This window comes from Pan paniscus, chromosome 1 (assembly GCF_029289425.2).
Source record: "Pan paniscus chromosome 1, NHGRI_mPanPan1-v2.0_pri, whole genome shotgun sequence".
Lineage (NCBI taxonomy): Eukaryota > Metazoa > Chordata > Mammalia > Primates > Hominidae > Pan > Pan paniscus.
The window spans coordinates 202,376,413-202,448,176 of record NC_073249.2 but is presented as its reverse complement, the minus strand read 5'-3'; the positions used below and the strand labels follow the sequence as shown (position 1 = coordinate 202,448,176).

Here is a 71,764-nt window from a genome sequence, read left to right as displayed (position 1 = left end):
ATCTTTGTTTTCTGCAATACCCATTTTAAATGCAAATATAAGAGCACTTAACTCGTATCTGTAATCACTGTAGTATAGAATTTGTGTTTCATAGCTCATACATACGTATTTTGTTCTTACCAGAACAGTGAGAACCCTGCATGAAACACACTCAACTGTGTTTATTTCATTTATTGATTGCACACATTCTACCACCTCTCTCTGCCTTCAGCTTGTTGATGAGTCAAGAAGGACTAAAAGGAAACGCCAGAAGTCCCAGCTACTCAGGAGGCAGAGGCAGGAGGATCGCTTGAGCCCAGGAATTTGACTCTACAGAAACTAAACATTATTAGCCAGGAGTGGTGGCACATGCCTGTGGTCCTATCTGCTCAGGAAGCTGAGGTGAGAGGATGGCTCGAGCCCAGGAGTTCAAGCCTGCAGTGAACTATGATCATACCACTGCACTCCAGCCTGGGTGACGGCAAGACCCCGATTCTTTAAAAAAAAAAAAAAGACTGAAAGGAAAACACACTGTGGGTTGCCCCACCTTTTCCTGTCTCTCTATGTCATCATTGTCAGTGTAAGCTATTGGCTGACACAGGAGGTAGCATTAGTAAGGAGGACATGATAGGGCTCCTTGTCCACAGCCTTCTTTCTGTGTTTACAGAAAGTTTGGGTTGGAAGAGAAAGCATGGCCTCCCATTAGGCCAGCCCTTCCCCACCCCTATCCCGTTCCCCCACAGAATCATAAACATAACACACTTACCTTGTTTTAAGACAGGGTCGGCCTGGCACAGTGGCTCATGCCTGTAATCCCAACACTTTAGGAGGCTGAGGCAGGCAGATCACCTGAGGTCAAGAGTTTGAGACCACCCTGGCCAATATGGTGAAACCTTGTCTCTACTAAAAATACAAAAAAATTAGCCAGGCATGATGGCGCGCGCCTGTAATCCCAGCTACTTGGTAGCCTGAGGCTGGAGAATCGCTTGAACCCCGGAGGCGGAGGTGGCTATGAGCCGAGATCGCACCACTGCACTCCAGCCTGGGCAACAAAGCAAGACTCGGTCTTCAAAAAAAAAAAAAAAAAAAGGTCTCGCTCTCTGTCTTCCAGGCTGGAGTGCGGTGGGGCGATCTTGGCTCACTGCAACCTCCGCCTCCCCTAGTTCAAGCAATTCTCATGCCTCAGCCTCCCGAGTAGCTGGGATGACAGGCCTGTACTACCATGCCTGGCTAATTTTTTGTATTTTTTTTTTAGTAGAGCTGGGATTTTGCCATATTGGTCAGGGTGGTCTCAAACCCCTGGCCTTAAATGATCTATCCGCCTTGGCCTCCCAAAGTGCTGGGATTATAGGTGTGAGCCACTGCGCCCGGCCATCACACACTTACCTTGGACTTGCTTTGCGCACACGTGATGGATCCAACAGAACTCGGTGCTCAGGGGCATGGCGAATGCTATATGTGAATGGGCAGCAAACAACAGCAGACACATACACTGTACCAATCTGCCCACGGCTGCATTGTCCCATCTGACTTTGCTTACAGATGGAAAAATATTCAGAGATGAGATTGTTAAGGATTTCAAGATGATAAATGCAGGGCATTTAAACCAAGTGTGAGGCCCTTTAGAGTGTGGGGCGCTGTGCCCCTGCACAGTCCACAGTGCCCAGGAAGCAGGCCCTGGATATCTGTCCAGCGGGGGCCTTTCCAGGACATTCAGGCGATGCCCGCTTCTTTGGACTAAAAGTAACAAACTGGTAGGTTCTTAGTGTGAAAGCTGCTCTGAATCCAGCTCAAGACATGCCTCATCTAAGAGAAAGAGCACGTCCTAAAAGTTGTAGGCATCAGTTTCCATCGAAATAAGTTACGGTGATTCAAAGAAAGAAGGAAAATAGACTCTGCTGCTCTGTGGGCACCTGCAATACACTGCTGCCTTTTGAAAAATCAAAGACTTGTAAATCAGGAAAAAGCTCAGCACCGCATGGGAAACCTTTGAAGTAAAAGAGAGATATACAGATGGCAGGGCTCTGAGCCAATTCACTTCAAGCCAAATCACCTGACACCAACAGCCTGATTGGTCGAATGTCCCGCTTGGATAAATGTCTAATTTGGCCGGGCACGGTGGCTTACACCTGTAATAGCAGCACTTTGGGAGGCCAAGGCAGGCAGATCACCTGAGATCAGGAGTTCCAGATCAGAGTGGCCAACATGGCAAAACCCGGTCTCTACTAAAAGTACAAACATTAGCCAGGTGTGGCGGCATGCGCCTGTAATCCCAGCTACTAGGGAGGCTGAGGCAGAAGAATCGCTTAAACCAGGGAGGCGGAGGTTGCGGTGAGATAAGATCACACCACTGTACTCCAGCCTGGGCAACAGAGAAAAAAAAAGTTTGTCTAATTTATATTTCAATTGGACCCTTATGTCTCAGGCCTCACCAGACCATGACTTTGGCTAATAATGCTTTTCCTTTTTCTATCAGATGATTACATCACAAGGTTCTAATAGCTGGAAATTAGCCCACCTCAATGTGACATTTTCTCTCCCCCACCCCCATCTTCTGTTTTTTGGAGACAGTCTCAGGGAATGCTTTGAGCATACCGTGTACTCTGCAACATCTCTTGGGTTTTCTCATCTTGCTCAGCTATTGTTGCCCCTCAAGACGAGCACACGGCAGCCCCCTGCTGCTCACCTCCCACTGCCAGGGGTTCCCCACCTGCTCTGCCTTCCACCGTGGGTTTTCCCCACAAGACAGGGCACAGGCCCTCAGCAGCCCCTGGAAATGGCTCCGTGTGAGCCTACAGGCCATGCCTAACCTCAGAAGACTTAATGAGCAGGGCTCCCCCCACCAATCCCCCATTCATGTAAGCCTTCATGGCTCAAGGGCAGCTCTCTTTCTCTCCACCAGGAATCTCCAAGTACCAGAGAAGCTAGACCTGTTGCATTCCATTGGGCCCAAGTCTTTCCTCAAGAACTTAACTTACATCTCCTTTCTCAAAGAGCCCCACAGAGCTGGCCCTCCCAGAACTCAGGCAACTCAAGTCTTCACCCTTAACATCAAAAACTATTTCAGGCCAGGCAAGGTGGCTCATGCCTATAATCCCAGCACTTTGGGGAGGCTGAGGCAGGAGGATCACTTGAGGCCAGGAATTTGAGACCAGCCTGGCAACATAGCGAGACCCTGTTTCTATAAAAAATAAAAAGCTAGCCAGGTGTGGTGGCTCACACCTATAGTCCCAGCTACCTGAGAGGCTGAGGTGGGAGGACAGCTAGAGCCCAGGACTTGGAGGTTAAAGTGAGCTATGATTGCGCCACTACACTCCAGTCTGGGCAACAGAGTGAGACTCTGTCAAAGAAAAAGAAAGGAAAGAAAAACATTTCAAATGGTAGATTTTTTTCAGCTTCAGATTTTCTTTTTTGGTGGGGGCGGTGGGGGTGGGGGCCAAGGTCTCGCTCCATTGCCCAGGTTTGGAGTGCAGTGGTGCAATCATAGCTCACTGCAACCTCTAACTCCTGGGCTCAAGCGATCCTCTAGAGTAGATAGGTGCTCAGCACCATGCCAGCTAATTTTTTAATTTTAAACTTTTTTTCTATAGGTGAGGTCTCCCTATGTTGCCCAGGCTGGTCTCAAACTCCTGGCCTCATGCAATCTTCCCATCTTGGCCTCCCAAGGTACTGGGATTGCAGGTGTGAACCATCATGCCCAGTCCAGAATTTTGATTCAGGTCTTCACCAAGTACCCCATTGCATTCTGAGAGGAGGATGTCAATCTAGCCCGTCAGGCCACAGCGACATCAAGGCAAATGCTGGCAGCATTTGAAACCATTCAAGGGGCTACGTGTATTGCAGCAGGACCATTCACCATGATCTCTGATTTGATGGCATAGGTGGGTTTTCTTTTCTTTTTTTTTTTAAATATATTATACTTTTAAGTTATAGGGTACATGTGCACAACGTGCAGGTTTGTTACATAGGTATACATGTGCCATGTTGGTTTGCTGCACCCGTCAACTCGTCATTTACATTAGGTATTTCTCCTAATGCTATCCCTCCCCCAGCCCCCCACCCCCGACAGGCCCCAGTGTGTGATGTTCCCACCCCATGTCCAAGTGTTCTCATTGTTCAATTCCCAGGCATAGGTGGGTTTTCAGTGTCATCTAGATCTTTTGGGATGCTGCCTGCAGCATAGGTAGAAGGAAGACCACGTGGCCTGTCAAGTCATAACAAGCACAGGGCAGGACTCTGGGAGGCAGCATGGCATCGTGGCAAAGGGTGCCAGGCTCTGGTGTTCACTCTCTGAGATGACTTTGAGAAAGTACATAACCCCTCTGGGCCTCTGTTTCCTCATCTGTAAAACTGGGATAGTAATACTCCCTTCCTTGTAAGTGTTTATAAGAACTGAATATAGAACAATGCCTCGCACATGGTAAGACCTCAATAATATTAGCTGGGTTTTTTTGTTTGTTTTGTTTTGTTTTGTATGTTTTGAGACGGAGTCTCACACTGTTGCCTGGGCTGGAGTGCAATGGCACGATCATGGCACATGCAACCTCCGCCTCCCGGGTTCAAGCGATTCTTCTTGCCTCAGCCTCCCAAGTAGTTGGGATTACAGCTACTGTAAGCCTGCCACCATGCCCGGCTAATTTTTTTTTTTTTTTTTTTTTTTTGTATTTTTAGTAGAGGAGGGGTTTCACCATGTTGGCCAGGCTGGTCTCGAACTCCTGACCTTGTGATCCACCCGCCTCAGCCTCCCAAAGTGTTGGGATTAAAGGCATAAGCCACCGCACCCAGCCAATAATGTTAGCTGTTGTTACTATTTTTCTTTAAGCCATGAAGCAGTGTAAGTAGAGATGCAGCCACCAGGCAGGAGGCAAAGAGCTTTGTGCCTCCCTTGTAGCTTCCTGCCTTTCATGTGGGTCTTGAGGCTACATTTTGGACACAACAGGGAGGGAGGGGGATTACTATTCCAAAGATATCGATCCACTTCTCAACGAACATTTACAAGTTTAACTGTACCTCCAAATTTGTGGGTATCTTTTTGAAGACCCTCTTGGGGCCTCTGAGATGACAAAACCGGTCTGATTCCTGCTGAAGCCTTCTTAGTTGCCAAGATCAAGTGCAAGTTCTTAAGCTATTTTCTCTCAGCTCCAAACCTATTGTTGGCTTTGGAACAAACCTATTGCTAGAGCTATTTTCTCTCAGCTCCAAACCTATTGCTGGAGCTGGAACTCTCCAAACCATCTCTCTGCTTTACTAGCTGCTCCCTGTGAGGGGCCTGTGAGGGCAACTGAGGCTGGAGGAGGAAGAAAGGACTTGCTCTTTCTTATCTACTTCCTGTTCCTACACACATCACCCCAGGAACACAACTTTGCTCTAGCGTAGCAGCAGCTGAATCTAGTTTTGCGATTCTTTCCAATTCTTGCACGACCAGCTTCACAGAACCTCCCCCAACCCAAGACAACAGCTCTCCTTCCTCAGAGGTCTATGTCCCAGGTCCACAGGGCCCCCTCCTCTTACTTTTCTTTTAAAAAAACTGTTTTCTATATATAATTCGCATACTATACAATTTATTCACTTAAAGTGTGCAATCCAGTGGTTTTAGTATATCACAAATATATGCATCACCACAGCTAATTTTAGAATATTTTCATCAATTCAAAAGAATACAGGAAAATAAAATAACGAGTGTTGGAGACGATGTACAGAAGCTGGGAACTCTTCTGCACCACTGGTGGGAATGAAAATGATGCCAAGGCGGGTGGATCACGAGGTCAGGAGTTCGATACCAGCCTGACCGACATGGTGAAACCCCATCTCTACTAAAAATACAAAAATTAGCCGGGCGTGCTGGCATGCACCTGTAATCCCACTTACTCAGGAGGCTGAGGCAGGAGAATCGCTTGAACTCGGGAGGCGGAGGTTGCAGCACCACTGCACTCCAGCCTGGGTGACAGAGCAGGACTCCATCTCGAAAGAAAGAAAGAAAAAAAGAGGGCGGGGGAGGGAGGGAGGGAAGGAAGGAAGGTGAAAGGAAAGGAAGGAAAGGAAGGAAGAAAGGAAGGGAAGGAAAGGAAAGAAGGAAAGGAAGGAAGAAAGGAAGGGAAGGAAGGGAAAGAAAGGAAAGAAAGGAAGAAAGAAAGAAAATGATGCAACCACTGTGGAAAACAGTATGGTGGTTTCTTTAAAAATTAAAAACAGGCCGGGCGCAGTGGCTCATGCTTTTAATCCTAGCACTTTGGGAGGCCAAGGTGGGCAGATCACTTGAGGTCAGGAGTTCAAGACCAGCCTGGCCAACATGTGAAACCCCAGCTCTACTGAAAATACAAAAATTAGCTGGGTGTGGTGGCATATGCCTGTAATCCCAGCTACCCGGGAGGCTGAGGCACAAGAATGCTTGAACCTGGGAGGTGGAGGCTGCAGTGAGCCGAGATGTGCCACTGCACTCCCACCTGGGCAACAGAGCGAGACTCCATCTCAAAAATAATAAATAAGTGCAAGTCCAAAAAACATTTAATAGAATTATCACGATCCAGCAATTCTTCTTCTGAGTTATATATACACACACAAAAAAGTGAAAGCAGGCATATTAGTCTGTTCTCACGCTGCTAATAAAGACATACCTGAGACTGGGTAATTTATAAAGTAAAGAGGTTTAATTGACTCACAGTTCCACATGGCTGGGGAGGCCTCACAGTCATGGCAGAAAGCAAATGAGAAGCAAAGTCACATTTTACACGGTGGCAGGCAAGAGAGCGCTTGTGCCAGGGAATTCCCATTTATAAAACCATCAGATCTTGTGAGACTTATTCATTACCAAGAGAACAGCATGGGAAAGACCCGCACCGGTGATTCAATTACCTCCCACTGTGTCCCTCCCATGACACGTGGGAATTATGGGAGCTACAGTTCAAGATGAGATCTGCGTGGGGGTCACAGCCAAACCATATCACCATGGTCTCAGACAGGTATTTGTACACCCACATTTGCAGCAGCATTATTCATGATTGCCAAAGTATGGAAGCAAGCTAAGTGCCTATCAGTTGATAAAGGGAATGTGGTCTCTTCACATAATGGAATATCATTCAGCCCTAAAAATGAAGGAAATTGGCCTGGCACAGTGGCTCACGCCTATAATCCCAGCACTTTGGGAGGCCGAGGCGGGCAGATCACGAGGTCAGGAGATCGAGACCATCCTGGCTAACACAGCGAAACCCCGTCTCTACTACAAATACAAAAAAAAAATTAGCCGGGTGTGGTGGCAGGCGCCTGTAGTCCCAGCTACTCAGGAGGCTGAGGCAGGAGAATGGCGTGAACCCAGGAGGGGGAGCTTGCAGTGAGTCAAAATCGCGCCACTGCACTCCAGCCTGGGTGACAGAGCGAGACTCCATCTCAAAAAAAAAAAAAGTAGTAAATCCTGACCCATGCTACAGCATAGATGAACCTTGAAGATATCAGGCCAAGTCCAATCAGCCAGTCTCAAGAGGACAAATATTATGTGACTCCTCTTATATGAGGTACCTAGAGGATCAAATTTATAGAGACAGAAAGTAGAATGGCAGCTACCAGGGGCTGGGGGAGAGGGAAGAGGGAACTGCAAAGTCAATGGGTCCAGGGTTTCATGGGTACAGAGTTTCAGTTTTGTAAGATGAAAAGCATTCTGGAGATGGATGGGGTTTGAGGTTGCAGTGAGCTGTGATGGCACCACTGCACTGCAGCCTGGGCAACAGAGTGAAACCTTCCCTCAAAGAAGAAAAAAATTGTTACCTAGTCATAAAGTGTTACCTAGTCATAAACTATTACCTAGGTAACTGAACGGGTAAACGCTCTAAAAAACCATGGAGGCAGCAACTATAGAGAGCTATGTCCATTCCTAAGACCAAGAGAACCAAGGAAGAGGCTCTAATTATTACATCAGTGAAAATCTACTTAATACCACTGAATTGTATGCTTAAAAATAGTGAAAAGAGTAAATTTGATGTTAGGTGTATTTTAACCACAATTAAAAAAGAAACCCTATACTCTTTGTCACTTCCTGGTACCCCTTAACTCCTAGCCCCTGGCAAGCACCAATCTACCTTCTGTCTTTATAGAGTTCCCTATTCTGGATTTTCCTAGGAATGAAATAATATATGGGCTTTGGTGATTGACTTTTTTGACTTAGCATAATACTTTCAAGGTTCATCCAAGTTGTAGCACAGGTACTTCCTTTTCATGTCTGAATGACCTCTTCTAAAGTTTAATCATTACAACCTCTTCCTTTGGTTCCCTTGGTCCTAGTGAGAGGTGACAATGTGTTAGCAGCCCTCGCTGGCTCTCAGTTCCTCCCCGGCCTCGGCGTTCACTCTGGCCACGCTTGAGGAGCCCTTCGGCCCATTGCTGCACTGTGGGAGCCCCTCTCTGGGCTGGCCGAGGTGGGAGCTGGCTCCCTCTGCTTGGCAGGAGGTGTGGAGGGAGAAGCACCGGCAGGAGTCAGGGCTGTGCGCGGCGCTTGCGGGCGCTCGCACTCAGAGCAGCCGGCCGGAGGCAGTGAGGGACTTAGCACCCGGGCCAGCAGCTGTGGAGGGTGCACCGGGTCCCCCAGCACTGCCGACCCACCCACCCCGCGCTCAAATTCTTGTGGGGCCTCAGCCACCTCTCCACAGGGCAGAGCTAGGGACCTGCAGCCCACCATGCCTGAACCCCCCTCCCCCGTGGGCTCCCACATGGCCCAAACCTCCCCGACGGGCACCGCCCCCTGCTCCACGGTGCCCCATCCCATCAACCACCCAAGGGCTGAGGAGTGCAGGCGCGCGTCGGCAGGACTGGCGAACAGCCCTGGTGCGGGATCCACTAGGCGAAGCCAGCTGGGCTCCTGAGTTGGGTGGGGGCTTGCAGAACTGTTATGTCTAGCTGGAGGATTGTATATGCACCAATCAGCACTCTGTCTAGCTTGGGGTTTGTGGATGCACCAATCAGCACTCTGTGTCTAGCTCAGGGATTGTAAATGCACCAATCAGCACTCTGTCAAAACTGACCAATCAGCTCTCTGTAAAACGGACCAATCAGCTCTCTGTAAAATGAACCAATCAGCAGGATGTGGGTGGGGCCAAATAAGGGAATAAAAGCAGACTGCCCACAGGGACAGTGGCAATCAGATTGGGTCTGGTTACCCATTGTGGAGGCTTTGTTGTTTGGCTGTTCTTGTTACTGCTCACTGTTTGGGTTGGCAGTGACCTTGTGAGCTGTAACACTCACCACGAAGGTTTGTAGCTTCACTCTTGAAGCCAGTGAGTCCACGAACCCACCTGGAGGAATGAAGAACTCTGGACGTGCTGTTTTTATGAGCTGAAAGCCTCATGGTGAAGGTCTGCAGCTTCACTCTTGAAGTCAGTGAGACCGTGAACCACCAGAAGGAAGAAAACTCCGGTCGTACCATCTTTAAGAACTGTAACACTCACCACGAGGGTCTGCGGCTTCATTCCTGAAGTCATGTTGAAGTCAGCAAGACCAAGAACCCACCAATTCGGGACACGCTAGGAATGGACATAGCTCTCTGAAGTTGCTACTACCATGATTCTTTCGAGTTTTACCTGTTCAGTTTACTCTGTTAATAGCTTTATGTCTAAGTAACAATTTCTTTTTTCTTGTTTGAGAGGAGATCTCACTGTTGCCCAGGCTGCAGTGCAGTGGTACGATCACAGCTCATTGCAACCTTGAACTCCTGGGTGTATGGAATCTTCATACCTCAGCCTTCTGAATGGCCAAGACTACCCATACACGCCACCACACCTGGCTAATTAAATTTTTTTTTTCGTAGAGATGGGGTGTCTGTTGCCAAGGCTGGTCTCGAACTCCTGGCCTTGAGGGATAGTCTCTTGCCTGGGTCTCCCAAAATTCTAGGATTACAGGCACAAGCCACTGCTCCTGGCCAACAATTCTTTATATTAAATTCTTTCTGTTTAACTCACTGATGTGATTTCTGTCTCTTGACTAAACCCTGATGGACACTTGAGAAAACTCAGACTCATTTGAATCCGTGGGCTGCTCAAGCCGCTGCCCATTTTTAATGTTCCATTTTCTCCTTTGCTCTCTGCCTGCCCCTTCTTCCTTCTGATTATGGCCATCTAGCTCTTATTTTTCACCATCTGCAGCTGAAGTTAATCAGGAAATAATATCTCCTCCCCCCAAATTCCAGGATTGCAACATTTAAAGAGCAGCTCCTTCCAGTGTGGACCCGTAAGTACTGATGCCCTCGAAGATAACGGATCTGTAGTTAATTCAGCAGCTTCCGAATCTTTGGGCAAATGGGATTGATTCTTTCTAATTTAGAGCAACACTGCAAGATGAAATCTCACCCAGCATCCAGGCTTCCAAACATGCTGAAGACATATTTCCATGCCCGATCTTCAAAATTATGCAGGAGTGTCTTTTTTTTTTTTTAAGACATGTTTCTTTTTAATGAAAATGCAATAGTTATTGATTGCCAACCTTGTTATTGAAAGTTTATACTTTTCTAAGTGCTGTCACAAACGGTTCATTTGAGCCCCCAAACCATCTTAGAAGGGCAGTACCACTGTTATTTCCACTGAGCTGAAGAGAGCCAGGCTTAAAGAATGTGAGGTTTGCTCAATGTTAAACAGCCACTTGTAGTTAGTAGCGCAAGCAGGATGGGGGCCCGAGTGTTCTGAAGATGTGAAGACTTTCAAGGAAAATGCCTGCAGCTTTGGTGAGATTGTGGAAAGGGGGCAGAGTCGAGGCGGGGGCGGGGGCTGGGAGGAGGCAGGTAGAAATTGATACAACCTTTCTGAAAAGTATTTGGAAATACGTGTACCAACATTCCCTTCCAGATAATAAAACCATTTCTATTAACAGCTAGATCAATGCAACAGAAGAAATCATCTGGAAATACATATGTAGTATGTTCTTATATATTCAATCTTCAATTCTTTAATTTTTTATTGAGATAGGGTCTCACTCTGTCACCCAGGCTGGAGCTCAGTGGCTCACTGCAAGCTTCACCTCCCCAGTGATCCTCCCACCTCAGCCTCCTAAGTAGCTGGGACCACAGGCACATGCTACCATGCCTGACTAGTTTGTGTGTGTGTGTGTATCTTTAGTAGACATGGGGTTTCAGCAAGTTACCCAAGCTGGTCTCAAACTCCTGGACTCAAGCAATCTGCCTGCCTCAGCCTCCCAAAGTGCTGGGATTACAGGTGGGAGCCACCACGCCCTGCCCAGGTCCCTAATTTTTGATAGTTCAACTTACGATTTTTTCCATTTTGCAATGGTGTGAAAACATAACGCATTCAGTAGGAACTGTACTTTGAGTACCCACACAACTATTCTGCCTTCACTTTCAGTACCATCACCAATAAGTTACATGAGCTATCCAACACTTCATAAAATAGGCTTTGTGTTAGATGATTTTGCCCAACTGTAGGCGAACGTAAGTGCTCTGAGCATGCTTCGGGTAGGCTATGATGTTTACTAGGTTACGTATATGGTATTAAATACATTTATGGGCCGGGCAAGGTGGCTCACACCTGCAATCCCAGCACTTTAGGAGGCCGAGGAGAGTGAATCACTTGAGGTCAGAAGTTCAAGGCCAGTGTGGCCAACATGGTGAAACCTCGTCTCTACTAAAAATACAAAAATTAGCCTGGTGTGGTGGTATGTGCCTGTAGTCCCAGCTACTCGGGAGGCTGAGACAGGAAAGTCACTTAACCCAGGAGGCGGAGGTTGCACTAAGCCGAGGTCGCACCCCTTCACTCCAGCCTGGGTAAAAGAGCGAGACTGCATCTCTAAATAAATAAATACACTTATGACTTAACGATATTTTCAACTTAAAATGGATTTATCAGAACATAACCCATCATAAGTCAAGGAGCATCTATACTAAACTGTATATGTATGAAGCAATGGGTTCTTTAATTATTAATGTTAGAACCACTGGAAATAGTATTTAAGTTTGAGGCTTACCTTGACTTACATGGTGTTACATCTTGATAAACCCTGTCTCCAAAAAAAGAAAGTAAAGGTCATGATTAATCAGACTTCAGCAAGCTAAGAGATCATAAAGTACAAGATGAATACACTGTATACAAATAATTGTTTTCTGAGGATCTCACCCTGTCACCCAGGCTGGAGTGCAGCAGTGTGATCACAGCTCACTGCAGCTTCAACCTTCCTGGGCTCAAGTGATCCTCCTACCTCAGCCTCTTGAGTAGCTGGGACCACAGGTGCCTGCCACTACGCCCAGGCTAATTTTTTTTTTTTTGGTAAAGATTGAGGGGTTGCCATGTTGCCCAGGCTGGTCTTGAACCCCTGGGCTCAAGTGATTCTCCCTCCTGGACCTCCTAAAGTGGTAGGATTACATGGGTGTTTTGTTTGTTTTGAGACAAGGTCTCGAAACACTGTCACCCAGGCTGGAGTACAGTGGTGCAATCATGGCTCACTGCAGCCTTGACCTCCTGGGCTCAAGCGATGCTCCCACCTCAGCCTCCTGAGTAGCTGGGAGCAAAGGTGTGTGCCATCACACCCAGCCAATTTTTTTTATTTTTTGTAGCGATAAGATTTCACTGTGTTTACCCAGGCTGATCTCGAACTCCTGGACCCAAGCAGTCCTCTTGCCTCGGCCTCACAAATTGTTGGGATTACAGGCATGAGCCACCACGCCTGGCCAAATAAAATTTTTAAAACATCTTTATATCAAAAAGAATTTTCGAAAGGGAAATTATGAAGAGAAAATTTTCAACAAATGTAATCACAGGGTTACTATCCACAGTGTATAAGATGTTTTTATAAACAAACGATGCTAATAGCTCAGTGGAAGAATGCACAGAGAACTTGGGCAAATCTCAAATGAAGCACTTGTGAAAAATCAAGATGTCATGTTTGGGGAGGTTTTTGTTTTTGTTTTTGTTTTTTGCCTATCAATCAGGAAAGGCATTTATAATTAAATAGAGTAACAACCTTTTTGAAATGCATTTTGTCATTTTCCAGTAAGAGTTTTTTTAAATGTTCATGCCCCTTGCCTAGTAACTGCTTCTGGGAATCTATGCTGAGGAAATAATCATAAATGCAACAGCATATTTTACATATAATGGTATTCATTATATGGTTAATTATGTAAGAGAAAATTGGAATGAAACTTTGATTACAACAATAAGGAAATAATTAGATAAATAACACAATGCAATATTATGTAGTCATTAAAAATTAAATAGTATTTTAAAGCACAAGATAATGTTTGCAATATGTTAAGTGAAATAGATAAGAGATCCAAATTGGCTGATTCTAATGGTATACTAATCTTACCCAAAAAATTGGAGAGAAACACTGTATACTAAAATATTGAATAGTGACTCTGAACTCCAAAAATCTAAGACAGTTCTCAGTTAATTTAGAAAGCTTATTTTGCCAAGGTTGGGCCGGGTGCGGTGGCTCACGCCTGTAATTCCAGCACTTTGGGAGGCTGAGGCAGGCAGATCACGAGGTCAGGAGATCGAGACCACCCTGGCAAACACGGTGAAACCCCATCTCTACTAAAAATACAAAAAAATTAGCCGGGCGTGGTGGCGGGCGCCTATATTCCCAGCTACTCGGGAGGCTGAGGCAGGAGAATGGCTTGAACCCAGGAGGCAGAGCTTGCAGTGAGCCGAGATCGCGCCACTGCACTCCAGCCTGGGCGACAGGGTGAGACTCCATCTCAAAAAAAAAAAAAAAAAACTATTTTGCCAAGGTTGAAGACACATGCCCATGACACAGCCTCAGGAGGTCCTGACAACATGTGCCCAAGGTGGTCAGAGCACACTTTGGTTTTATACATTTTAGGGAGTCATGAGACATCAACCAACATATGTAAGATGAACACTGATTGGTCCGGAAAGGCGGGACAACTTGAAGCGGGGAAGGGGCTTCCAGGTCATAGGTAGGTAAGAGACAAATGGCTGCATTCCTTTGAGTTTCTGATTAGCCTCTCCAAAGGATGCAATCAGATATACATCTATCTGTGAGCAGAAGGGTGACTTTGAATAGAATGGGAAGCAGGTTTGCCCTGAGCAGTTCCCAGCTTGACTTTTCCCTTTAGCTTAGTGATTTGGGGGACCCAAGATATTTTCCTTGCACATGACTATCTCTGGATCCTGGGATTGTACGTGATTTGAATTTTTTAATTTATCTTTTTGTTTTCAAATGTTCTATAAAGGCCAAGTCCAATTTTTATGAGAAAATTTTAAATATCAAAAATCGACATGACTCATCTCCCAACCAATGTTGGATGTGGGGCTGATAAGTTTCACTCCTCCAGCAAACTATTGGATCGTGTTGCAACTGTCTTCTTGGGGGAATGGCTGACTTGCCAGGAATGGGAGACAAATGAGGGTGTTACCAGGGAGGCAGGTTAATTTAAGGCTCTTCAGGAAAAGGTACCATCTGTGATGCAAATCCCATAGGAGATCTAGAGTGTGGCAGAACATGAATGAAAATATCCAGCACACCCAGATGCATATTAATGAGTCTGAGATAGAGATCGATCGATATGCAGTGATTTCTCTCCTCATCAGAAGCAGCTCCGTTTCCTCTCTCCCTTTCACTCTGCTACATTTATTGTGCACTTACCACCTACCAGAACCAGATGTTGTTTTAGGAGCTGGGAATACATCCATGAACAGACTAATCCCTGCCCCCATGGAACTGATATTCTACTTGGGACTTAGGCATTAAACCAGTAATTGCATAATTATTTTATTAATTACAATTGTGATAGATGCTTTGTAAAAGTACTACAGGGAGCCATGGAATCATTTACAGTGAATATCAGTTGGGATTGTGTTTGGCTGCAACAGACACCTAACAAGATCCAAGAATATTTCTTTACCATATGAAGGCAGTATAGATGGAGGAACCCAGGGCTGGTATGGCAGCTCTGGTGTCACAGGGGATACAGGCTCCTCATCTTTTGGATTCACCATCCCAACATGTGGCTTCCATCTTCAAGGCTACCTCCTGGCCCAGAATGGCTGCCAGAGCTCCAGCCATCGTGTTCACATTGCAGGCTAGAAGAAAGAACAGCAAAAGGTTGGGCTGGGCGCGGTGGCTCACGCCTGTAATCCTAGCACTTTGGGAGCCTGAGATGGGCAGATCACAAGGTCAGGAGTTCGAGACCAGCCTGGCCAACATGGTGAAACCCCGTCTCTACTAAAAATACAAAAATTAGGCAGACATGGTGGCACATGCCTATAATCCTAGCTATTCAAGAGGCTGAGACAGGAAAATTGCTTGAACCCAGGAGGCAGAGGTTGCAGTGAGCCTAGATTGTGCCACTGCACTCCAGCCTGGGCAACAGAGTGAGACTCCATCTCAAAAAAAAAAAAAAAAAGCAAAAGGGTACCTCTGCCAGCCAAGTCAGCCTCCCTCTGTTTATATCTCACTGGGCAAAAGTAAAATTTTCCTTGTAAACTGATTATAAACCAGCTCATGTTTCCTGAGCATCTGCAATGTGTCTGGCACTTTACAAAACAACTTTGCAAGGCGGTATCATCAATTCTATTTAACTTTGGGAGGCTGAGGTTGGAGGGTTGCTTGAGCCCAGGAGTTTGAGACCATCCTGGGCAACAAAAGCGAGACCTTGCTTGTAAATTATAAAAATAATTTTAAAAATCCATTTAACAGATGAGAAAAGTAAGGCTTCAGAGGTTTAAAGAACTTGCCCAAAAATCACACAGCCAGTCAGTGGTAGAGCTGACTTCCTGGAGCCCATGCTCTTTCCATTGTACTTTTCTGCCTTCCCATCAGCAACTGAAAACAAAGCAAGAAAGCTCCTCAGATTTGTCATAGACTATATTTAAAGAAAGGCCACTTTTTTCTTATTTAAAATGCATTGAACAATGCAACCAATTAAAAGAACTGAGATGGATTTATATAAAAGCAGGGACTCGGTCTGTTTTGTTCACTGCTATATTCCCAATGCCTAGAACCATGTCTGGCAAACATACTGGCATGGGAAGAACATTTCCATAACCCCTGAATGTTCTGTGCCCCTTTCCAATTAATCCCTACCCTCAGAAGCAACCACTATTCTGATGCTTATTACATTAGTTTTGCCTCTTCTTGACTTTCATATAAATGAAATTATACATCTATGCATTTTGACTTCTTTTGCTCAACAATTGCTTTTGAGATTTATCCGTTGTTATGTGTATCAACATTTCATGATTTTTTTATTGCTGTGTAGTATTATATTGTTTGAATATACCATGGTTTTCTTATCCATTCCTCTTGTGGACATTTGGGATATTTACAGTTGGAGAATAGTATGATTAAATATTTTGTGTTGTTGATTTGTTTTTGTTTTTTTGAGATGGGAGTCTCTTTTGCTCAGGCTTGAATGCAGTGACACAATCTCGGCTCACTGCAACCTCTGTCTCTCGGGTTCAAGCCATTCTCCCACCTCAGCCTCCCAAGTCACTGGGATTACAGGCACCCATCACCACACCTGGCTAATTTTTGTATTTTTAGTAGATACAGGGTTTCATTATGTTGCCCAGGCTGGTCTCAAACCCTAACCCCAACTGATCCACCCACCTTGGCCTCCAAATTGCTGGGATTAGAGGCGTGAGCCACCTCACCCGGCCAAGATGTTAAGAGCATTCTTGTACCAGCCTCTTTTTTGGTAGACATTTGCCTACGTTTCTCTTGAGTCTGCATCTAGCAGTGGAATTTCTGGGTCATAGGGTAGATGTACGTTTAGCTTGATAAACTGGCAGTTTCCAAAAATCAGTTGCATCCTTTTACATTCCACTACTAATGTATGCATGTGAGATGGAGCTCTTTTGCCACTTGCATTATTTTCATAGCACAAACCCAAAACAAACCTAATAAGGATTTGTTAGGATATTTAGTGTTAAATCTACTCAAATAAGAATAAGAAAATCTGGAATAAGAAAATCTGAAATGAAATCGCTGGTCTGGAAATTCTCCTAAAAGGCAAGAGGTATGCTACTCGGGATCTGTGGCATTGTCTGAGAGGTTCTACTGAAGTTTTCCAGGGCAGCGAAATGCTTAGCACGCTGGGCGTAGGTTTCAACGGATTGAGCCACAGGGATCAATTTCTCTTTTTCTCGGCCTGTAACTCAAACCTCACATGAGAAGGAGAGGGAGGGAGTGTTAGAAATGTGAAACTGTCAAGTTCATTCATAACAAGCATTGATTACCCACTGTGTGGTCATCACCTCGCTAGACACGATGGTAAAAAGGAAGGATGTGGAAGATTCTGTTCTTGCACTCAAGTTATCGAGTTGCCCACGATCTAGATGATAGATACAAGATGGCAACTCTTCCTCTGTTCACCATGGAAAGGCTGGTGTTTGTTCTTCTGGATTCTGCCTTTTGCCCCTTCTGTGTGCTATTCTACATGGGCTCCCCGGGTCATTTCATCTGAGCCCGTGGTTTCAACTAACTACCGCGCCTCCCTCCCAAATCACTACTCATTGAGCTCACTCCTAGGCTCCAGATGCATGTTTTCCAACTACTTCCACCCTCAGCTCCTCTCTACTGCTCATAATTTACATACAATTCCTCAGTAAACTGTGTTAACATTGCCTCTGAGATATAGCCAGAAATCCTACCATTTCTCATTGCTTCCCCCATCACGACCCTGTCCAAGCCACAGTCATCTCTGGTCTGCACTATGGTGATACTTCTTCCAAACCAATATCACTACCATAGTGCTGTTGCCTGCCCTTGATTCATTCCCCTTTCTTTTGGTAATAGAGACTTGAATCTCCTTTGTTGAATGTAACCATCAGCATCCCAGCAGATGATTAATCTAAAGGGGGTTTAGTAAAGGTTACATACAGATGTGTGGGCAGGGTTGAGGGAAAAAGCAGGGCTGATGGTGTGATACACTGTGGCAGGCAACAGAGGGGAGCCATTATCACCTCCAGGGTGGATAATTCTGGAGGTGGAGAAAGGAGAATTTACTAGAACTAGGAGAGAGTAGCTGTGTGAAGAAGGCCAGTTGACAGAAGTTTCAGTAAATGCATGTAGCCAACCTGCAGCAACCCAGAAGGGCAGGGGCCAGAGGAATAATACCCTTACCTTCCTCCTCCTCCAACCCTCGGGTCTCATTTCCAGTGTCTTCTATTTGGTGAATTCAACTGTAAGGCAGAGGACAAGGGATCTGTGGAAGCAGTCCATGCAGGTTGGCCTCTTGAGGTTCAAATCAGGAAGGAAGAGGGTGGAAAGTAGGTCTGGAAGGGCCAACAGAAATGATCTAGCACAGGAAGCCACCTCTCCCCAAATCTCAGTCCACGCGATTTGAGAGGAGCTGTCAGAATGTTCCATGCCCCTTCTCAGGAGAGTGGTTTAGTGATGCACGGGTAACACAAGTTAGACCAATGAGATGTAGTCCTGGGACTTCTGTTGACAGCATCAGGGAAAAGAAACTCCCTTTCTGCTGGAAAGGGTGTGATCTGAAGTTGTAAGCAGCCATTCTGCCATCTCATGGGGAAATGGAAGCCTAAGAACGCAAAGTCAACAGGAAATAGAGCCAAGAAATGGAGGCTGGGTGCGGTGGCTCACGACTGTAATCCCAGCACTTTGGGAGGCCGAGGTGGGCAGATCACGAGGTCAGGAGATTGAGACCATCCTGGCTAACACAATGAAACCCCGTCTCTACTAAAAATACAAAAAATTAGCCGGGCATGGTGGCGGGTGCCTGTAGTCCCAGCTACTCGGGAGGCTGAAGCAGGAGAATAGCATGAACCTGGGAGGCGGAGCTTGCAGTGAGCTGAGATGGCGCCACTGTACTCCAGCCTGGGCGAAGAGCGAGACTCCGTCTCAAAAAAAAAAAAAAAAAAAAAAAAAGAGAGAGAAAAAACTTAATCCTAATGTCATAGTTTAACCCCCTGAATCCAGCCATGCCTGAAGCCCGAAACTTTTCTGTGAGTCAATGCATTCCATTTGCTGCTTAATCCAGTCTGATTGATGTATTCCATGAAAAAAAGAGAATCTTGAATAATACTTGAAAATGCGAACCCCGTTCCCTGACCCATCATGTAGGATTGCTCACTTCTTCCTCTGCTTTGTCAGCACTTTGCAAATGTCTCAAATAGTGCACACATACAACTGTATCACAATCACTGTCTCCCCCATCTGTGAGCTCCTCAGGTGGCAGATCTCTATGGACCTTACCCTTGCAAGCCCAACACCCAGACAGGGCCTAATACCTCAGGGAAACTAAGTTAAGCTAACCTGGTTGTTTGACTTAGGATCCCTCAGGGCCATTTTTTTGTGTGAACATGCATCAGACATCTCCAGGCAGGGCTATGGAATGCAGCTGTTTCCAATCTCATTTGATGTGAAAACTCAATTTTTTGGCCAGGTGCAATGGCTCACGCCTATAATCCCAGCACTCTGGGAAGCCAAGGCAGGAGGATTGCTTGAGTTCAGGAGTTTGAGACCAGCCTGGGCAACATTGTGAAACCTTGTCTCTACAAAAAGTAGAAAAATTAGCCAGGCATGGTGGCATGTGCCTGTGGTCCCAGCTACTCAGGAGGCTGAGATGGGAGGATCGCTTGAGCCTGGATGGTTGAGGCTATGATTGTGCCACTGAACTCCAACCTAGGCAACAGAGCAGACCCATCTCAAAACAAACAAAAAAACACCAAAAAAAAAAAAAACCCCTCAATTTTTGCTAAAGTTGCTGTGTTAGAGGAATTTAGAGAAAAAATAATTACTACAGTCCTTAGAGTGACCTTGACAAAAGAAGCAGCTTGCCATCAATATTAGTTAAACGAATGAAAGTGAAGAACTTAGTTTAAGACAAGATGGGGAGCAGGAGCAGCACGGTTGGAGGCAGCAGGAACCACAGAAGCAACAAGCAGGAAGCAGGAGGGGCGATCTGCTGGGCATACCTCGGTGACTATGCTGGGCTCAACTGCTGGAGAGCCCTTGGGGTCATAATCCAACCCTGATTTCTTAGTTTACATCTAACAGGGATTAGATGTGCTGTACACGTTTTAGTCCATCTTCCTGCCCCATGATGCAGGCACTGAGTGCCTTTGATGTTAAGATTCACTGTGCCTCACTTTGCCTCTGAAAGGCCTCTAGTGGGTAATCAGAGCTGATTTTCTTCTAACTGCACATTTCTTTTTTTTTTTTTTTTTGAGACGGAGTCTTGCTATGCTGTCCAGGGTGGTCTCAGACTCCTGGCCTCAACCGATCCTCCCACCTCTGCCTCCTGAGTTAGCTGGGACTACGAGTGCGCACCACTGCGTGACTGCGCGTCCTTGTAGGTGGGAGATGAGCCCAGTTATTTTCCCTGCTGTGTGACCCTGCTTCTTTCTCTGCCGGCTAAGGGAAGAGACACCAGCTGCCTTCCAAGTTGGGCTCAGGAGCTTTGTCATCATAGTTGTTATTGGTGGTAATAATACCTGCCAATGTAAGCCTCGGTCCTATCACTGAAACTCGCTCAACAGCTTAGACCCCGGCTCTTCCCTTTGCGTAATAGTTATAATCATGTCCCATGGTCTCCTAGGGCGTCGGAGACAAGGAAGCAAGACTGCGTGGAAGGGTTTTTACACAAAAAAGAAAGCATTAAACATGTGGCTTGTATGACAACGGTAGATAGGGCATAGGGTGAAGAGGAGTAAGAGGAGGAGGGAGAGCGGGAGGAGGGAGAAGAGCACGAGTGGGGAGGAGAGGAGGGGAGGGGATGGGAGGGGAGGGGAAGGGAAGGAGTGCGTAAGGGGAAGATGGTTGTACCCGCCAGGGCGGGACCCAGCCTGTGCCGCCCCACACCTTGTGCTAGCTCCAGCTCAGCTACCTGCGGCCGCCTCTCCTCGGGCAATGAGGCGCCGGGAAGCCCACAGCATTTGATAATATCCGGGCCGCCGGTTGCCGGGAGGTGAACCGAGGTAAACTCGCCGCGCGCGGGGCGCAGTGTACATAGTAACCAGCCCTGAGTAAACGTTCGTCATATTCCTATGAGCTGCTCCGGGGACTGTCCTACGGGGCTAGCAGGAAAAGGAGATCGGCTGTCTCCGCTCCCGGTGGAAAACGAGAAGGTCGCCAGAGGTCCTGTTTTCGGGGTGATCTAAAGCCCCCGCCCCAGCGCTACAGCCCAAGCCCCCCACAGGCTGGGGACCAGGAACCCGGAGGAGCGGGAGGAGGGCGCGCGCGGCGAGACACCCCCACCCCGGCCCCCGCGCGCCCCCGCCCCGGTCCCCGCCCAGGTCCCCGCCTTGTCCTGGGCTCTGGCGCCTGCGCCGCCGCGCGCGCGCCCTGCCAGAACAGGAGGGGACGAGGCGGGCGCGCGCAGGGGCCCGGGAGCGCGCGCGGCGCCGGCAGCCTAGCTCAGCCGGGACACCGCCCTAGTCCCAGCCCAGGGGGCCGCTCTCGCCGGCGTCGAGGGCGTGGCGGCGAGGTTGCTGCTGCAGGCTGCTCCCGGCTCTGCCTTCGGCCCCGCCCGCCGCCCACCAGGCTCCCAGAGGCCCCGCAGCTCGCGCCGTCCGGCTCCCCGCAGCCCCGTCGGGCAGCCCGGGCCCGTCCGCTGCCCTCCCGGCTCCCGTCCTGCGGCGGCGGGGCGTGCAGGTGAGGCCCCACGGCGCCCGGCCTCTCCAGCAGGTTTGCACCCAGCGCGGGGCGGGGCGGGGCGGGTGGGGGGGGGCGGTGCATGAAAAGTTAAAAAAAAAAAAAAAGAAGAAGCCGCCCCGAGAAGTCCGGGAGGGGTGGGCACTCCGAGCCGCGGGACCGGGAGATGCTGCCGCGCGCGACCTCGCCTCCCGCCGCACCCTTCTCGCGCGCGGGGTCTAGTCTGGCAGCCTCGAGGGTGGTGTCCCGGAAAACAAAAATGTTTTGTCTTCTCCACCAACGATTTTCTCCCACCAAGTGTTTGACCTTTTGAAAAGCCGACAGGCCCAGCCTGCCTGTGAAGGCAGGAGCGGTGTAGGGGCGCCTGGAAGGTGGAAGCCCCCTGTCTTTCTCCCTTGCCCCGCTTCCCCCACGGTGCGTGGATCACCATCGCATTAGTGACTCCCTAACTTCTTGAAACTTGTCTGTCTGCTTCTGTCCGCCGCCTGGACAGGTAGGGCAGGAGTGATCTGTTCCAGGTTGATTCGTCTAGCTTCCGTGCAAAATCTGATCATCTCCTTTAGAGATTAGGATTCTAGTGTAGGAAGCAATCCAGATCCGTGTTTCAGATACAAACAAGGATTATTTAAAGTGATGTTTTCCTGTAGTGCTGAAAGCCAAAAATATTCGCTTCCACTTGTTGGAAGCCACCAAGTACACCACATTTATTTGAACTTTTCATAGAAGTCTCTGATGTACTATTTGGCAAAAGAAGCAATTGATTTATCTGTAGCTGTGATTACATGCGATGTAAAGTAATTTGTTTTAAGACTATTTCATTGGCTTTGGTTCAATATCTTAAACTCTATAAACACGTAATTCAGGAGCCAGATATGCATCACACAAATGTGTTCTTTTTGGTGGGGATTTAAATTGATTTAGAAATGGGCTTTCCATGCAGGAAGACTGAAAAGCTTGAAAACTGAGTCTCTTCTTTAGCCAGGTCATCACCTTTACATTGTACTGCATTGGCAAGCCTTGCGTTTTCTTTTCTTTTCTCTTCTCTTTTCTTTTCTTCTTTTTGAGACAAGGCCTCGCTCTGTCATCCAGCTGGAGTGCAGTGGTGCAAACACAGCTTACTGCAGCCTCAACTTCCCAGGATCAAGCGATCCTCCCACCTCTCAGCGTCCTGAGTAGCTGGGACTACAGGTGCCGGCTAATTTTTTGTAGAGATTGGGTGTCACTATGTTGCCCAGGCTGTTCTTGAACTCCTGGGCTCAAGCCATCCGCCCACCTCTGCCTCCCAAAGTGCTGAGATTACAGGCATGAGCCACCGCACCCAGCCCAAACCTTTTCTCTCTTAGCCTGAAAACAGATTTCAGTGCTTTTCTAGGAAACAAGATTTTTCCTGCTGTTGAAATATAACGTTTGTAAAGGTTTCAAACATGTGAACATTAGGTAACAGACAAGAGCAGATTTTGTATGGTGTTAGAGTTGTTGGTTGAAGGACTTAAAGCGTGAAAAATAGTGTGACGCGGAAATCCATTAGCCTGAAGCCTGTGAAATAATGGAAGCTCTAAAGTTCAACACCGTTTGTTAGTTAGAAAAAAAACACAGAAGGTGGAGGTCGGACAGCAATCTCCACTTTTTCCCTAGAATGTAGAGGTTCTATCCAGGGGAAAGAAATTATACACAGCACAACAAATAGCATCAGTCTTATATATCTCAACTTCAGTTATTCTTTAAAACCTGTTGTTTTCATATGTTTTGTAGGCTGGTTTTTGTTGTTTATTTCTATCTGTCTCTTGCTGACAAATTCCTGGTGGAGTGGAACTTCAATTATAACAGGACCAATTCTAGGTTATCTGTGAAAAGAAGACATGGGTCATTGAAACATACAAAATACAAAAATCAAATTTTCACCCGTTTTACTTTACTGTCGCACGAAATTTTTCTTACACACAGCTACTAAAAAATAGTACAGTTCTACCTGTAAGTGGTAAATGAGTAGAGAATAGAAGGTAGGGCTTCGTGATAGCCATTCAGAACTTCGCATTGACGATCCTAAGTGGCTTTTTGTTGTTGCTTTGGTTTTTTTTTTCTCTTTTTTTCTTTTCTTTTCTTTTTTTTTTTTTTTTAAGATAAGTTCTCCTTCTGTTGCCCAGGCTGGAGTGCAGTGGTGCAAACACAGCTCACTGCAGCTTTGGCTTCCCAGGCTCAAGTATTCCTCCCACCACAGCCTCCTGAGTAGCTGCGACTACAGGCGTGCACCATGTGTTTTTTTGTAGAGACGGGGTTTTTCCATGTTGCTCGGGCTGGTCTCGAACTCTGGAGCTCTGGCAGCCCGCCTGCCTCCGCCTCCCAAAGTGCTGGGATTACAGGCATGAGCCACCACACCAGTCCAAGTGTTTTGTTTTGTTTTTTTAACTTAGTTGAAAATTTTAATTTAGAAATTTAAAAAAGGAACTTAGTAGCCCAAAGCACCTGTGTTTATTTTATATATTTTATACATTTTATGTATTTTATCTTGTTCATTTTATAAATACGGAAAAACCAAGGGATTTTTCCCAAGGTTATACAGCAGGACACTTGTAGAGCTGATAATGGAGCACTTGTTTGCTTCCAGTATTGTTTGGTAGCATTTTTAACATACAAAAAAAGTAAAAAGTACATCTAGCTAAGATAGTGAAATGTTCACCAAGTTGGGAAGCCTATTAATTTGAAAAATTATTATTATTTTAATCCTGGAGGAGAAAGAATTTGCGTTTTCCTGATCAGAACAGAAAATGCAAGATCCATGCCATGTGCTTGACATTTTGCCTTGGTAGATGACTTTTGTCACAGGCCTGCTGTGGCAGAGCAGATGGTCATGCTACTTGGAGTTTTTCCACTCATTTGATATTTCCATGAAGAAACAATTTGCCAGAAGCCAGCCGTAGTTACAGTTGTGCTGGAGATGACGGGAAACCTGGATTAGCACAGACTTTTGCTTACAGGAGCTGGAGGATATCGGTTCAGCCCTTTCTGCTGGGCCAGTCAAGAGTTCCCTGGATTGGTAAACTGAGGAACAGTTTAGTCTTGTGATAGTTGGAGTGGAGCTATAATTATACCACTGCACTCTAGCCCGCGTGACAGAGACCCTGTCTCTAAAAAAGGAAAAAGAAAGAAATATAGATATCTTGGGACAAATGACAAATAATTTGACAATAATCTAAAAAAAAATTGAAGGAAAATAGCTAAGACATTATTAGGATAACTGATAAAATTTGAATCCAGATTATGCATTTGACAAATTATGTATTAGATAATAGTATTATATCAATGTTAAATTTCCTGTTTTTGATAATTATCCTATGGGTTATATAAGAAAATGATCTTGTTCTTATACACTGAAGTATTTGGAAGTAAAAGGGGTATGCTCCATCTTTCAGTGGCTCAGGAAAATGCATGTCTATAAAAATAGAGAAAGATAAAGCAGATGGTCAAAACAGAAGGAATTGGTGACTCTGGGTAAAGGATACAGCATACCCGAGTTCCTTGTGCTATTCTTATAACTTCTGTTTGAAGTTATATCAAAAAAAAAAAAAAGGTACTCAAAATTGAAGGTAGAAAACAGGAAATGAAGGTGTGATATTCTAAGAATTTTTTTTTTTAAGTCAGGTGAAGGATTATTTCCTGTGTTCTGTTTTTTAAAATCTTTTTACGGGTTAGACGAGGGAACTTGAAACAAACAAAAAAATCTTATCAAGAATAGGTTGACTTTCTCAAATTTCAAAATCTAGTCAGCCAGAGCTCCCCAACTTACCAGCCTCCAAAAACCCGGGCACAGTATTTTCTTTACCTCTTTTTAATGGGTTGGGAATAGGATAGAAACATTAGTGCCTCTAAGAGATAAGATACAAAGACAACCCACCTTTAGAGATACTGAAAGTTAAATTGCACTTGGTTTTATCATTTCCCTGCCTAAAAACCCACAGTGGCATGCTGATATTGACATGGTTTTTATGTCAAAACTCTGTAACCCTACTTTCTTGGCAACCTGGCCCATACCTGCCTTTCCGACTGTCTCATGCCACCCCCACCAAACACCTTGCACCCTAGCCATGCCAGATCACGTGACCTTTGTGCATGCTGGTCCTACTGTCTTTCTGCCTTTGTTCATGTCCTGCTGGCTTTGTGTGGAATGCTCCCCATTCTTTTCCTCCTGAAATTCTGTTCATCCTTGAAGTCTCACCATTGCCTCCTTTGGGAAGCTATCTCTAATCCCATGCAGAATTCAATTTACCTTTGTCTGTGCTGACATATCAGTGGGGTAACTAAAATACTACCTGCTTTTATTCAGCCTCCCTTATTAAGCATACACTGTGAGCGGGAAACTATGCCAGGGCCTGGGGCTTCGCAGATACAGTCTTGTAGCTAGGAGTGATTTGTAAACAAATAATCACAATGTAAGTGTATAACAGAAAAATGAACCAAGCACTGTAAGAGCTAAGTCCACCTGACAACTTTGTCTTGAAGAAAAGATTAATGAAAGCCACAGTGAGATACAGTATCACTCCCTGCCCCGCTTCCGCAGGGCCCCTTTCCAGATTGGAGATTTCTGGCACAATAAATGAGTAAGTTAAAAACAGTTGTTGTACCTGTGGGCCACCCAGATAGATATATTCAATAGAAAGTGAAAAATACGGCTAGGCGTGGTGGCGGCTCACGCCTGCAATTTGGGAGGCCGAGACGGGGGGATCACCTGACGTCAGGAGTTTGAGACCAGCTGACCAACACGATGAAACCCCATCTCTGCTAAAAATACAAAAAGTTAGCTAGATGTGTGGTGGCATGTGCCTGTAGTCCCAGCTACTCGGGAGGCTGAGGCAGGAGAATCGCTTGAACCCTGGAGGCAGAGGTTGCCAGTGAGCCGAGATTGCGCCAGTGAGCCGAGATCGCGCCACTGCGCCGAGACTGCGCCACTGCACCCCAGCCTGGACAAGAGTGAAACTCCGTCTCAAAAAAAAAAAGAAAGAAAGAAAGTGAAAAATACAAGACTAGAACTCAGGATTGAGAGTGAGTCTTGGTATATAAATTTGAATGTAGCCATATAGATCACTGATTTTCAGGATGTGTAGGCAGGAAAGACCAACAGGTAGATCACAGGCTCTTGGGGACATGGTACTTTTCCAAACTCCCCATCCTCTTTATTGCTCAAGGTTCTGCTCTGGCTTCCCTCCCAACTTTGGTGACATTCATCCTGTCTTAAGGTCGTTGCATGAAATGAGAGCCAGTATTGACACAGGTGTGTGTGAACCACAGGGAGGCAGGAACTTAGTTGAGAACCTCTGGTGATTAGGCAGCTAAATACTCCAGTGTAGATAAAATCACGCAGGACAGAAAGATGAGGGAAAAAGGATGAGGATGTGGAGAAAGAGGCAGTAAAAAAGATAGAGCTGGTGAGGAAGAAGGGCCAGGAAGAGGCAAGACCCAGAAGGCAGGGACACAGGGAGGTCTAAGAATGAATGGAGTAGGCAGCCAGGTCATGTGCTACAGAGATAGGCTGAGACCTGACAATGGGTTTCAACTACAGGCTTGTTCGGGGATATCGCGGGTTTCGTTACAGATCATTGTAATAAAGCCGGTCACACGAATTTTGGTTTCCCAGTGCATATAAAAGTCTTGTTTACACTATACTATAGTCTATTAAGTGTGCAATAGCATATGTCTTAAAAAAATTTATAGACCTTCATTTAAAAAATACTTTGTTGCTAAAAAATACTAACAATCGTTTGGTGTGGTGGCTCACACCTATAGTCCCAGTACTTTAGCAGGCTGAGGCGAGTGGATCACTTGAGCCCATGAGTTTGAGACCAGCCTGGGCAACATGGCAAAACCCCATCTCTACAAAGAATACAAAAATTAACCGGGCATGGTGGTGTGTGCTTGTAGTTCCAGCTACTTGGGAGGCTGAGGTGGAGGGATCACCTGAGCCTGGGAAGGTCAAGGCTACAGTGAACCATGACCACGCCACTGCACTAGAGCCTGGGCAACAGAGTGAGACCCCACCCCATCTCAAAAAATAATGCAAACGATTAAGTCATAATCTTTTTGTTGGTGGAAGATCTTGCCTTGAGGTTGATGGCTGCTGACTGATCAGGGTGGTGATGCTGTAGTTTGGGGTGACTGTGGCAATTATTAAAATAAGACAACAGCATTTCACAGAAGATTTCTCTGTAGTATGTGATGCTGTTTGATAGCATTTTACCTACAGTAGAACTTCTTTCAAAATTGCAGCCAATCCTCGAAACCCTGCCATTGCTTTATCAACTAAGTTTATGGAATATTGTAAATCCTTTGTTGTCATTTCAACAATGTTTACAATATCTTCCCCAGGAGTAGATTTTATCTCAAGAGACCACCCTCTTTGCTCATTCACAGGAAGCCAACTCCCTTCCATTCAGGTTTTGTTTGAGATTGCAGGAATTCAGTCACATCTTTAGGCTCCACTTCTAATTCTAGTTCTCTTGGTATTTCCACCACATCTGCAGTTATTTTCTCCACTGATGTCTTGAACACCTCAGAGTCATCCATGAGGGTTGAAACCAACTTCTTCCCAACTTGTTGATGTTGCGATTTTGACCTCCTCCCATAAATCACGAATGTTCTGGATGGCATCTAGAATGATGACTTCTTTCCAGAAAGTTTTCCATTTACTTTGCCCAGATCCATCTGAGGAATTGCTATCTCTGGCAGCTGTATACTTACGAAATGTATTTCTTAAAATAGTAAGACTTGAAAGTCAAAGTTACTCCTTGATCCATGGGCTGCAGAATGGATATTGTGTTAGCAGGCATGAAAAGAACATTCATCTCCCTGTATATTTCTGTCAGAGCTCCTGGGTGACCAAGCGAATTGTCAATGAGAGCAATGTTTTGAAAGGAATCTCTCTTTTTTTCTTAGCAGTAGGTCTCAAGAATGGGCTTAAAACGTACAGTAAACCATGCTATAAACAGATGTGCGGTCATCCAGGCTGAATTGTTCCATTCATAGAGCACAGGCAGAGTAGATTTAGCACAATTCTTAAGGGCCATAGGATTTTTAGAATGGTGAATGAGCATTGGCTTTAACTTAAAGTCACCAGCTATGTTAGCCGCTAACAAAAGAGTCAGCCTGTCCTTCGAAGCTTTGAAGCCAGGCATTGACTTCTAGCTATGAAAGTCCTAGATGCATCTTCTTCCAATAGAAGGCTACTTAGTCTATATTGAAAATCTGTTGAGTGTAGCCACCTTCATCAATGACCTTAGCTAGATCTTCTGGATAACTTGCTGCAGCTTCCATATCAGCACTTGCTGCTTCGCCTTGCACTTCTATGTTATAGAGACAGTTCCTTTCCTTCAGCCTCATAAACCAACCTCCACTAGCTTCAGACTTTTCTTCTTCAGCTTCCTCAGCTCTCTCAGGCTTCATAGAAGTGAAGAGAGTTAGGGCCTTGCTCTGGATTAGACTTTGGTTTAAGGGAATGTTGTGGCTGGTTTGATCTTCTATCTAGACCAATCAGACTTTTCGTATCAGCGATAAGTCTGTTTTTGCCTTTTTAGCATTTGTGTGTTCACTGGAGTACCACTTTTAATTTCCTTTGGGAACTTTTCCTTTGCATTCACAACTTGACTGATTGGTGCAAGAGACTTAGCTTTTGGCCTCTGGGGACGTATCTTCCTCAGCAGGCTTAGTCACTGCTGGCTTTTGATTTAAAGTGAGAGACTCAGGATGCTTCCTTTCACTTGAACACTTAGAAGCCATTGAAGGTTTATTAATTGGCCTAATTTCAATATTGTCGTGTCTCAGAGAGTAGGGAGCCCGAGGAGAGGGAGAGAGTCGGGGAAATGGCCTCACTCAGTAAAGCAGTTAGAACACCTACAACACATATTAAGAACACCCATGGCCGGGCGTGGTGGCTCACGCTTGTAATCCCAGCTCTTTGGGAGGCCGAGGTGGGCAGATCACAAGGTCAAGAGATCGAAGCCATCCTGGCCAACATGGTGAAACCCTGTCTATATTAAAAATACAAAAAATTAGCCGGGCATGGTGGCGTGTACCTGTAGTCCCAGCTACTCGGGAGGCTGAGGCAGGAGAATCGCTTGAACCCGGGAGGCGGAGGCTGCAGTGAGCCGAGATAGCGCCACTGCACTCCAGCCTGGGCGACAAAGCAAGACTCCGTCTCAAAAACAAAACAAAACAAAACAAAACAAAAAAACAAAACATCCACAGCATGTATTGGTTAAGGACACCTACAACATGTATTGATTAAGAACACCCACAACATGTATTCATTGATGAAGTACACCCACGACGTGTATTCATTGATGAAGAACACCCATGTGTATCGGTGAAGAACACCCACAACACGTGTCGGTTAGGAACACCCACAACATGTATTGATTAAGTCTGCCATCTTATATGGGTGCAGTTCATGGTGCCCCAAAACAATTACAATGGTAACATCAAAGATCACTGATCACAGATCACCATAACAGATAAAACAATAGTGAAAAAATTTGAAATATTGTGAGAATTACCAGAACATGTCAGACATGAAGTGAGCACATCCCGTTTGAAAGCGGTACTGATAGACTTGCTCAGTGCAGGGTTGTGACAAGCCTTCACTTTGGAAAAAATGCAGTGCGGTGTGGTAAAGTGACGCATGACAAAATGTGGGATGCCTGTTGGGAAGCCGTTGCCATCCATGAGGAGGACAGCTGCAGCCAAAAGGTAGTGCAGAGGCCAAACTGCACCTAATTCAGGAGTGACTAGAGCAGAGGGAGCACGGCAAGAAGAGATCACATTTCCCAGAAGCTGGTAGGAAGGTGAAGGAGAATTAGGGGGAGCGTGAGGGGAGGGTAGAATCCAGATGGTAGGGCTCGCAGGAACACATGTTTGCTGAGGAAGAGGAACAAGTGGAGAAGGAGAAATTGAAAGTATAGCTGACACTTTGGGAGGCCGAGGCGGGCGGATAACTTAAGGTCAGGAGTTCGAGACCAGCCTGGCCAACATGTGAAACCCTGTCTCTACTAAAAATACAAAAATTACCCAGGCATGGTGGCACATGCCTGTAGTCCCAGCTACTTGGGGGGCTGAGGCAGGAGAATGGCTTGAACTTGGGAGACGAAGGTTGCAGTGAGCCAAGATCGTACTACTGCACTCCAGCCTGGGCAACAGGATACAATTCTGTCTCAAAAAAAAAAAAAAAGTAAGTACAGCTGACAGCTGATGGAATGAGGTTCTTTAGGAGATTGGGTGCTTAGCATTGTTGAAGAGGAGAAATGCTGGCTTTGCTGGGAGTGCCTTGAGGGTAGGAACCATGTTTTCTTCACTCCCCAACACCAAGCAGTAGGCACTCAGAAAATGTATATACAAATGAGTAAAGATTTTACTTCTTAGAAGTAGTCTTGATTGATATTGTAGAATACCAAAAAACCTCACTATTTTTATTCCATAATTACCATTCTGTATTGTACTGTGTGTAAGCAATGTATTTGTGACCTTCTGTTCTTTGAAATAAAAAGGAAAAATCACAAATCAGGTGGTATTGAGGTAGTAATCATAATCACTTAGTTTGTCTGTGCCTGCTACGTATTTATTAAATTCTGCCTCCGCATCTTGAAATGTGTCATATCCAAGGCTCTCTGCTCGGTGAATGTGATGTGCAGTTCATTGGAAGAGGCAGACATGCACAGAAACAGCCTATGAGAGACAGATTCTGTCCTGTTATTCCACCCAGGGACACTGTCAGCTCCAGACATTTGCCTTAAAATTGGTTATTTTTTAAAGTTCGGAAAAAGGGACCAGGCGTGGTGGCTCACACCTGTAATCCCAGCACTTTAGGAGGCCGAGTTGGGCGGATCACCAGGTCAGGAGATCGAGACCATCCTGGCTAACACAGTGAAACCCCATCTCTACTAAAAATACAAAAAATTAGCTGAGCGTGGTGTCGGGCGCCTGTAGTCCCAGCTACTTGGGAGGCTGAGGCAGGAGAACGGTGTGAACCCGGGAGGCGGAGCTTGCAGTGAGCCGAGATTGTGCCACTGCACTCCAGCCTGGGCGACAGAGCGAGTCTCCGTCTCAAAAAAAGTTCAGAAAAAGGACACCTTTTTAATTTTCTTTAATTTTTTGTAGGGGCAAGGTCTCACTATGTTGTCAGGCTGGTCTTGAACGCCTGAGCTGAAGTGATCCTTTGATCACCGCCTCAGCCTCCCAAAGTGCTGGGATTGGCCAGATGTGGTGGCTCACACCCGTAATCCCAGCACTTTAGGAGACTGAGGTGTGCGGATCACCTGAGGTTAGGAGTTGGAGACCAGCCTGGCCAACATGGTGAAATCCCGTCTCTACCAAAAAAATATAAAAAGCCGGGCATGGTGGTACGCGCCTGTAGTGGAGGCTGAGGCATGAAAATCGCTTGAACCCGGGAGGCGGAGGTTGCAGTGAGCCGGGATCACGCCAATGCACTCCAGCCTGGGCAACACAACACGACTCCATCTCAAAAAAAAAAGTGCTGGGATTATAGGCATGAGCCACCGTACCTGGCCCTCTTTTTGATTTTCTGTGTTAAATTTTGCCTACCGCAAATATTTCTAACATTAACAAAGACTGAATTTATAGACAGCTTTTGATTCTGTGTAACTTAATTCTTTCAAGTGTATTCAAAAAGAACAAATTGGTTAGAAGAGGTAGAGTCAGCTCATCACAGACCATATTTCAGGGTACAGATGGTGAGAGAATTAGTGTGGGTTGTATTTGGCTGTGCCAGTTACAGTGTTGTAGATGGAAAACCCCAAACAAATATGTGGAGGCTCTTCTGGTTCACATTTTTCTTTCTACTGCTTATAAACTAGAATACATATTGATATGATCTCATTTTATATTACCCTTTTTTCCCTAGGTTCACTAGAAAACGTTTTGCCTTTTTTTCTTAATAAATCATTGCCAGTGAAATATGTTACATAAAATATGCTAAGCAAATCAAATTGTGTATCTAGAATTCACTTACGAGGACTGTAATGCATTGATTTAAATATTGATTGATCGTTCTAAATAAAATTGCTTCATTTGATGAATTGCAGCCTGGAGACATTGATTGATTGGAACATTATTTGGTCTTCAGAGTTTTACCTCTGCATTTTCTTTTTTTTTTAACAGTGGGTGCCTGATAGACATCCTAGGACTATACAGACGGAAAAGGCCCACTTTGGGGGATAATGCTGAGGGACACTATGAAATCTTGGAATGATAGCCAGTCAGATCTGTGTAGCACTGACCAAGAAGAGGAAGAAGAGATGATTTTTGGTGAAAATGAAGATGATTTGGATGAGATGATGGATTTAAGTGATCTGCCTACCTCACTTTTTGCTTGCAGCGTCCATGAAGCAGTGTTTGAGGCACGAGAGCAGAAGGTAGGCATCTATCCTCCCTTTCCCTACATTTGTAGCATGTTAAATGTGTGTGGATTTGGGGAAACAGAGCTTGACTGGTCCCTGACAAATTAAGTATAGAAAGTGTATGTCCACTTTTAGGCCGGGTGCATTGGCTCACACCTGTAATCCCAGCACTTTGGGAGGCTGAGGTGGGCAGATCACCTGAGGTCAGGAGTTCAAGACGAGCCTGGGCAACATATAGAAACCCTGTCTCTACTAAAAATGCAAAAACTAGCTGGGTGTGGTGGTGCGCACCTGTAATCCCAGCTACTCGCAGGGCTGAGGCAGGAGAATCACTTGAACTTGGGAGGCAGAGGTTGCAATGAGCTGAGACCATGCCACTGCACTTAAGCCTGGGGGACAGAGTGAGACTCCGTCTCAAAAAAAAAAAAGAAAGTGTATGTCCACTTTTAGATGTTGCCGCAGAATTTTTATTGTATTTTTAGAAGAGTGTCAGTCTGCAGCAGATAGGAAATGTTTCAAAACCAGTTCTTCTCCATAGACACTTTAAGAAGCACTGGCATTTAGTGAACTCTGAGTCAAGTCTTATTCAATCCATTCACTTATTTATTCACTTATTCATTTTCGGAGACTACAATTAAAGAAAACCTGGGGATCTTTAGCCGGGCTTCCTATTACTTGGGAGTGCATTCACAAAAGAAGGAATTCAGCTTTTTCCTGGGGCTGATTTACGTAAAACCTATTAGGACTATTTATGATTTTGTCGTAACAAAATTGTTCATGTTTCTTGTATTAGTTTCTATAACTGGGGAAAATGATTGAGCTTATTATTTTAAAGATTCCTTTAGTTCATTTATTATTTACCTAGAAAGAGAGGGGTGTGTGTGTGTGTGTGTGTGTGCTTTGTTTTGTTTTTCCCCGTCATGACCTCACGAAAGACTACAGGTCTTAGTCCCACAAAAGTAAAATAGCTCTGCCACTGGGATGTGTCTTCCATGTTCTGAGCTTTTTCTCAAAACCCTATCACTGGCCCTTTAGTTTTCAGCCGATGCACCCAAAATATTTCCCTTCCGATGACTTTCTTGGAGCAGAACTTCGATACCGTTTAACTCAGGACGTACTTGAGTGCCTACGGTGTGCCAGGCGCTGGTGCCAGTTGCTTCAGGGGATAGAGTGTGAGTCATGCAGCTTCTGCCTCATGGTGTCCAGCCCTGCAGCAGAATCAAGGCCAGGCAGCAGGGATGACAAGTAATTATGTTATCAAATGGAATCTTAGTGCCTTTAGAAACACTTGAAAGTGGCCGGGCGTGGTGGCTCACGCCTGTAGTCCCAGTACTTTGGGAGGCCAAGGCAGGCAGATCACGAGGTTAGGAGTTCCAGACTAGCCTGACCAACATGGTGAAACCCCGTTTCTACTAAAAATACAAAAATTAGCTGGGCGTGGTGGCAGGTGCCTGTAATCCCAGCTACTCAGGAGGCTGAGACAGGAGAATCACTTGAACCTGGGAGGCGGAGGTTGCAGTGAGCCGAGCTGCGCCAGTGCACTCCAGCCTGGGCAACAGAGCGAGACTCAGTCTCAAGAAAAAAAAAAAGAAAGAAAGAAACACTTGAAAGAACAGGGCCAGGCGCAGTGGCTCGCGCCTGTAATCCCAGCATTTTGGGAGGCTGTGGCGGGCAGATCACTTGAGCCCAGGGGTTCATGACCAGCCTGGGCAATATAGTGAGACCCCATCTCCATAAAATAAAATAATAATAATAATTTTAAAAGTGTGTTGAGGTAAGAAAGGAGGAAGGATCACAGCCAGTTGGAATAAAAGATCTCACAGGGAGGTGGCATTGGAGAAGGGCTGTGAGAGCTGGGTAGGATTTTAGCAGGGAAGGGAAAGGGAATTTTGGCCACGGGGAACAGAATGAGAAAAGAGCTGAATCGGGAGAGTGTGGGCCATTTCGGGAGTAGCGAGCCATTCTGTGTGCTTAGCACATAGCTGATATTTGGCCAGAGTCAGGAGAAATCGGACTAGAAGAGTGAGTATGCGGCCACCCAGCAAAATCTCATGAACATCTAGCTCAGGAGCTTGTCCTTTTGTGGGAAACAGTCGGAGGGTTTCTGAGCACAGAGCGGCCATCAGAGCTCCACGTCAGGAAGCTCAGCCCACAGCACGTGGATGGCAGAGCGATGGGAGAAGAGGGCAGAGCAGGGAGCCAGGGAGCTCTCGGAGTGCACCCGCCTGGAGATGACCCACCCCAAGCGGAGCAGGGAAGGGGGCTGCACTCACCAACTTTGTGTCTTTCAGGGTTGTTTCATTTACAAATACTATTTGCTTTCCCAAGTTCAGTCATAATTTAGACATTTTGAAATCATCCTTTTGAGTTTCATGGTAAGAGCTCTAAGTTTTTATGTTATAAATAAGTTAACCTTGTTGTTTATTGTTGTAAAAAACCAGATGAATTGCCAATTTATGTTAAAATTATATATGTAGGAATTCTTTCAAGAAACCTCACAATCTTTTCTATTTTTTTCTTTTTTTTGTTTTTTTTTGTTTGTTTGTTTGTTTTGGTGAGATGGAGTCCTTCTCTGCCTCCCAGGCTGGAAGGCTGGAGTGCAGTGGTGCAGTCTCGGCTCACTGCAACCTCCGCCTCCCAGGTTCAAGCAATTCTCCTGCCTCAGCTTCCTGAGTAGCTGGGATTACAGGCACATGCCACAATGCCCGGCTAATTTTTTTGTATTTTTAGTAGAGATGGGGTTTCACCACATTGGCCAGGCCGGTCTTGATCTCCTGACCTCAAGTGATCTGCCCACCTTGGCCTCCCAAAGTGCTGGGATTACAGGCGTGAGCCACCGTATCCGGCCAATCTTTTCTATTTCAACCTTTTCTTTTTAACTGTAGCCTGGGAAATTTTTAACCTGCAAAAAGGGTGGGTCCTTGTTGGGTTTCATTTTTTAAACCATTTGGGGATTATATCTAATGTAAATTTATACTGGAAATCATCCCAGCAGAAATTCTAATAACAGCAGTTCAGTGGACTTCCTAGTAAATTGTATTTAATACCCTTAACAGTAATATCTGAAATGACAAAATATAAAATGTTTATATTATGGTTATCTATAGATCATCAGTTGGATATAAAATATGGACAGAATCAAGGCCAGATATGATGGCTCATGCTTATAATCCCAGCACTTTGGGAGGCCAAGGCAAGAGGATTGCTTGAGACCAGGAGTTTGAGACCAGCCTGGGCAACATAGTGAGACCTCGTTTCTATTAAAGAAATATTTTTTAAGATATGGGCAGAATCAAATGTTTCCTTTACATTTTTCTTCTATCAGTGTCTTATTTTGTTGTAGTTTCTCCTGAAATCAGCTGTTTATTCAGGTTATCTATGAATGTGCAAAAAATAAAACAGTTGCTTTTGTTGGATTACAGGCAGAATAATCCCGATTGCAATTAAACACTTTAATTTCAAAAAATAATTTCTGGCTGGGCACATTGGCTCACACCCATAGTCCCAGCACTTTGGGAGGCCGAGGCAGGTGGATTGCTTGAACCCAGGAGTTCGAGACCAGCCTGGCCAACATAGCAAGACCCCATCTCTATAAAAAAAAATTTTGTTTTTTCCCAGCTTGAAAAAGTTTTTGTCTTTATAAGCTTCTAACTATTGGAGTAAGCTTTTACATTCTTCCGAATAGTAGAATAAATAACACAGGTGCCATTATCATGTAAATGTAATCTTTGCTCTAGATCATTAGATTTTGGCTCTATGTTTTTATCAATATTTCTTAAAAATAGTATTGGAGGGATAATAAATCATAGAAAAATAAACTGTAAGAAAAACAGGTGGAGAAAAGGACTTATCTTTCAATGTATACTTCTCAGCTATAGGGTTGTTAATTTTATGCATGTACTCTGCTAATCAATAGCTCCATCAGGAGTGCGACAGGCTTAGTGCTTCATTTTTCTTTGACAGATTTGGATTTGTCCCAGTGTGATCGTATTTGCTTGTTTGCTGTCTTTAACCCCAGTTTTTTTTTTTCTCTGTCTTTTAAAAAAGCGACAGGGTCTTGCTCTGTCACCCAGGCTGGAATGTGGTGGCGTGATCATAGGTCACTGCAGCCTTGGCCTCCTGGGCTCAAGCAATCCTCCTACCTCAGCCTCTCGAGTAGCTGGGACTATAGGCATGCACCAGCACACCCAGCTAATTTATTTTTATTTATTTATTTATTTTGGAGATGGAGTCTCACTCTGTCACCCAGGCTGGAGTGCAGTGGTGCAGTCTCAGCTCAGTGCAGCCTCTGCCTCCCGGGTTCAAGCAATCCTCCCACCTCAGCCTCCCAAGTAGCTAGGATTACAGGCATCCACCACCATGCTTGGCTAATTTTTTTGTATTTTTAGTAAAGACAGGGTTTCACCCTGTTGGCCAGGCTGGTCTCAAACTCCTGACCTCAGATGATCTGCCTGACTTGGCCTCCCAAAATGCTGGGACTACAGGTGCATGCCACTACAACCAGCTAATTTTTGTATTTTTAGTAGAGATAGAGTTTCGCCATGTTGGCCAAGCTGGTCTCAAACTCTCGACTTCAAGTGATCTGCCCATCTCAGCCTCCCAAAGTGCTGATATTACAGGCGTGAGCCACTGTGCCTGGCCTGATTTTTTTTTTTTTTTTTTTAAAGAGACAAGGTCTTGCTATGTTGCCCAGACTGGTCTCAAACTCCTGGGCTCAAGCGATCCTCCTACCTCCGCCTCTCAAAGTGCTGGGATTATAGGTGTGATCCACCATGCCTGACCCCTCCAGAAGCAAATTAATCTTGCTTCTGGTTTGAACATGAGGAGTTTTCAAAATATAATTTAGGTTTTTATAACATGAGAAATGGGACTGTTTTTTCTGCCTTAGGTCTTGATGTTTGAGGGGACTCAGTAAATGTTAGTGTTAGCAGTCTTCTCAACAGGACATCCTGTACAAAGAAATGCAGTAGAATCTAGTCCCCTTGCAAGGTACTGCCCTTTGTATATAAAACTGTCTATCTGACCTCCTCACCATAGGACGTTTGATTTGTGTTTCTGATTATGGTGGTTGAGGGATATTAAGACATCACTACTTGTTCTGCTGTCCTGCTCTGTGATGGGTGACACTGAGCATCTCATTGAGTTCCCAGTGCAAAGCAACACCTGTTAAATGTTTGTTGAACGAATGGATTCTGTAAGATGGTTGTTGAGGCTTAGTGATGCAATGCTATGATCGAGAAACAGAATTGTGAGCTGAGTGAGGCAAAATAGTACGTAAGAGATTTAATCTGAAATTATGCTCCCAGATACACTGGCCTAAATTCTTTTGTGGCTTGTATAATCATATGCACAATTTAAATCTTCCTTTCAAGCTTTGATTCTGTACCTTCCATTTAAAGAAGTATCAAAAATATTATTTAAGAAAAGTAAATGAAATTTGGAAGCTGAGTGAAGTGATCTTATGATTTTTAGACTAAATCAGTTGTTTGTACATTCTAGCATAGCCTTCAGCCCAGAAAAAGTAGAATCCTTTGAGGAAAGTGAAGTTTTAAATTTGGGAATTAAAAAAGAGGATTCAAAGGAAGAATATCTCTGTTATAGTTAACTGTGTTTTTAACAGAGCATGAAACATCCTAAGGTTTCACTAAATGTTTGTTTAATTGGTTTTATAGTGCTGTTCTGGCCAAGAATTAGTAATTTAGTTAGCTTTGAGGCTCAATTAAATACTAGAGAATCATAGTTTAGAATTAAGAAATCCTAGTCAAGTCTGTATTTTATACAGTGGGTTTAGAGTTATAGACATTGCTACAAAACGTTGTTGAAAGAAATTTAAAGAAGGCACAAATAAAGGGGAAGACATCCGTATCTATGGACTGGAAAACTTAATAACATTAAGATGTCAGTACATACACCGTGGAATACTATGCAGCCATAAAAAATGATGAGTTCATGTCCTTTGTAGGGACATGGATGAAACTGGAAACCATCATTCTCAGCAAACTATCGCAAGGACAAAAAACCAAACACCACATGTTCTCACTCATAGGTGGGAATTGAACAATGAGAACACAATGACACAGGAAGGGGAACATCACACTCCGGGGACTGTTGTGGGGTGGGGGGAGGGGGAAGAGATAGCATTAGGAGATATACCTAATGCTAAATGACGAGTTAATGGGTGCAGCACACCAACATGGCACATGTATACATATGTAACAAACCTGCACGTTGTGCACATGTACCCTAAAACTTAAAGTATAATAATAATAAAATAAAAATAAAATAAAATAAAATAAAATTAAAAGATGTCAGTACTACCCAAAGTGCTCTACAGATGCAACTCAATCCCTATCAAAATCCCAATGATTTTTTTTGCAGAAATAGAAAACCTACCCTGAAATTCATATAGAACCTCAAGGAATCCCAAATTGCCAAAACAGTCTTGAAAACAAAGAACAAAGTTGGATGCACACTTCCTGATTTCAAAACTTTAGTATAAAGCCATGGTAATCAAAACAGTGTGGTACTGGCATAAAGACAAACATAGAGATGGATGGAATTGAATAGAAAGCCCAGAAATGAACCTTTGTATATATGGTCAAATGATTTTCAACAAAGGTTCCAAGACTATTCTGTGGGTGAAAGGACAGTCTCTTTTCAACAAAAGGTGCTGGGAAAACTGAAATCCACATGCAGAAGAATGAAGTTGCATCCTTATTTTATATCAAATAAAAAATTAACTCAGAATGGATCAAGCTACTCAGGAGGCTGAGGTGGGAAAATTGCTTGAGCGCAGGAGTTTGAGGCCAGCCTGGAAATGTAGTGAGACCCCATCTCCTAAAACAAAACAAAACAAAAAACCAAAGACTTAAACGTTAGAATTAAAACTATAAAACTCTTAGAAGATGCAGTAGCATCTTCAGAGAGAAGGCTCCTCTATGTGCTGGAACTGTGCTACCCTCTGTGGCACAGCTCATAATAGCATGCTTTTAGAAGTATCATTTAGGCTGGGCAAAGTGGCTCATGCCTGTAATCCCAGCACTTTGGGAATACAAGGCAGGTAGATCACCTGAGGTCAGGAGTTCGAGACCAGCCTGGCCAACATGATGAAACCCCACCTCTACTAAAAACACAAAAATTAGCTGGGCGTGGTGGTATACGCCTGTAGTCCCAGCTACTTGGGAGGCTGAGGCAGGAGAATCGCTTGAACCTGGGAGGTGGAGGTTGCAGTGAGCTGAGATCGTGCCATTGTACTCCAGCCTGGGTGACAAAGTGAGATTCTGTCTCAAAAACAAACAAACAAAAAAAATTTTTTTTAAAAAGAAAATAGAATATTGGTTGCTGGGGGGTGGGGAAAATATTTACAGTTTAATGTATTGAGAGCTTGCATGGGATGATGGAAAAGTTCAGGAGACAGATAGTGGTGATGGTCACACAGTAAGACTGTACTTAATACCACTGACTTGTACATTTAAAAATGGTTAAATGATAAATTTTGTGTTTTGTATATTTGACCACAATAAAAATAATGCAAAAAGAGCCTATTTTTCTTGAGTTTAGTGTTCTTGGTAATATGTATGTTTTAAAATATACACATACATATATTTATACACACACATGTGCGTGCGGTATGTATGTGTTGGACACCTGTTTGGCTCCACTTTAACCCTCTTTCACCTAGTCATTGCTGGAGCAGCCAGCTGTGTGCAGGTGTGACCTCACACCTGGCCTGAGCTGCCGTGTCTTTCCATCCCAGCATTTCTGTGCTGCCTGAACAAGGATGCTCAGCCTTATTGATGCATGCACAGACTTGGAAGCATGAGGGAGTTAAAGTCCCATAGGGTAGCCCTCAACCAGTGGAAAACTAAACCCGGTGAATAAGCTCCTCTGTGTTCTGACACTGAAGCCAACAGTTCTCAGGCAGATTCTTACTGGCTCCCCAGCAGATCAAGCCCCAGTTGCCCACAGAGGTGACCAGCTTGAAAACGCGACCTGGAGGGACAGAGAATGGGCTTGCCCTCCTTCCGGGTGCCACTGTTCCCAGGCCTCCACGCTTGTCTCATGGGGTCACTTCCCAAAACAAACACTCAGCATGTGTGCCTTTGCCTTGCCTCTGCTTCTCCAAGGAGCCCAGGTAAGGCACAGGTAACGCTTCCAAGTTTGGTTATGGTTATTTCTCTTATGTAAGGCGCTGTTCCAGACTCTCAAAATAAAAAAGCCAATTTTTAGGTTATGCAAAAAGGATAGACTAATATAAAAAACACCCACGTGCCCACCCAATTTAGCAAATAAAATTTTACTAATACAGTTGAATCCCCTGTGTCTCCTCCCAGAGATAACCATCATCCTGAACTCAGGTTTCTCATTTTCCATGAAATCTGTAAACTTTAATAGGTTGAACCATATGAAATTGCTATATTTGTTGGTCAAAAGTGGTCAAATATCAGCATTTCTTCTGATTGAGCCTGATATTCTGTGTGTATGTACAAACACTTTTTTTTTTTTTTGAGACAGAGTCTCACTCTGTTGCCCAGGCTGGAGTGTAATGGCGCAATCTCAGCTCACTGCAACCTTCACCTCCTGGGTTCAAAGAGTTCTCCTACCTCAGCCTCCCGAGTAGCTGGGATTACAGGCACCTGCCACTGCGCCTGGCTAATTTTTTGTATTTTTAGTGGAGATGGGGCTTCACCATGTTGGCCAGGCTGGTCTCGAACTCCTGACCTCAGGTGATCCGCCAGCCTCGGCCTCCCAAAGTGCTGGGATTTTAAATTATCTGTATTTGGAGTCGACATGATTGTCTCTTTAGAAAGGAATCTACATAAAAGCTGTTAGAATGAATAAGTGAGTGTAGGAAGATTGCAGGATGTGGGGTCAATGTCCAAAATCAACTGTCTTTGTAACAGTAAACATTTGGAAATTGAAATATCTATAGATATTTCAGAATCCCTAAATATATATACACATATATTTACACAAATATGTATACACACACACATATATATAAAGGTATATCAAATCTATATTATTTCTAATATATATATACACACACACACACACACACACACATATATATATATATTTTTTTTTTCTGTAGATGGAGTCTCATTCTGTTTCCCAGGCTGGAGTGCAGTGGTACGATCTCGGCCCACTGCAACCTCCCCTTCCTGGGTTCAAGCAAGCCACCATGTCTGGCCATGAAATAATGTAATATATTTTGAGATAAGCATCTTCAATTACTTTCAACGATATTTGTAGCTTAAGTATACATTAACAAAATATGTGTATGATCTGTATGCTGAAAATTATATGCTAAACTGTATGCTAAAACACTAATGAAATAAATAGTATTTTACATCATTTAGAATTTTATATATTGGCCAGGCATAGTGGCACAGGCCTGTAATCCCAGCACTTTGGGAGGCCGAGGTGGGTGGATCACCCTGAGGTCAGGAGTTCAAGACCAGCCTGGCCAACATGGCAAAACCCCATCTGTGCTAAAAATACAAAAGTGAGTTGGGCATAGTGGTGCACGCCTGTAATCCCAGCTAGTTGGGAGGCTGAGGCAGGAGAATCGCTTGAACCTGGGAGGCAGAGGTTGCAGAGAGCCAAGATCGCGCCACTTCACTCCAGCCTGAGAGACTGAGAAAAAAAGATAAAAAATAAGGAGTTCCAATAAGTCAGAGTATGTGTTTATAAATACAGTAGCCATTAAAACTTAAAAATCCATCTTCAATAGCTAGCATTCCATATTTTCTTGAATTTTAATTCAGTTACAGGTTTCTTTCTGATCTGGAAAAATGATGATGGCAACATAAATAATAAAGGTTATCAAAGGTTTTTGCATTTTTCATATATTCTGCTCCCCTCTAGCACTTTTGACTGTAGGTCCCAGAATTTTACAAGTACTCAGATTATCAAAGTAAAGTTTTTAAATTCACCATGTCTAGCTGTATGTGCACTTTTTTCTGTTTAGTAAAGTCCATCTCTCTGGCTGTTTTAGTCAGTGGTGATTGATGAGAACCAAAAGCACTTTGCCTACCCCCAGGCAGAAATGGAGGCCTTGCCTTTGATATTAGTGGACCTGCAGGCTCTGGACACTGGAGAAATGGAATTTTCTAGATCAGATTTGCAGAAAGACGTAGAATATAAATCTCTTGCCTTAGGATGCCAAAGATAATTTCACTGCTGAATGGATCAAGCCATTCCTTCTCAAGAGTAAAATCGTTCCTCCTACTCTGTTTTGTTTTCTTTTTCTTTTTTTTTTTTTTTTTGAGACAGGGTCTCGCTCTGTCGCCCAGGCCGGAGTGCAGTGGCACAATCACGGCTCTCTGCAACCTCCGCCTTCCAGGTTCAAGCAATTCTCGTGCCTCAGCCTCCCGTCCTCCCACTCTTTAATGTTTAATAGAAGTGGTGGGCTCCTCATTTTTTTTCAGTCCAAAGCAAAGGGGTGTGGCCAAATCATGTTCCCAGTTTGTTCTTCAGTGAAACAGCTAAACCTTGCCTTCTCCGAGTTGGGATAGGGCAGCAGAGTGGAGCCATGGTGGATCCAGAAAGGTCAGGAAATACACACTTGGCTGCCATCCTCATCTGTTGCTCCTTGAAACTGACCTTCCCGTATGGCCTTTTCCACTTTTCTACTTTACCGATGCCTGTTATCCAGCTGTCAAGCACTCTTTCTTAAGTTCCCAAGAAGGTTGTTGGTTACATGTTGTTCTTAGCCATTTTAGGTACAAGGTATGTGCTGTCATTTTGATGACTGACTAACTGCACAGGTGATCTTAGCATATGAAGGCAGCTTCTGGTCTGTATTTTGTGGAAAACCTACTTATATCATAGGAAAAAGCCTCAGGCATTGGTTTTTAGGCTGCATTATTTGTGTTATGCCTGTAGACGTTATGCTGCCAGAGGGGGATACTAAGTGACTACAGAAAAAGTTAAGTGGTTAATGATGATTTTTATTTTAATGGAATCCCCAGTATCTTTTCTCAAATAAATATGCGGCCATCACCCAACAGGATGATGTTAATTTTATATCATTAGAGAATTCAGAAATTTCTAAAAGTGAGCTATTTCTGAAATAATTCTAAGGAGAAAAATAGTCATTTGGTTTTTGAATGAACAGCTGCAGATCCTTCCTGTTTATCGCAAGTCATTTTCAGTCCATTTTCATAGATTATGTCCTTCCCCTGCCGTCTGCAATCTTCTAAATCCCTTTCGTGCTAATGCCAGGTTATCAGGGGCAGCCTCAGGAATCTACATGGGGATGTATGTGGACTCACAGAAGGGCAAAGCTACCAGCTGAGGGCTCGTAACCATTTTTCGCAAGTAGGAAACTGATGGTTTTGCCTCCAAGTTAATTCTTCATGCTTCTAAAGCACCTCACAGCTAGAATTCACGTATTTCATAACCATATTTATGCTACTTCAAGGGGAAAATGGGTGTAGAGGAGAGAGAAAGAACACAAAACTCAGTAAAAGCTTGCTAATCGGTTCTTGCATGGCTTCATTTTTGTATAATTCTTTTTTTTAAGAGAGAGAGACAGGGTCTCACTCTGTTGCCCAGGCTGGAGTACAGTGGTGAGATTGTGGCTCACTGCAGCCTCGAACTCCTGGGTTCAAGCAATCTTCCCACCTTAGCCAACCGAGTAGATAAGACTACAAGCGTATGCCACCATGCCTGGCTAATTATTTAATTGTTTGTAGAGATGGGGTCTTGCAGTGTTGTCCAGGCTGGTCTCAAGTTCCTGGCATCCCACAGTGCTAGGATGAATGGGCCACTGTGCCTGGCCATTTTGTTATAATTCTTAATCCTATCACAGGTATTGGATTTTGGAAGAGAGAGAGAGAGAGAGAGAGCCGTATAACCCATTGCTGTCATCTGCATGTTACATTCAGTTACAGTGTATTTCTGGAATTTGAAAAAAAAAATATCTTGAAGGGAAATGGGAAGAAGGATATGATTATCAAGTAGCTGTTTGCAAGATAGCTTCTGTCATACGATGCGTTGGTACTAGGAAAAATTCATTGTGGGGGGCTAGGGATAATACATGAGCCTTTTCCCTTGGGCAAGGAAAATGTTTAATGTACAGAATTACAAAGTACTAATATTTTATAAGCTATTCTTTCTTAATTAGTTCTTCCTTAATTTCCATTGTGTTCAATGTTAATATTTCTTAACTATCTCACATAGGAATTTTAGTATTTTCTTAATGTTTAAAATACATTTAAAATAAGCTAATACCAAGAACCAAATGGGATGTGATTTTGCAAAGTCTCAATTCTAATTCTCTTTAAAAGCGACAAAGCTAGCCACCTTTGAAATGGATGCTAAAGAAACTTTGAAATGTATCCAGAAGCAATAATAATTATAAGCATTTAATATACTTACATATTCACCTTCCCTTTTAAGAACTGATATGCTACTTTAAAATCCTTACTATATCTATATAATATTTTGTTATTTATATATATTACTTTTTTTTGAGACAGTCTTGCTCTGTTACTCAGGATGGAGTGCAGTGGTGTAATTTTGGCTCACCGCAACCTCTGCCTCCCAGGCTCAAGCAATTCTCATGTCTCAGCCTCCAGAGTAACTAGGACTACAGGTGTGTAATTTTGCATTTTTAGTAGAGATGGGGTTTCACCGCATTGGCCAGGCTGGTCTCAAACTCCTGGCCTCAAGTTGATCTGCCTGCCTCTGCCTCCCAAAGTGTTGGGAATACAGGCGTGAGCCACCGCGCATGGCTTTCTGTATTACTTTAATATATGGAAACATGATAGTAAATAAGAATAGGATTAATCTTAAAACTGCCCCCTGCTGGAAGCAGCTTGCAGTCCACTGAAAAGCCAGACTGAGTAGAAGGTCTGACATAATATATTTTTTTAAATGAATTGACAAAAAATACATAGTTTTTAGGATAAATGATGTTTCCTCAATAATGAAGGATATTTGAACACTGGAAGAATAAATATTGGAGCACAAATTATTTTATATTTTATCTAGTTGAGAAATGTTGCAAAGTGGCAGGTAAATGTTCAAATTGAGAGAAGTTAATAAATGAGGGAGTGTATAATTTGCACTTCAGGATCAACAGATCATTGAAAGATCTTTACATAGGCCAAGCAAGAACAAAGCTAATTTATAGGTTCCTTTTATTGTGTTGCCATTGCCAAGCCTAAGGAATATTTCTAAAGGTATTGAGAAGTTTCTTAGATCCATTTTATTGCATTTCATTTATTAAACTATTGCCTAAATATGTTTTCTGTAAAGAAAATTTAATGTTGCTTTTCTTCTAGTGATTGAAATTAGGCTTTTCATTATCCCAATTCATTAATAAATGGGAAAATAATTTTTTTCGCAGCCTCATGAACAACTCAAATATTGCTCTCTTTCTTTTTCTCTAGTCCATCTCAAAATACTCAGGAGATATACACGTACTGCAAATTATATAAAATAATTTGTGCTCAGATATTCTTCCAATGCTTTTCACCCCAAAATGCAATTTTTGTGGAATTACATAGTCCCAGTATGAATGTTGAGAAAAAGGTTTGATTGTTTTGCCTTTGTGAAAGAGAAACTGTGGCTATAGGGAGTTGGGCATCTTTAAAGAAGTTGCCAAACGTACATTAGCATCTTTCATGGGAATTTCATTCAGGGGAGGAAAATAGAGAAAGGGGAAAAATAGTTGGAAAAAAAGCAAAAAAAAAAAAAAGGAAATGAACACAGAAAATCGGAGACAAACAGATAAAATAAGATGGTAGACATCCCAAAATATCAGTAATCAAAAATGGACTAGTTCCTCTAGTGAAAAGACAGTGAGTGTCAAACTGTGTTTATTTACATACAGGCACACACATGCATTATACACACATGTATTTTTTTATGAGGCATATCTAAAACAAGGATACAGAAAGGTTAGAAGTAAAGGCTGAAAATTGATTTCCATGCAATACATAATCAAAAGAAAGCTACACCAGCTATATTAATGCCAGACAAAGTAGACTTTAAGACAAAGGGCATTCCTTTATCTGGGAGACGAAGAGGGTCACTACCTAATGATTAAAAGTTCCTTTCACCAGGAAGAGAAAAAAATCATAAGCTTGTATGCACGTGATAACTTAGCCTTAAAATGTAGGAAGCGAAAGTGACCAAATTGTACGGAAAAATAACACATCCACCTAATAGTGGGAGAATCTAATAGATCTTTCCTGATAATAGTTAAAACAGACCTCCAAAAAATCAGGATATAGAACTTGTAAAGCACAGGAGCTGGATATACTGAACATGTTTATAATACTGTACCAAACAGCTGTGCAAACACACTCTTTGTAAGCACATGTAGATTTATGAAATTTGATGACACTGAACCAAAAGCAAGCCTCAAACTGTCAAAGGATTACTATCACTGTGGATAGCCTACTCCAATCAGAGGGAAAATGAGTTAGACATTAAAAAGATAAAAAACTCCCATCTATTTGCAATTTGAGAAACATACATCTAAATAATTCATGAGACAGGGAGAGATCATAAGGGAAATTAGAGAGTATTTAGAATCAACTGGCGCAGTTGCTCACGTCTTTAATCCCAGCACTTTGGGAGGCTCAGGCAGAAGGATGCTTGAGCCCAGGAGTTCCAGACCAGCCTGGGCAAGACATTGAGACTGTGTCTGTACAAAAATAAAATAAAATTAGCCAGGTGTGGCCAGGCATGGTGGCTCATGCCTATAATCCCAGCATTTTGGGAGGGCAAGGTAGGAAGATTGCCTGAGCTCAGGAGTTTGAGACCAGCCTGCGCAACATAGCGAGACCTCATCTCATTTAAAAAAAAAAAAAAGAAAAAAAGCCAGTTGTGGTGGTGCCTGCTACTCAGGAGGCTGAAGTAGAGGCAGGTGGCTTGAGCCCAGGAGTTTGAGGCTGCAGTGAACTCTGATCACACCACTGCACTCCAGCCTGGGTGACAGAGAGACTCTGTCTCTCTCTCTTTTTTTTTTTTTTTTTAGGACAGAGTCTCGTTCTGTCACCCAGGCTGGAGTGCAGTGGCAGGATCTTGGCTCACTGCAACCTCCGCTTCCCAGGTTCGAGCAATTCTCCCACCTCAGCCTCCCGAGTAGCTGGGATTACAGGCGCCCACCACCATGCCCAGCTAATTTTTATATTTTTAGTAGAGACAGGGTTTCACCATGTTGGCCATGCTGGTCTTGAACTCCTGACCTCAAGTGATCCGCCTACCTCAGCCTCCCAAAGTGCTGGGATTACAGGCTTGAGCCACTGTGCCCTGCCTTCTATTTTAAAAAATAAATAATAAAACATATCAAAACTGTTCAGGTGCTGGGTGTGGTAGCACGTGCCTCTACTCCCAGCTATTTGGGAGGCTGAGGCAGGAGGATCACTTGATCCCAACTTAGGCAATATAGCAAGACCCCATCTCAAAAAAAAAGAAAACAAAATTAAACGAACTGGTGGAGAACAGCTGAAACAGTACTTAGAAATGGATGTCTTGCTGGGTGTAGTGGCTCATACCTATAATCCCAGCACTTTGGGAGGTCAAGGAGGGTAGATCACTTGAGCCCAAGGAGTTTGAGACCAGCTTGGGCAATGTGGCAAAACCCCATCTCTACTAAAAATACAAAAAATTAGCTGGATGTGGTGGCAGGTGCCTATAGTCCCAGCTACCCAAGAGGCCGAGGCAGGGGGATTGCCTGAACCCTAGAGGTCGAGGCTGCAGTGAGCCAAGATTGTACCACTGCACCTCATTCTGGGCAACAGAGTGAGACTCTTATCTCCAAAAAAAAAAAAGACAGTCACACACAACAGCAAGGGAGAACCTCAGGAGCAAGATCTAAGCAAAAAAAGCAAGTTGTGGAAGAATACCTATAACATGATAACATTTTTAGAGATACAAATAGATGTTGTAAACTCTAAAGAAAAACAAGGGAATGATAAAATTCCAGAAATGACAACTTTGAAGGAGGAAAGGAATGTGACAGAGGGAAAAACCAACCTTGTCGCACCGGGGACATCAGAACAATAGCAGTGTTCTAGAATTGGGCATGTTTGTATCATTCTCTTATATCTTGCATTCATTTTATAACCTTTGAATATGGACAATATTTAATAAAGTTAATTACATTTAAAATAAGTGCACGACCCAGCTTGGTGGCTCACGCCTGTAATCCCAGCACTTTGGGAGGCCCAGGTGGACAGATCACTTGAGGTCAGGAGTTCAAGACCAGCCTAGCCAACATGGTGAAACCCATCTCTACTAAAAATGTAAAAATTAGCCGGGCATGGTGGCCGGCCCCTATAATCCCAGCTACTTTGGAGGCTGAGGCAGGAAAATCACTTGAATCCAAGAGGTGGAGGTTGCAGTGAGCTGAGATCACACCACTGCACTCCAGCCTGGATAACAGAATGAGACTCCATCTCAAAAAAATACATAAAGTAAGTGTAATTGCTAAATTACAGGATACCTGTTCTTGTATATGTGCAAGAAAAGTATACTTTTTTTGGAGAAAAGGTTAACTTATAATGAGTTCTTAATTAGGTTTCATGATTTAAATTTCCCCTTCTGTTAAAGGTTTTTCTTTTTTTTTTTCCTCCCCTTCCCTTTGCCTTGCTGCTCCTTAATTGTAGGAAAGATTTGAAGCACTCTTCACCATCTATGATGACCAGGTTACTTTTCAGCTGTTTAAAAGCTTTAGAAGAGTCAGAATAAATTTCAGCAAACCTGAAGCGGCAGCAAGAGCGCGAATAGAACTCCACGAAACAGACTTCAATGGGCAGAAGCTAAAGCTGTATTTTGCACAGGTACTTCACCGTGCAGAGAACACTGTTCTCTAAACTTGTTTTTCTCCATCCAAAAATATTTTTATTTCACCGTTTTCTATATTATTATAGCAGAGGTGTGTAGAGTGAACCATCTCAATCAGCAAATAATACAAAAATATTTTCCCTTTATTTTATAGATACATAATTTCATGTATTTATTAAGCACATTTACCTCCTAACTTTGTTTTGCTGAGAGTAGTAGTTGAAGGAGTTGATTTTTCTGGCAGCTTTGCTCAACTGGGACTCTGCGGGGGTTACGCCCTGACACCCTAGTGTTCGGAAACTAACTTCTCTCTTGTGCATCTAGAATGGTATACATGAAATAAGACATGAAATCCTTGGGAAAACTGAGAAAATGGTCTCTTAAATCATTTCCATAATTCATATGAGGAACCAGGGAGGTCACGGAACTGTACAAAAGGGCTGTCTTCGACTTTGAAATTGCAGAGGACCCTGTAGGGTACCAAAAATTGGCTACGCTTAGTATATTCTAATCCTGCATTGGTGTGACTCTCTGAGAAACCAATTTCTTCTAAGAAGAGTGGGCAAAATCAGGAGATTACTCGTGTATTAAATGCACTGTTTTATTTTCAAAAAAGCATTTTTTTCAGTCTCCCTTACAGATTAAAAAAAAAAAGGTTTGTTTTCTTGCCTTCCACGTAAAAACCTAAATGAAAGAGATGTCTTGACGTTTCTTGGTAGAGTCTCTTGAGATGGAGTACAAATAAGTCCATATAACCTAATGTCTTCTAAGATTGGAATTTAGTAGTTACTGTCGTTCATTTCTCTCTTCATCCATTTATTTATTTATTTATTATTTTTATTTTTTTATTTTTTGAGATGGAGTCTCACTCTGTCACCCAGGCTGGAGTGCAGTGATGCAATCTCAGCTCACCACAACCTCCGCCTCCCAGGTTCAAGTGATTCTCCTGCCTCCGCCTCCCAAGTAGCTGGGACTACAGGCATGTGCCACCACACCCGGCTAATTTTTGTATTTTTAGTAGAGATAGAGTTTCACCATGTTGGCCAGGCTGATCTCAAACTCCTGACCTCAGGTGATCCACCCGCCTCGGCCTCCCAAAGTGCTGGGATTACAGGTGTGAGCCACCACACCTGGCCCATCCATTTATTTTTTATTCAGTTAATATTCATGAAGCACCTACTATGTGTGGCCATGTGCTGTACACTGAGTGGCCAGTGGTGAGCCAAACAGACCCAGTCCCACCCTTTTGGAGATTATAGACTGTTTACAAGAAATAGGCCAGGCACGGTGGCTCACACCTGTAATCCCAGCACTTTGGGAGGCCAAGGTGGGCGGATCATGAAGTCAGGAGATCGAGACCATCCTGGCTAACACAGTGCAACCCCGTCTCTACTAAAAATATAAAAACAAAATTAGCCGGGCGTGGTGACATGCACCTGTAGTCCCAGCTACTCAGGAGGCTGAGGCAGGAGAATGGCGTGAACCCGGGGGGTGGAGTTTGCAGTGAGCTGAGATTGGACCACTGCACTCCAGCTTGGGTGACAAAGTGAGACTCCGTCTCAAAAAAAAAAAAAAAAAAAAAGAAATGTTTAATTTTCTACAAAAAGATGGAACAGTCAACATAAAGGTGAAAATGAAGAAAACATAGCCCGGTTTGCAAACTGGCTTTGAGCGTCTCGCTTCCTGCAGGTGCAGATGTCCGGCGAAGTGCGGGACAAGTCCTATCTCCTGCCGCCCCAGCCTGTCAAGCAGTTCCTCATCTCCCCTCCAGCCTCTCCCCCGGTGGGGTGGAAGCAGAGCGAAGATGCGATGCCTGTTATAAATTATGATTTACTCTGTGCTGTTTCCAAATTGGGACCAGGTAATAAACTTCTATTTTTCCTCTTTTCTTCCCCAAGAAACTTTTGTATTGAAGATCGTATTCAGCAATGTGCATTGTGGCAGTATGATTAGAGCAGAGGATAAGGTCAAACACACCTGGGTTCAGATTCCAGCTGTGACATCTGCCTGCTCTGTGATCTTGAACAAGTTACTTAGCCTCCATTTTCTGAGCTTCTGCTTTTCCATCTATAAAGCAGGGAGAATCATATGCACCATTCAGTGTGGTTATAAGTACTAAATGAGGGCCAGGTGTGGTGGCCCACGCCTGTAATCCTAGCACTTTGGGAGGCTAGGGTGGGCGGATTGCTTGAGGTCAGGAGTTCGAGACCAATCTGGCCAACGTGGGGAAACCCCGTCTCTACTAAAATACAAAAAATTAGCTAGGCATGGTGGCATATGCCTGTAGTCCCAGCTACTTGGGAGGCTGAGGCAGGAGAATTGCTTGAACCCGAGAGGCGGAGGATGCAGTGAGCCAAGATTGTACCACTGTACTCCAGCCTAGGCAATGAAGCAAGACTCTGTCTCCAAAAAAGTAAAAATAAAAAATTAAGTATTAAATGATGTATAGATAATACTCAATAAATGTAACTAATTTTTACTACTACAGATTTTGCTAGTACTTGATAGGCAGTTAGTGAATATGAGGTGCCTTCTCTCCCCAGCCCCACCAAGTATCAGACAAACAACAACTACTTTGAATATATTACAAGGAATCGGTGGTGATATCATCTCACTCCTTCAATATTTTTGTCATTTCTTTTTCATTTCCTTTTTCCTTCTCTTTACTTTCTCTACCTCTCTTCCTTTTAAAATCATATAAGAAACCGATGTGATGCTGGTTCAGACAGTTGTCCACCCAAGACAGAGTTATGTCTCTTGTAGGGGAATAAAAGAGGCATTTTGAGGAAGAAGTGATTCAGTGCTGTTTTTAGACGTTAGAGCTGTGTCTTAGATATCCAAGGTCCTATAATCAAGGGAGTGCCTGTGCTGCCTGGATCCTTACAAGTATCTCCCAAACTGAAACCATTATGAAGTCAGAGTCACTTGGCTGGGTGCGGTGGCTCACATCTGTAATCCCAGCACTTTGGGAGGCCAAAACAGGCAGATCACCTGGGGTCAGGAGTTCGAGACCAGCCTGGCCAACATGATAAAAACCCCGTCTCTACTAAAAATACAAAAACAAATTAGCCGGGCGTGGTAGCGGGCGCCTGTAGTCCCAGCTACTCGGGAGGCTGAGGCAGGAGAATGGCGTGAACCTGGGAGGTGGAGCTTGCAGTGAGCCAAGGTCACACCACTGCACTCCAGCCTGGGCGACAGAGCAAGACTCCATCTCAAAAAAAAGAAAAAAAAAAACCAACTCGACTAAAAATACAAAAATTAGCTGGGCGTGGTGGCACACACCTGTAGTCCCAACTACTCGGGAGGCTAAGGCAGGAGAATCGCTTGAACCCGGGAGGCAGAAGTTGGAGTGAGCCGAGATCGTGCCACTGCACTCCAGCCTGGCCGACAGAGCGAGACTCCATCTCAAATAAATAAATAAATAAATAAAACAGATTAACTCATATTATTCATAAAACAATAATTAGCATTTGCATTTTAACTCCCAAGACCTCAGTACTGAAACAACATTTTATACGAGCCTTAAAGTATCAAATCTTTAGCACCAAAACAAGATAAAATACTCTGACATAGTATTTAAAGATTTAAAAAACAAGAATCACGCATTAAAATAGGAGTAGAACAAAAAGTTGCAAGGGACAAAAGAGTTCTTTTTGCTGGAAGTGATGCTTTTGTCATGGTTATTTTGTTTGCCTCTGCAGGAGAGAAATATGAACTTCACGCGGGAACAGAGTCGACACCCAGCGTGGTGGTTCATGTCTGTGAAAGTGAAACTGAAGAGGAAGAAGAGACAAAAAACCCCAAACAGAAAATTGCCCAGACGAGGCGCCCCGACCCTCCGACCGCAGCGTTGAATGAGCCCCAGACCTTTGATTGCGCGCTGTGAGGCCCTTGGTTGTGGTGCGAGGCGGCTGCCCTGGTGGGCTCCAGCCATGGCGCTCTGTGCCTGCGGCCGATGCGTTGCTGCGAACAGCATAGGTGAGACTCTGCAGAGTGAGGTATAGGTCTTCTCACCACGCCTGTACTGCAGACACGGTCGTGTAGAGTAGCAGCTGATTTGACCTGTCCCAGATTTTAAGTGATATTCCAAAAGGGACTTTACATTAAAGGAGAAGCCCCCAAGATGTGGCCACCCTTAACCATTTTTAAATAGTAACAAATTAGGAAAACAGCTTCCCTCCCCTCCAGCCATGTAAGTCCTCCTGATTCTGTATCACATGAGACACCAAAAACTGGAAATGTAGTCACACCCAGTACAGTACCATTTTTATGAATTTAAAAATAGTCATAATTTTAATTGTTTGTGCGTATTTTTCTACTGGTATAAACAGCTTCTAATTAATAAATCGATCAAAGGTTGTTACTCAGTATACATGAAATTTTTTGCAGGAAAAGAAACCAGAAATACAGAATAATTCATAGAAATCATGGTTCTCAAGTATTTGTTCAATTAGCTTTGGGGAAGAAATGCCAAATCCGCTTTGAGGATGAGTCTTACGACACAGATCCACCCACATGTTGCTCTTATCTGGAATTTGGGACAAAGCAATGCACAGGCCCTCATTCCTGATGTGGCGCCCTCCAGACATGGCTGCCCAGGAAGGACGGCCACTTTAGAAGTGGGACGTATCACCAGTAAGCTTGAATGATTAGGATCGCAGGTAGCTACTGCATTCTGCCGTTCGTGACCGTGTTCTAGCCTGTAGACCACCCAGCTACCTTCATTCACCAGTTTTTATCCTTCACCTTTTCCAGTATCGTGTTAACCACTAGTTCTTGAGTTTTTTGGCTATGATGTGTATGTTTATGTATGTCATTCATGGACTTTCAACTAGAAAAGGTAATGATAAGGTTTTCTGAAGACCATTTGTAAATTGTCCATTTAACCATTTTTCAGCTTGCTTTGAAACAAAAGTCACACCTACTATTTTTCTATGAATTAGGGAATGAGGGGGAGATCATTCAGTTTTACTTTTCTTTTTGTTGAAATTTTGTACCCGGATTGCAGTTGGCACTTTTCCTAAAACAGAATTGTTTCCCACTTACTTAGGTGTCAGAATGTACATTTGAACTTCCCTAAGAAGCAGCAGGATCTTTTTAACTCTCTCTGGTCTGTTTAGACTTTGAAGTCCCTTCTGTAGAAAAGTCTCATAACTGAGAAGAAGGGTCTGTTTTGGGCCGGGTGGGTCTGCTGGCCTCCACTCACTGTGCTGTTTCCTTTGAGTGGCACACTTGGGAAGCTCCGGGGCATGTGAAGGAGCTGCAAACATGAGAACTCATGAACCAAGGCGGCTGCCACCAGGAAGGAACAGAACGCAGGCATTCAACCATGACGTCTGCACAGTGTTAGTAACATGTCATTGTGGTTTCGTTCTCACTGTGGTAAAATTTATTTCTGAGCACTTAAACTGTGTTGCATACCCCTAATTTTTTTTTTCTGTATCTTCCTTGCCCTCAAATACTCCGAGGTGATAAACTGTTCCATTTGTAGCCAACTACCACTGCTAGGCCTCAATGTAAATTCAGTTGAAATTTGCAATTCTGTCAGCAATTTAATGTATTGAATTCAGATCATCATTTGTCATTTTAACCGACAACCACCCAATAAATTTACTCTGCAGTTCTGAACTCAGCATTGTGCCCATTTTTTATTGCAAGATGGACCCTGTATGTCAGGAGACATGTATTATCAACAATTGGGAATTTTTTGAATTTCCTTTTAGGTAATATTGATTCACTGTAATTTTCTAAGTAAGTGATCAAAACCCATGAGACTTTGTTATTTGGCTTGGCTTTCATTCTCTGCCTGCCCATTAAAGAATATTCTATTCCTAACACATAAAACATTTTACAGTCAAGCAGTGCAAATTACAGTGCTTTTCTATTTTTTTTTTTGAGAGCCTTGAATAAATTGAAGAAAACTTTAAACCAAAATTAGAGATGAGTCATTTAAGCTTTTCTGAATGGAAAGTATTAATATTTTCATTTTTCTAGTATAATATAATAAAATGAATTTTTTAAAAAACGCTACTAAGTACCCATCAACTTTTTCATATTGTGAAATGAACCAGGATCTTAACAGGTACTATCATCTCTGTCCTTTTTTGGCTGTTTAATATCTAGTTCATGTAACAAATATACAAGAGATAAGTCTCATGGTTTTTTTTTTTCCTTTTAATAGGCTTTTCTGCAATTTTTTTGAAATTGAGTTATTACTTGGATTTAACCCTGATAGGCCAGGTGTGGTGGCTCACACCATAATCCCAGCACTTTGGGAGGCCAAGGTGGGTGGATCCACCTGAGGTCAGGAGTTCAAGACCAGCCTGACCAACATGGTGAAATCCCGTCTCTACTTAAAAAATACAAAATTAGCCTGGCATGGTGGCACATGCCTGTAATCCCAGCTACTTGGGAGGCTGAGGCAGGAGAATTTCCTGAACCGGGAGACGGAGGTTGCGGTGAGCCGAGATCACGCCATTGCACTCCAGCCTCGGCAACAAGAGCGAAACTCCGTCTCAAAAAAAAGATTTAACCCTGATTGATAGTATAGTAGCCATGTTTTCTTTAGAAATCATAACCTCTTCATGGGAATCAAACTATGTTGAAAATTGTGAGGAAAGGTAATGGTGCTTTGTGTTGGGAAAAAAACATTTGTGAAGGATTAGAAAACCGTAACACTTAACAAGGATAGTCACAGAACCTACGCTGCATTGGCTCTTAGGTTCTAGATTTTTGTAGCACACCCACCTGATGAAACCAAAGACAAATCCATGTAAAAAGTGTTCTAGTGAGCATCTCTGAGGTTTAAGGTACTAAGAGGCAGAAGTGGATAGGAACAGTTCCATTGCCTTCGAGAACTAAAACTCAGCTGGAAAGCAAATTAGTCTTTTCACATTCTGCTTCTTCAAAATGTTATACTCAAAAACATACCAGTAATTAAGAACCAAAGCAAAGCTTCAAGGAACTTTTAAGTTCAACATAAAGGTTTAAATAAAATATTTTTTATTTTTATTTATTTATTTATTTATTTTGAGACAGAGTCTCACTCTGTCGCCCAGGCTGGAGTGCAGCCGCGTGATCTCGGCTCACTGCAAGCTCCGCCTTCTGGGTTCACGCCATTCTCCTGCCTCAGCCTCCCAAGTAGCTGGGACTACAGGCGCCCGCTCCCACGCCCGGCTAATTTTTTTTTTTTTTTTAAGTAGAGACGGGGTTTCACCACGTTAGCCAGGATGGTCTCGATCTCCTGACCTAGTGATCCGCCTGCCTTGGCCTCCCAAAGTGCTGGGATTAACCAGGCGTGAGCCACTGCGCCCGGCCTTAAATAAAATATTGTAGTCATTTATGGTGTGTTTGAATTGAAGAGATACCAGGAGATAGAGGTGAAGTGCAGTACTTTTATTCTTTAAGATATAGTCTTTAGCCAGGTGCAGTGGTGTGTGCCTGTAGTCTCAGCTATTTGAGAGGCTGAGGTGAGAGGATCACTTGAGTTCAGGAGTTCAAGACCAGCCTGGGCAACATAGCAAGTCCCTGGCTCAAAAAAAAAAAAGTTTCCCATTCATATTAACTCCATCTTTTAAAAATGTCATGATTACAAAGTGAAAAGATTTGGCTTTCTTAGAGGCTCAATCACAGAGGTGAAAGTGACCTTGGAAATCATATACTCTATCCCCATGTTACACAGATTAGAAAAACTGAGGTTATGGCACTGACTTAGGCACCCCCAGCAAGGCAACCCAGGGACTACAACTGGCAATCCCAACTCCTGGGCTAGGGCTTTTTCTACCTTTTTTTGCATTGGCCTCTTAAAGAGGCAATGAATACTAATTCCTGGCATCAGAAAAAAAAAAAAAAGGCATGAGGTGGGAGGATTCTTTTTTCCCTGATGGGAAACAGTGAATAAGAAAAATCTCATCATTCGATGGAAGAGGTGACTTAATAATTTTAGTTAATGAATTTGATGTCCCATGTTTTGTAGTTTTGTTATCATTGAACCATTGGGGCTGGAATCTGCCTAAATAATTTTGTCTTGGTAGCCAGCAATTATGTTGGTATTTTATGTGGGCCTTCCCAGATTTTCATATTAATGAAATGACTAATAGTCGTACTTAAGAGGTAACTCTCCTAAAGCAGAATGAGATCTAATATGTTGTGGAAATAAAAGAGTTTGCAGTGGAATGATACTCTCACTCCGTGCTTGCAAAATTGAGTTCTATTCAAGACGGAACTGCTATGACTGGCCTATTCAAGGCTTCATATTTTTATACAGACTATTTCACAGACCATAGATTTATTTTAAAAGGGAAAATCTCACACATAATTAAGCAGTGGAAAATGTGCTCAATGCTATGGTGCGTCAGGCCCTCTGTCTACCAGGTTTCTCCCCTTTCTGCAGAGCTGTGGACCCCGTACGTACCAAACAGGTGAACTTGGTCCATCTTTCCTTCTTCCTTTTTTTGCACATTTGCATTTATATCTTCCTGTACTAAAAGAAACAAATTATTTATAATTGGGGTGACAATATAAAGGAACAAAAGATGGGGCAATAGTTGCTTCCTAGCTGGAGCTGTAAGTCCATGTTACAGAAACTCACTATTTAAAAAGTTTTAAAAGATTTATGAACCTTGTCGTACAATTCGCTGAATACTTATTTGTCTTTTAAACTCCCCTTGGTGTATGGATCATCTTCGTCAGAATGCCATTGTTTCATTGTGAATCAGGGGAAAATGTTAATCATTTGGAGACTGTTTTCTTATTACCAAATGTACAATCCATAAGACAACTGAAAGCAACAACTGCTGGGTTCACTGACAAAGATTATAAAAATCATCACGTTCGAAGTAGAGTTTTTAGCCAAGGTCAAGAACTAACCTGGGGCTGAGTCAGCGTCTCTACCCACTTAAATAACAGCGTAAAGATCTTTCACTAAATTCGTTATGTGGTCTGTCTGGATGTAAACCTATATATTTCCTTTTGAAACAGAATCATATCCTGCAGACTCTTGGCACTCCTGCATAGCTTTGACCGAATGTTCACTCTCATCGTAATGGAAGATTTCTATCTATGCAGATAATACATGTTTTTAAATACTGTTTTCTGTTTAGTCCTCAATCTTCCTAACTCAAATTGGGGACTGAGGAGAGAGAAAGGTGGTTACCCCTATTACTGTGCCATATTCTTCCTGCTGCTTTTCAACCCCATGTGATTGTTGATTGACGGTTCTGCTATAATGTGCGTGCCCTTCAAGTTTCAGAAAACTTTCCCAATCATTTCACTTCAATCTTAATTGAACCCAAGAGTCAAAGTTATTATTTTCTCCGAACGTGTCTGTGATCTTCTGTTATATTTTGGGGCATGTTACCTTTATGGTATATAAGCTGTAGTGCATACTCTTTGTATTGCAAAAAATTGGTCAGTAATTTATGTACATGTATTCCACATTTTAGTGTGCTTGAAGTGACAATCCATAGTTTGTAGTAGTTTGTTATTTGTCAACTTTACCCTGTGTTTTAAGGACATTTAAACATTCCTTGTCCTATCAAGGTGACAAAAGCAGAATGTAATTTTTTTTTGGAAGCTTCGTGATTACCTGTAACAAGTTCTGTTTTTAAAACGAATACAAATAAAGTTAGTAACTATTTTTAAATCAGTCCATTGAATTGAGTTTTTTTGTGTGTAGTATTTTCAATACGCATCACTTACATTTAGCTAATAAGACAGAGAAGTGCAATATTGTGTTTGTTCCTTTCACAAGAGTCCTGTTGAACATTAATGCCGTGCAGTGCCAGAGTTCAAGGTGGTGAGTCACTGCTCACTCTGTAAATAACCACTGCACTTTCAGCTCTTCCCCAAGAAACCTTTTACCCTGGTTTCCCCTTTGGTTAAAAATGATTTATTCCTGGTAAAGACTTACTTTTTGTCTTGGTTAAAAAAAAAAAAATCTCCAAAATGTGGAACTATAAATGACAGTAGAGGTTATCTAGTGCAGTGGGATTTCGAATACTTATTTTTAAGCCACAGGACTCTGCTCTTTGTTCAAATGAAATCTTACACAAAGCCAATGTAAAACTATTATAAAAAGGAAAGGTAAACAAAGCTGCTCCTTTTCAAGGGGCTGGGGGAGGAATGGGGACCTGAGTTCAACCCCTGTGAGAGCTCAGCAGAACAGACCCAGACACACCCCTCTATTGCCCCTGCCTCCCTCCACTTCCTCCTCCATCCCCACCCCACCCCCAACACACCTTTACAAGAAAGTGGCCCCAGAGGCATTGCCAAATGCACACATCTGGATGGTCATGGACCTGGGACTAGAACCCATTTCTTGACATTCTTTCTACCACACTCCACTACTTTGTTACACCAAAATCTAATTTTTCTGGATAAATGTATCTGGATTCAAAGGTTCTTGATATTGTTTTGTTTTTGAGACAAGGTCTTGCTCTGTCGCCTAGGCTGGAGTGCAGTGGCATGAACACAGTTCACTGCAGCCCCAACCTCCCAACTCAGTCTCCGAAGTAGCTAGGATGACAAGTGTGCACCACCACACCCGGCTAATTTTTGTATTTTCTGTGGAGACAGGGTTTCCCTATGTTGCCCAGGCTGGTCTCTAATTCCTGATCTCAGGCGGTCCACTTGCCTTGGCCTCCCAAAGTGCTGAGATTACAGGCATGAGCCACCGAACCTGGCCTTTTTTGTTTTTAAAAAACTAAAGTGGAGTCGCTGAGGACATTTCCACTTTGAAGTTTTTCCAAGCTGTGTTCTGTGGGGCTGCCTCCAGGGGGCGCCATGCTTCCAGGTTCCTGGGGCCTTTCACTCCTGCTTCAACTCTCCTATTATTTGCTATACCTAAAGGTCCTAGCATGTTTTCCACTTGAGCTAAGGATTCCTTGGCTAAAACAGAACATTGGAAAACCACTGCAAAGAACCTAGGACAAAACACACACACACACACAAACAAATTTTTTTTCTGAGACCAAGTTTCAGTCTGTTGCCTAGGCTGGAGTGCAGTGGCGCAATCTCACCTCACTGCAACCTCTGCCTCCCGGGTTCAAGCAATTCTCCTGCCTCAGCCTCTCGAGTAACTGGGACTGCAGGCGCACGCCATCATGCCTGGCTAATTTTTGTATTTTTAGTAGAAACAAGTTTCATCATGTTGGCCAGGCTGGTCTTGAACTCCTGACCTCAGGTGATCCATCCACCTCAGCCTCCCAAAGTGCTGGGATTACAGGCACGAGCCACTGCACCCGGCCAAAAACAAAATTTTTAATGCAGAGTAGGAAATACAAGAATCAAGATTTAAGTAATTTACCTAATAGACTGGCTTCAAGTTAAACGCATACAATGTATGTATCAGATGTATCAGAGTCCTATTATCACTGAGAAGTATGTTTAAAGGGCAGGAGTGAGCCACCACTATGTTCCTGCCCCTCAATGAACACATTAAAATGTTCTAATCTAGAAGAAGAAAAGATTAAAATTCTTGCACACACAGGAAAGATCTCATCTTGCCAAGCTTCCCCGGGTCTTCTGAGACATAGAAAGTATAAATGTAAGCAATTTGTAGATTAGATATTTCAGTAAGGTATTTCAAAGTACGTTACTTGGGAAATGTTTGTGGTCCGAAATGTTTGGAAAATTTAAATGCTGAAAATTAAAAGTTAAAGACCTAAATCTAGAATGTAAAATTACTAATAGAATAAATTGTGGGAGAATATCATTGTGACCTAGAGGCAGGGAGAGACTTCATAAAACTTTAAAAGCATAAGCTATAAGGTAAGATTTCTAATTGGTTACATCAAAATCAATGATTCATGTTCAATGAAGAATGCCATGAAAATGTTCACACAATAGGGAGAAATATTTGCAGTCCTAATGTTACCGGAAAGGGCCCTGATCCAGACCCCTACAGGGCGTTTTTAGATCTCATGCAAGAAAGAATTCGGAATGAGTCCACAGAGTAGAGTGAAAGCAAGTTTATTTTATTTATTTTTATTTTTTTGAGACGGAGTTTCGCTCTTGTTGCCAAGGCTGGAGTGCAATGGTGTGATCTCGGCTCACTGCAACCTCCGCCTCCCAGGTTCAAGCGATTCTCCTGCTCAGCCCCCCCGAATAGCTAGGATTACAGGCATGCGCCACCACGCCCGGCTAATTTTGTATTTTTAGTACAGACGGGGTTTCTCCATGTTGGTCAGGCTGGTCTCGCACTCTGGACCTCAGGTGATCCACCCACCTCAGCCTCCCAAAGTGCTGGGATTACAGGCGTGAGCCACCGTGCCTAGCTGAGTAAAAGCAAGTTTATTAAGAAAGTAAAGGAATGGGCCAGGCATGGTGGCTCACGCCTGTAATCCTAGCACTTTGGGAAGCTGAGGCAGGTGGATCATTTGAGGTCAGGAGTTCGAGACCAGCCTGGCCAACATGATGAAACTCCGTCTCTACTAAAAATACAAAAATTAGCCAGGCGTGGTGGTGCGCACCTGTAGTCCCAGCTACCTGGGAGGCTGAGACAGAATCGCTTGAACCCAGGAGGCGGAGGTTGCAGTGAGCCGAGATTGTGCCACTGCACTCCAGCCTGGATGACAGAGTGAAACTGTGTCTCAAGTAAAAGAAAAGAAAAGAAAGTAAAGGAGTGAAAGAATAGATACTCCATAAACAGAGTAGGGCGTTCCCAAAAGCACAAGGGGGAACGTGCCTGCCTAAGATACAATGCTTATTTATATATAAGATAAAGCAAAAATCATGGCAGAGATGTGCTCTACTACAAAGGTTTGTGACAAAGGACTGTTAATCTTTGCGTAACTGCTGTCTTCCACAAGCATCTATATTATTATCTTTAAAGCGAAACATATTCTTAAACTAAAAATGCTTTTGTTCTTAAGATATTGGGACATCAGGACATTTCCTGGGTCTATTATTTCCCATTAACATTAACATTATTAACTTGTACCCTTAACTGTAAATATCCTGTGACTAAGTACACCTAACCTCCTAGGAATGCAGTCCAGTAGGTCTCAGCCTCATTTTACTGAGCCCCTATTCAAGATGGAGTCACCCTGGTTTGAACACCTCTGACACTAACACAGGGGAAATAACTATAAAATGCAAAGAGATTCTGCAAATTGACAAGGAAAAGCAGCCCAATAGAAAAATAGGCTACAGGATATGAAAAGTAATTGACAGAAAAGGAAAACAATGAGCCTATGAAGAAATACTAAAACCTAGTAATCAGATAAAGTGCAAATTAAAATGACAAGATGCCATTTATACCTATTGGATTCTCAAAAATGTAAAAGCAATTAATGCCAAGTATAGCCAGAGAGAGGGCATATAGGAAATCTGATATAAAACTGGTGGAAGTATAGACTAGTTTAGTCATTCTGAAGAACAAACTGGCAGTCCTTGGTCATCTAAGTAAGAACAAAATCTCTGACTCTGCAGTTCTGCTCCTGGAGATAGATGAGACAGAGAGAGAGATGTCCCAAGAATATCCCAAAGGGATTCTCACACAGGGCCATAAAGAGCTATGTTGAGGATGTTCATTGCACCATTATTTATGGAGACAAACTGGTATTTGCAAATGGAAAATGAACACTATGGAGAACCATGCAGCAAGAGTAGCCATATACACAGCCACATGGATATATCTTGAAAACAGCTGAGTGCCAAAAGGAGGAAGATGTATCTAACGTTTGCATTATGTGAAGTACCACACAAAGACAGTAATGCACCTTGCAAGAATACATACAAATAAAACAATACACATTAAACATATATCTCCAAACATAAGAGGAATCTTGCACAGATCAAGGATAATGTGCAAGATAATTGCACACTGATCAAGGATAATTGCAAGATAATTGATTAAGGATAATTGAGAAGTCTGATTTACTATGAGACTTTATATCACCTTTTGATAGACTTTAAAGGGTTAACAGATTCTTTTTTACTTTACTACATTATGTAGATGAAGATTCTTTATTAAATGTACTCCCATATGGATGGAAAAAAATATACTGTATCATTCATTCTTCTCTGAGCTACAAATGAAGAGCGTTGCATGTAGTTTGACTCTAGATTCACCATTTCCTTTCGGTTCAAAGAAGTAATCAGGTTAATTCGCGGCCTGGTGCTATCTTTCTTAAATATCTTTTGAATAATTGAGATCTTTGATGGGAAATTATACAGTATTCTGTCCTGAGAGATTTGACCAGGCTCCTTCCCCCAAAGGAGGAAATTAAACCAAAAATGATTTCTCAGAAATTGCCTGAGTAAGCCCTGTGAATGAAAGGTCTTTTATGGACTAAATGGACTAGCCTCCTCTGACTTATTTCCTTGATAACTTCAGTTACTTGGCAGGCTATTTATTCTATCCCATTAGATATTTCTAACAACTGTTGGAAAGTCTAGAATGGAGATTTGTCTCCTTTGCAAATGAGAAGCAGCCCTTGGGCATCCTGCTAATCCTAGATACTGTATACTAATGACTTCTATTGTGAAAGGGAACAGAGCTGTCCTCCTGCTCAGTTCCTGTCTCCAGATGTCTCCAATTATATGAATTGAACACTTTAAGGTATGTTTTCCTGGAGAGAAGTTAACTAGTTGTTCATGCTAGAGAAAAAGGAGACAGTTAAACTGCAGGTTTAATAAAAATCCATTAAGGGGTGTATTAGTTATCTATTGCTGCACAACACATTATCCCAAAATTTAGCAGCCTAAAACAAGAAAACATTATCTCACAGTTTCTGAGGATCAGGAATCTGGGAGTGGCTAAGCTGGACAGTGGTGGCTCAGGGTCTCTCAGAGGTTGCCATCAAGTCATCAGCAAGGCTGTGATAAGGACAGGAGGCAGAGAAATTCTAGGCTGAAAAGGACAGGGACCCTGGCAAAGCTCCACCCTCAAGCCTGGAAACATGGCCCAAACTTAGAAAATCCCTGTATTCCCATTCAAATGTTGCCTTTTCCAAAACCACCCCTGGCCCACCCAATCCCCATCCTGTACCCATAAAAACCCCAGGCTCCACTGGCAGAGAGCAGAGAAGGGGAGAAGAGAAGAAGCAGCTGGATGTCAGAGAGAAGCAGCTTGACTTCAGAGGGACGGCTTGACAGTGGGACTTTGGAGAAAAGTCAGATTGGAGATGGCCAGACTTCAGGGGAAGACCACTGCCCCGCTCCATCCCCTTTCCAGCTTTCCTTCCATCTGAGAGCCACTTCTGGCAGCAATAAAATCCCCTGCACTTACTATCCTTCAATTCGTTCATGTGACCTGATTTTTTTCTGGATCCAGACAAGAGTCTGGGATACAGAAGGCTGTCACACTGACCCTCTGCCCTCGCTGGTGGAAAGCAACCACCTCACAAGAAAAGGCGGAGAGAGGGCCCAGTGAGGTGTTTAACACTTAAGCCGTCTGTGAATGGCAAAAGCTAAAAGAGTGTTCACTGTAGGCCGGTTGCGGTGGCTCACGCCTGTAATCCCAGCACTTTGGGAGGCTGAGGCAGGCAGATCACGAGGTCAAGAGATCGAGACCATCCTGGCCAACATGGTGAAACCCCGTCTCTACTAAAAATATAAAAATTAGCCGGGCGTGGTGGCATGCGCTTGTAATCCCAGCTACTCAGGAGGCTGAGGTAGGAGAATCGCTTGAACCCAGGAGGCAGAGGTTGCAGTGAGCAGAGATCACACCACTGCACTCTAGCCTGGTGAGAGAGCGAGACTTTGTCTCAAAATAAATAAATAAATAAATAAATAAATAAATAAATAAATAATTTTTAAAAAGAGTGTTCACTGTAACACTCCTCCAGTCTCTTGGGGGGGGGTGGTCACAGGTGCTCCCCTCTACATGCTGCCATGGGAGTTTTGCTCCTACCAGTGCCCAAAAGCACTCGCCCCGGCTCCTGCACCTGTTCACCTGTGCTCCCCATCCCACGAGGGGTTGAGAACTATGGGATAAGTAAGTGAGGCACCCCTGTCGCAAGGCTCACAAAGAGGTCAAGGGAAATTTCCTGTTTCAGCTGGACAGTCTGCTTCCCTGCTCACTCACATGGCTGTTGGCAGGAGGCTTCAGTTCCTCGCCACAGGGGCCTCTCCAGAAGCCTGCTCACAGGACATGGATGCTGGCTTCCCCCGAGCGAGTGATCAGAGAGAGAGAAAGAGAGAGAGCTTAGATGGAAGTCTTTTTATAACCTAATCTCAGAAATGACAGACCATCACTTCTGCCATATGGTATTGGTCATAGACCAACCTGGTACAATGTAGTAGGAGAAAAAGGGGGCTAAAGTAGAGAGGAAAATGTATAGCTCTAAATGCTTCTGTTAAGAGCTTAGAAGGGCATAGGGTAAGGACTCTTTCTTCATCTCTCAGCTGTCTTTGTCTCTACCTCTCTTTGTGTGTCCACCAAATCCTTCTTACTGCAAAAAGGACATCCCCTCGCAGCAGAGAACATGGTAGCCAACAACTCAGGTGGAAGGAGAGCTTTCTGTGATTCCATACTGCAGTGGGATTCTCAATGGCCAGATTGGGTTGCCTTTCCATCCCTGAGGCCAGATGGGCAAGGCTTTTACCCGAGAAAGGGAAATGAAAGCAGGGCAGACAAAAATAAAATAGCTATCACAGTGAACTTCAATCACAGTAAACTTCAATATCTGAAGAAACTTTATAAAGACCAAAAGGGGAGAGTATTTTATTCATTGGTGAATTAGTCCGAGTTTAGAGACCTAATAAGTAAGCACTGATTTTTATCTGGTCTTCATTTTTTTCACCACTCAATTCTGATTCCAGGCAAGATACGAGAAGTAAATTTTAAGCATGTTTGATAAATATACCCAAAGTAAGTTCTGGTATAGAGAGTTTCAGACAGAGAGCTTTTATGATATTTACCACAGAGCTTCCTTATGTTCTTGATGTTGAATGTGAAACAAAACAATTATCCCAGTCTTCCACGTCATAAGAAGAGACATATCATACATGCCAATATACATAAAGAACAGTATTTTATCATTACTCTAAATTTTTAATAGGGTTAGCCACTTATATTTTGGTTTTGTGCCATTTCCCTATTTAAGCACCTGAAGATCCAAGAAAGGAAATAATTTCATAACATGTGTTTATTTAGATTTTCTGACTTTATAAATAAAAGATGCTGGGCGCAGTGGCTCACGCCTGTAATCCCCACACTTTGGAAGGCTGAGGCAGGCAAATCACCTGAGGTCAGGAGTTCGAGACCAGCCTGGCCAACATGTTGAAACCCCTTCTCTACTAAAAATACAAAAACTAGCTGGGCATAGTGGCAGCCACTTCTAATCCCAGCTACTTGGGAGGTTGAGGCATGAGAATTGCTGGAACCCAGGAGGTGGAGGTTGCAGTGAGCTGACACTGTGCCATGGCACTCCAGCCTGGATGACAGAGCAAGACTCTGTCTCCAAAAAAAAAAAAAAAAAAAATCACTGAAGGAATTCTGTGTTAAAAATGTAGTTTTCACATAGTTTAGGAAGTAGAAAACATACAGGGGAAATCTCACAGTGGATGGTAAAACACACGGAAGAATGTGAAACCTGGCACACTGGGGAGGAGAGAGGTCCGGTAAGGGAACAAACACATAAGAAAAAAGCAGAGAATGCAGCCTCTGCGTCTCTCGCAGAGCCCAGCTCAGCGCCTTGCCCACTTAAGCTCTCAGGAAGTGTTTACTCAAATGAACTCACATGTGGCTAACTGAGCGAACACCTGTATATCCCAGAAAAAGTAACTTCCGGTCCCCATAGAATAAGTTTAATAAAACTCAATCCTACAGCTCAGGAAGAACTTTCTAAAAGCAGGACAGTGGTTTTCCAAATGCCAGATATTTTTTCAGAAATTGTGTTTTGTTTTTTGCAATTGTGATCATTTGATCACTTGTTAGACAAACCTGATCAGAGTGGTGTTTGTTTGTTTGTTTGTTTGTTTGTTTTTGAGACAGGGTCTCGCTCTATCACCCAGGCTGGAGTGCAGTGATGCAATCTTGGCTCACTGCAACCTCTGTCTCCTGGGTCCAAGCGATTCTCATGCTTCAGCCTCCCAAGTAGCTGGGATTACAGGCATATGTCACTATGCCCAGCTAATCTTTGTATTTTTAGTAGAGATGGGGTTTCACCATGTTGGCCAGCCTGTTCTCAAACTCCTGACCTCAAATGATCCACCCACTCAGCTTCCAAAAGTGCTAGGATTACAGGCGTGAGCCACTGCACCTGGTCATGTGATCAGAGATTTTTAATTGCCAGAGATGGCCCATTGGCTCCTTTTGGCTTTTTGCTTTCTTTCTTTCTTCTTTCTTTTTTTATTTGTCTTAAACCAGCCTCAAAGGCCCCACTGTTCTCCTGAAAGGAACTGAGGTGAGGAATCTACCTCCTAAGGCAAATGACCAGAGCAGAGGACAGGATTGACTGGGTTTCCATCACGTTGACATATTGTTATCTTTCATAACTGGGATCCTTTTGGATCATTAACAGTAGCCATGAGGTAGAAGGTGGGACGAGACTCTGGAGGGGGACTTGGACGCCGAACCAAACTGAGGAGTAGTTAAAATAAGGACAGGGCAGAAGCAGCTTTCCATGAGATGCACACCAGTGTTCCATGTCAGCTTACACAACATCCAGGAGTTACCTCCCCTTTCCATGGCAATGACCCAAAAACCCAGAAGTTACTACTCTTTTCCTAGAAATTTCTTCATAAACCATCCCTTAATCTGTATGCAATTAAAAGTAAGTATAAATGGCCAGGCGCAGTGGCTCACGCCTCTAATCCCAGCACTTTGGGTGCCAGCCCTTGAGCAAGCCATTCCCTCTCTATGATCTTGGGCTCCTCAGTGGCTCCCAACCCTGGTCACACATTAGCATCACCTGGGCACCTCATAAAAACCCATGACTGGTCTGGCCCCACTGCAGAGCCTCTAGCTCTATGGCTGTAAAGTGCAACCTTAGCAAGAGTTTTCCAAAGTCCCCAAGGGATTCTGAGGGACCACCAGGACGGAGACACCCAGGGCTGGGGGATGTCCGAGTTCACCCAAACTTGGTTTCTCACTCCCTGGATTACCCCATTTCCTGGGCCTTTAGAATTACTGTAAATGCTTTCATTTAACACAATGTCCATCTATAATACTATAATTAATCTTGATATTTGCACAAGGGTGTATGCAAATATCAAGAGTAATTACTCTTTGTGCGTGTGCATGTTTGTGTTGTTGTTGTTGTTTTTGAGACAGAGTCTCGCTCTGTCGCCCATGCTGGAGTGCAGTGTTGTAATCTCTGCTCACTGCAGCCTCCACCTCCCAAGTTCAAGCGATTCTCCTGCCTCAGCCTCCTGAGTAGCTGGGATGACAGGCACCCGCCACCATGCCTGTCTAATTTTTGTATTTTTAGTAGAGACAGGGTTTCACTACGTTGCCTAGGCTGATCTCAGACTCCTGGGTTCAAGTGATCCGCCAGCCTCGACCTCCCTAAGTGCTGGGATTACAGGCGTGAGCCATCATGCCTGGCCTACTCTTTGAAAGTAAGGTTATAAACTCATTCATGCTCCACGCCTTTTGGAGTAGGCAGATATCACTATCCCAGCTTCCCTTTATTTTTCTCCAGAGCACTTATTACTTTCCAACATGCCATATCATTGGCTTATTTATTTATTTGAGACAGGATCTCACTCTGTCACGCAGGCTGGAGGGCAGTGGCACAATCACAGGTCACTGCAGCCTCAAACTCCCAGGCTCAAGTGATCCTCCCACCTCAGCCTCCTGAGTAGCCAGGACGACAGGCGTGTGTCACTACGTCAGTCTAATTTTTGTATGTTTTGTAGAGGCAGGGTCTCTCCATGTTGCCCAGTCTGGTCTTGAACTCCTGGACTTGAGTGACCCACCCTCCTCAGCCTCCCGAAGTGCTAGGATTACAGGTATGAGCCACGGCACCCAGCCTGGCTTCTTCATTTTTGTTGTTTTTCTCCCATCAGAATGCATGCTTCATCAGAGCAGGAATTGTCATCTCTTTTATTCATCACTGGCACACAGCAGGCTGTTGGTAAATATTCACTGAATGAATGAATTATAGAAGAGGAAACTCATGTCCAGAGAGGTTAGGAGACCTGCCTGAAGTCACACAGCAAGTAAACGGAGTAGCCATTAGATTGTGTCTTCTCTCGGTGTGTGTTTTTTCTGCTCTCACTCTGGGATTCCTAGGGTGACTGTGATAGTAGGATAGACCAAGGAGGTACCGGGGAGGAGGACTCAGCAGCCGAGATAGCTGCGAATGGGCTGACTGCCACCAGGAGAGCACAGGTTCCTTGCCAAGGTGAGGAGGCGTGGCTTCCGCTGATGGCAGAAGGATTTAAATTAATTTACAGCTTCCTATTTTCATTCTGAGAACAGAAGTTTTTCCCTTGTAATTACCAACAAATGGTTTGCGCTAACGCACATTCCTAAAAATGTAACATAAAAAATGAGGAAGCTGTCAGGTAATGACCTGGGCTGGCTGTTTAAAGGCACACTCACGATTATCAGACTTACCGTGGAACTGGATGAGGCCTCAGAGACAAGGCCGTCCAACCCGTCATTTCACAGATGAGAAAACAGAGGCCCGGGGAGATCAGGTGGCTCGCAAGGAGATCAGACCCCTGACTCTGCCCCCGTCACTCTCTTGTCTTCTCATCCTCCATTGCCAGATGCTCCTAGAGGTAAGATGGGAATTAGACCACAGGCAGGACAGCAGCGCGTGGGAAGGGGCACTGGTTCTCCTCTGCACTTCACGTCCACCCAGCACATGTCCATCTGGGATCAGCCACATGACACACTGCACTACGAGCCCTGTAGGTCATTTAGAACCTTGGCCTGTGTCTTGTGGCCTTTGCTGCTCCCTCTACTCTCTGCCTACTTAGTTGAGAAACAGGGAATTGTTTCAAAATCAATTGGCCTAGGTATGTTTGCCTCCTCTCCCTCTCTCTCTCCCTCTCTCTCTCTGTACTAGATTAAACAATGTGGACTTGGGTTTCTCTGGACTCATGATTCTCTGTGCTTCGTCTCCTCCCCTGAAATTGCATTCTAATCCCACATGACATTTGGCTGGTTTCCCCAGCAACCATCTCAAAAGCCATAAACAGCAGATTAAGGCTTTGAGGGGAGACATGAAAGACTGGACATGCCTGGCCAGGAGATGAAAACACAGCCGCTCAAAGGCTAGTTTGTAGTTACATCTTCTGCTAATAAGAAAAGGAAGGATAACTGGTTGTCTCTGGGTATTTTCCACGTGGAAGCAGCCGTTTTTTGTTATTTTAAAATCCCCCAGCACCTGAGACTCCATATGGTAACATCCGAAACTGGAGTGGTTTGTTGGGTAATTTTTTCTTTTTTTTTTGACATGGAGTCTCGCTCTGTCACCCAGGCTGGAGTGCAGCGGCGCGATCTCGGCTCACTGCAACCTCTGCCTCCTGGGTTCAAGTGATTCTCCTGCCTCAGCCTCCCGAGTAGCTGGCATCACAGGTGTGCGCCACCATGCCCAGCTATTTTTTTTTTTTTGTATTTTTAGTAGAGACAGGGTTTTGCCATGTTGGTCAGGCTGGTCTCGAACTCCTGACCTCAGGTGATCCTCCCACCTTGGCCTCCCAAAGTGCTGGGATGTTGGGTAATTGTATAAGCAATTTTCATTGACTAATAAAACTGATTTATATATAAACATCCTCTTTATTTAAAAAATGAAATATCACCACACTTTTTTTTAAATTCCATTAAATTGCTTTCAAAATCTTTTTTTTTTCCCTTTCTCCTTTTTTATTTTTTTCTTTTTTTGGAGAAAGGGTCTAGCTCTGTCACTCAGGCTGGAGTGCAGTGATGCGATCTCAGCTCACTTCAGTCTCTACCTCCCAGGCCCAAGTGACCCTCCTACCTCAGCCTCCCAAGCAGCTGGGACTATAGCCATGCACCACCATGGCCGGCTAATTTTTAAAATTTGTTTTGTAGAGATGGGACCTTGCCATGTTGCCCTGGTTAGTCTTGAACTCCTGGACTCAAGTGA

The 71,764-nt window shown here is 43.8% G+C and overlaps 1 protein-coding gene and 1 long non-coding RNA gene across 4 annotated transcripts; one reads left to right on the top strand and one right to left on the bottom strand.

Annotated features, from left to right (window-relative positions):
* Positions 1-14,665: 14,665 nt before the first annotated feature.
* LOC130540688 (uncharacterized) lies at positions 14,666-20,883 on the bottom strand. The gene is made up of 3 exons (XR_008954680.2): positions 20,755-20,883; positions 18,052-18,110; positions 14,666-15,008 (listed from the first exon to the last, which is right to left on the bottom strand). It is a non-coding gene; the product is annotated as an uncharacterized LOC130540688 (long non-coding RNA).
* Positions 20,657-55,383, top strand: RCAN3 (RCAN family member 3). 3 transcript variants are annotated; one of them, XM_003810776.4, is made up of 5 exons: positions 20,657-20,870; positions 32,704-32,957; positions 49,574-49,747; positions 51,441-51,612; positions 53,453-55,383. In XM_003810776.4, the coding sequence occupies exons 2-5, from the start codon at positions 32,763-32,765 to the stop codon at positions 53,635-53,637; spliced, it is 726 nt and encodes a 241-aa protein (XP_003810824.1). In that variant the 5' UTR covers positions 20,657-20,870; positions 32,704-32,762; the 3' UTR covers positions 53,638-55,383. The 3 variants fall into 3 exon arrangements, with proteins under 3 accessions (XP_003810824.1, XP_034814064.1, XP_003810823.1); XM_034958173.3 differs by lacking the exon at positions 20,657-20,870 and adding an exon at positions 21,240-21,546; XM_003810775.4 differs by lacking the exon at positions 20,657-20,870 and adding an exon at positions 21,242-21,579.
* The last annotated feature ends 16,381 nt before the right edge of the window (positions 55,384-71,764 follow it).

Coding starts and splice junctions, on each gene's coding strand:
- RCAN3 (XM_003810776.4), top strand. CDS start 32,763: ATGCTGAGGGACACTATGAAATCTTGGAATGATAGCCAGTCAGATCTG. Junction 32,958..49,573: donor TTGAGGCACGAGAGCAGAAG/GTAGGCATCTAT, acceptor CCTTAATTGTAG/GAAAGATTTGAAGCACTCTT. Junction 49,748..51,440: donor TAAAGCTGTATTTTGCACAG/GTACTTCACCGT, acceptor CGCTTCCTGCAG/GTGCAGATGTCCGGCGAAGT.